This window comes from Tursiops truncatus, chromosome 15 (assembly GCF_011762595.2).
Source record: "Tursiops truncatus isolate mTurTru1 chromosome 15, mTurTru1.mat.Y, whole genome shotgun sequence".
In the NCBI taxonomy this organism is placed as follows: Eukaryota; Metazoa; Chordata; class Mammalia; order Artiodactyla; family Delphinidae; genus Tursiops; species Tursiops truncatus.
In genome coordinates, this window is record NC_047048.1 from 39,200,349 (window position 1) to 39,270,901 (window position 70,553).

General features: G+C 45.5%; 2 protein-coding genes across 9 annotated transcripts; both read left to right on the forward strand.

The window, feature by feature from the left end:
• The first annotated feature begins 4,727 nt into the window (after window positions 1–4,727).
• PET117 (PET117 cytochrome c oxidase chaperone) lies at window positions 4,728–7,998 on the forward strand. 5 transcript variants are annotated; one of them, XR_012326182.1, is made up of 3 exons: window positions 4,791–4,931; window positions 6,243–6,426; window positions 7,843–7,981. XR_012326182.1 is itself a non-coding variant. In XM_019927530.3 (2 exons), the coding sequence occupies exons 1-2, from the start codon at window positions 4,836–4,838 to the stop codon at window positions 7,990–7,992; spliced, it is 246 nt and encodes an 81-aa protein (XP_019783089.1). In that variant the 5' UTR covers window positions 4,728–4,835; the 3' UTR covers window positions 7,993–7,998. The 5 variants fall into 5 exon arrangements, 1 of the variants encoding a protein (XP_019783089.1); XR_012326184.1 differs by having other exon boundaries at window positions 4,792–4,931; window positions 6,363–6,426; XR_012326183.1 differs by lacking the exon at window positions 4,791–4,931 and adding an exon at window positions 4,938–5,647.
• A 290-nt stretch (window positions 7,999–8,288) lies between these two features.
• Window positions 8,289–48,855, forward strand: KAT14 (lysine acetyltransferase 14). 4 transcript variants are annotated; one of them, XM_073792600.1, is made up of 11 exons: window positions 8,531–8,547; window positions 10,967–11,085; window positions 13,604–13,683; window positions 15,544–15,665; window positions 30,756–30,937; window positions 32,510–32,929; window positions 33,044–33,609; window positions 42,725–42,861; window positions 43,758–43,933; window positions 45,718–45,908; window positions 47,881–48,855. In XM_073792600.1, exons 2-11 carry the CDS (start codon window positions 11,076–11,078, stop codon window positions 48,052–48,054), a joined length of 2,058 nt encoding a protein of 685 aa, XP_073648701.1. In that variant the 5' UTR covers window positions 8,531–8,547; window positions 10,967–11,075; the 3' UTR covers window positions 48,055–48,855. The 4 variants fall into 4 exon arrangements, with proteins under 4 accessions (XP_019783086.1, XP_073648699.1, XP_073648700.1 ...); XM_019927527.3 differs by lacking the exon at window positions 13,604–13,683 and having other exon boundaries at window positions 8,289–8,547; XM_073792598.1 differs by lacking the exon at window positions 13,604–13,683 and having other exon boundaries at window positions 8,289–8,547; window positions 32,513–32,929.
• Window positions 48,856–70,553: the final 21,698 nt, after the last annotated feature.

A 70,553-nucleotide genomic window follows, 5' to 3' on the forward strand; every position in this document is an offset into this window, starting at 1 on the left:
CCCGAGAGGCCAATGCTATGACCTCAGGACCTACAGATCACCTGTGTGTCCATTCTTAGCGGCCTCCCTTTCTTTCCACTCCTCCCTTTCTTTAAGTAGCTGAAGTATGGAATTGGAAGATTCTACATATACACATTTTCCCTATCCACCGAAGATATATGTTCTCTGTTTTAAACTTTTAAACCAGGTGAGTTTAATCTTTTATGTCTTTTGAAAACAAAACAAAAAACCAATTAGGTCGCTCTGTAACTTTCAGGCTGTGGGCCCTGGGCAAGTTACCTACTGCTCTGTGCCTCAGTTGCCTCATCTGTAAAATGGGGATAATAATAGCACCTACTGTGAAGATGAAATAAGTTGATACATATAAACGGCTTTATGTTTTTTCACCTTCTTTTAACAACTTTATTGAAATAGTAATTAACATACCTTGACGTTTACCCTTTTAAAGTGTACAATTCAGTGGTTTAGTAGATTTACAGAGCTGTGAACCCATCACCATGATCTAATTCTAGAACATTTCGTCTCCCCAAAAAGAACTCATTAGCAGTCACTCCCCACCTTCCAACACCCCCTGCCCTTGGCAACCAGTAATCTACTTTCTGTTTCTATGGATTTGCCTATGCTGGACATTTTATATAAATGGGATCATACAATACCTGGTCTTTTGTGACTAGCTTCTTTTACTTAGCATAATGGGTTTCAGATATCAATATTCATCTGTGTTGTATCGGGTGTCAATGCTACATTTCTCTCTTTTTTGAGTGTGTATATGTGTGTGTATGTACATAATTTATTTTTCTTCTTGGTCCTTAAAATTTTTTCTAAAATTTCTTTTTCCCCAACTTTATTGAGGTATACTTACAAATAAAAATTGTACATGCTTAAGGTGTACACTGTGATGATTTGATATACATTGTGAAATGATGACTACAATCAAGGTAATTAGCACATCCATCACTTCACATAGTTTACCTTTTCTGTGTGTGGTGAGAATACTTAAGATCTACTCTCCTAGCAAATTTCCAGTATACAAGTATTTTTAACTATTTTTAACTATAGTCACCACTGTGTACATTAGAGCCCCAGAATTTATTTATCTTATAATTGAAATGGTCAACAGGCCCATGAAAAGGTACTCAACATCAGTAACCATCAGGGAAACGCAAATCAAAACCACAATGAGATATCACAGACACCTGTTAGAATGGCTATTATCAAAAAGCTAAGAGAATTCCCTGGCAGTTCAGTGGTTAAGACTCCACATTTTCAATGCTGGGGCCCGGGGTGCAATCCCTGGTTGGGGAACTATGATCCCTGCAAGCTCAGTGGCTCGGCCAAGAAAAACAAAAACAAAAAACCAAAAAGATAAGAGATAACAAGCGTTAGTGAGGATGTGGAGAAAGGGAACCCTTGTGCACTGATTGGTAGGAAAGTAAGTTGGTACAGCCATTGTGGAAAATAGTATGGAGGTTCCTCAAAAAATTAAGTAGAACTACTGTATGATCCAGCAACCCCACGGTTGGGTATATATCCAAAGAAAATGAAATCAGGATCTCGAAGAGTATCTGCATCCCCACATTCATTGAAACATTATTCAAAATAGCCAAGATATGAAAACAACCTAAGTATCCACTGACAGATGAATGGATAAAGAAGGTGTGGGATATGTATACAACGAGATATTATTCAGCCATAAAAAAGAAGGAAATCCGAGAGGACGTTTTATTATGCTAAGTGAAATAAGCTGGACACAGAAAGACACTACGCTCTCACTTATATGTGGAATCTAAAAATGTCAAAGTCACAGAAGCAGAGAGTAGAATGGTGGTTGCTAGGGGCTGGGGGGTGGAGCAAGTGAGGAGATGCTGGTCCAAGGATAAACAGCTTTAAAATGTGCATGGTGCCTGAACGTGCTGAGGGTTTGCACATCATGAAGTGACTCTTCTCACCCTCCCTGTGGGTGCGTGGGCCTCAATTTTAAATCTTCCACCCTATAGTAGAAGCTCTGCCTGTACTTATTTCTGTGATTACTTCAGGACCACCTCTCACGCAGAGTCTGCAGTGGTTAAGCAGGACTTTTCCGTTGAGTAGGCATTAGTGATGATTTACCACAGAGAGGAAAGGAGTGAAGAACTCAAGACAAGCTGGCACCTGGCTCCCAGAGTGCTGGAAGGTCCTGACAGAGATCTGGGTCTTGAACCTTCTCCTGTGTCAGGTGATGCTGACTCTGGAGCAGTAGATCCACACCTGCACTTAACTTTGGGGAACAGATAATTGCTGTCTTAGTCAGCTTGGGCTGCTATAACAAAAATACCATAGACTGGGCAGCTTAAACAACAGACATTTATTTCTCACAGTTTCTGAGGCTGGGAAGTCTGAGATCAGGGTGCCTGCCTGGTCAGGTTCTAGTGAGGGTCTCTTCCTGGTTTGCAGGTGCCATCTGTTTGTGTGTCTAGTCTCTTTTCCTTCTTATAAGGACACTAACCCCCTCATGGGGGCCCCACCCTCATGACTTCATCTAAACCTAATTGCCTTCTAAAGGTGCCACCTCTTAATACCATCCCATTGGGGATTATGATTTCAACATAAGAATTTGAGGGAGACACAAACACACAGAACATAAGAACTGCTACTTGACTGATAACAATCACCTGTCTCCCTGTCTTTTTTATTGTGTTTATTTGATACCAGTCTGTCTTCCTTCCAGGTGTTCAGCTGCGTGAGGGATGGGGGCTGCCTTGAACCTACTGCTCCTGGTAATTTCAGAGTCTGTTGGGGAAAAAAATGAGCCAAACAGCAAGTCTGGACTTTCCTTTTTGAAAATGTATTCATTGGTAGAAACTCTTCAAGTTGTCTCAGAAAACTGTTTGTATTCAAACATCCTGGACACACTTAAAAATATACTGAGACTAGATGGAAATTGTTTAATGAAAAAAAATTTTGGTTTCAATGTTTGATGATGTGCAGTCACTCTCACAACTCTGTAATTTATGTGACAATAATCACAGAAAACATCCTGCTTAGGTTTACAAATAGTTAAACAGATAATCCATTTCTGAATTTGACACCGTTAACACATAAAGGATTTTTTTTTCTTTTTGGGTGGTGACTGGTAGCTTGTGGGATTTTAAGGTGGTTTTTTTTTTTTTTGCCGTACGCGGGCCTCTCACTGTTGTGGCCTCTCCCGTTGCAGAGCACAGGCTCCGGACGCGCAGGCTCGGCGGCCATGGCTCACAGGCCCAGCCGCTCCGCGGCACGTGGGATCCTCCCGGACCGGGGCACGAACCCACGTCCCCTGCACCGGCAGGCGGACTCCCAACCACCGCGCCACCAGGGAAGCCCGCTTGTGGGATTTTAGTTCCCCATCCAGGGAATGAATCCGGGCCCTGGCAGTGAAAACGCAAATCCTAACCACTGGGCCGCCAGAGTATTCCCCATAACGGATTTTATTTTATTTTTTAAATTTTATTTATTTGGCTGTATTGGGTCTTAGTTGCGGCATGCAGGATCTTTGTTGCGGCATGAGGGATCTTTCGTTGCGGAGCACGGACTTCTCTCTAGTTGTGGTGTGTGGGCTCCAGAGTGCACAGGTGGGCTTCTCTCTAGTTGTGGCACAAAGGCTCAGTAGTTGCAGCACACGGGCTTAGTTGCCCCCTGGCAAGTGGGATCTTAGTTCCCCGACCAGGGATATGAACCCATGTTCCCTGCGTTGGAAGGCGGATTCTTAACCACTGGACCACCAGGGAAGTCCCCCCATAAGGGATTTAAAAAAGTAGAATAACAATACATTTCAAGAAAACAAGCTGTTTTCTTATTACATTTCTTGAGAGCAACACTCATCTCAAGCCATTGACGCTCTCACAACAGACGATGGAACAGCAAGGCACTACAGAGATCAATGTCGAAGAAGCCCTGGGGTGAGGCTAACGGAGACTCAGCCCAAATCAACAGCGTCCACAGTTGCTTGCCTAGGAGGAAGTTTGTCCTTTGGGAATTCTAGTGGGAAAGAATGACTTGATGATAATACCTTTTCACTGGAAAGCCCAACCTCTGTGTGCACCTTGCACAGTACCTTCTGCGGCGGTTCTCGACGCTCTGCTTCGCTCGATCATTTCGGGCAACTGAGTGCGGGAACTAGGTGTAGAAGGGATGCCACAAGGATTACCTGGGCGACAAGGGGACAGCGCCTTTCGTGCCAGCAGGCGAAGACGTGCCGCTGCCCAGAGAGCTTGCTCTGTAGCCAGAAGACTTTTTGATGTCAAGAAAAACCAGACCTGACCCGCCACCCCACAGCGTCAAGGTGAAAGCAGGTGACCGTGTCTACAGCATCTAACGAGAAAAACTCCATCTCCTGACATCTCCCCACCGAAGGGGCAACGAGGGCTGCGTTTGGTGAGGCTGGCATTGAGCGAGGCAGCCCCGCGCTCCGAAGGGACGCGCGCGGTCAAGGGTCCGCAAGGTACCGGGTCCGGCATCCCGCCCCCCGGACTCTCCCGCCGCAGGAGGCGGGTGATGAACTGAGAGGGCTCAGGCCTGGAACCCCGCCTTGGGTGGTGCTGGGGCCAGCTCTGGGCCGGGGCTCTTGGAAGTGTTATTACCCGCCCGCCCGCAGGGCAGGGAGGGGATGCCTGCGATTCCTAGGCCCTACCGGAAGCCGCGCCTTCCGCGGAACCTGGGTGTTGCTCGGCGCTCGGCTCTCGACTGCTCGCGCCTGGCGGCAGCTGGGGCTCTGCGCTCGAGGGGTCGAGCCTGGCCCGCCCCGGCAACGGCGCGCGCTCGGCGGCGGCTCTGGGCCTGGGGCACGGGGAGCGGAGGCCGCGGCGGCCGGCGCTGGAATGTCGGGGAGCTCGAAGGTGGTGCTGGGCCTCTCGGTGGTGCTGACGGCGGCCACCGTGGCGGGCGTGCATATGAAGCAGCGGCAGGACCAGCAGGTAGATGTCACGTGCCCGCGCCTTCGGGCCCGCGCGGCGGCGGAGGCCTGGGGCCTGGGGTCCGGCTCCGCGTGGCGCCGCTTCCTCCTCGCCTTTCCTTTCTCTCCTCCCGCCTCCCCCGAGGCGGGGAGACCGCTCCCTGGGGCATCCGGGAAGTGGGGGCGGTGGTCCCCGGTGCTCTGGGCCGGCCCCGCCCCCGCCCCGCGGGTGTCGAAGCGCTGGTGAGGCTTCCCCCGCCTCTCGCTTTCGGGAATTGGGAGATATACTTGTATGGGGGGTGAGTTTTTCCTTCTTAAGGAACAGTTTGCTATGGAAACTAGATTCTGGGGACGATAGAGATAGCGGCCTCCAATTTTTCTCTTTCCGGTGGTTTTATGTGGGGAGACATCCTTGACTTGACCGCTCAGGGGCCTGTCAGTCTTGCTGTGTCTCTCAGTCTTATTTTCTTCCTTTTCCCATCGGCTGACGTTACTGCCGGGCCCCCGTGCGCCACGCTCCGCCCCGGGCGCGTCGGGAAGCAGAGATGAATACGCGCAGCTGCTCCGGGGGCGAAGGCCGAGCGCGAGCGGGGGCAGCCGGGGTGTGTGTGTGGGGGGGGGAGGGGTGCGGTGGAGCCCGGTTGGCCCGGGGTGGACGCAGGCCGCTGGGTAAGTCACTGTAAACAGGCTTGTCTGCGTGGGACCGCGCCGGGTGCTTGGGGTGCAGAGATGCAGCAGGTGAGGCCTTTGTCCTGTGTTCACACTCTGGAAGTCAGAGGAGAGGAAACCTGTGATGATACAAGATTTTAGGGGAGGGAATGAAATGATTAATGGTGACAGGGCGCGGAAGAGATTAGAGATTGGGATTAATGTAGTCGTTCTAAGGGGTTAGCTTTTGGAACAGAAGCGGGAGATTTTCTTCTCTAAGAAGGAAAAGCTGGTGGCTGGAGAAAATTTGAGATAGGGTAGAAGATGCTATGTCAGATGTAGCTCTGAGGTCAGCGAGCAGGGATTTTCCGAGTATGGAGTACGGCTGGGTGAAAGCTTGGTTCTGACCTCCAGCTACACGTGCGACTGTTCCTGGAAGTTTTTACCAGGTAGCAGCCTGGGCCCTGCTCCTGACCTATTGAATCAGAATCTCTTGGGGATGCGGATCCCACTTAGGTACGCTTTAAAAGTGACCCAGGGATTCTAACATGCAGCCAGGGTTGAGAACCACTGTCAGAATGGGACAAGTGTAAGGTTTATGTATTTGGAAGTTAGAGGTTGAGATTGACCGGAATAACCTGTGTGTGTTTTATGTCCAATTATTCATTGCGGGGTTACTTTCTAGCAGCGGGAAAGAGGAGGACAAATGTTTGACACAGTGGGTGTGTTGGAAGGTTCAAGGAAGCAAGAACTAAAACGATGACTGTTGTCCCCCATTGTTTCCTGACTGACTGCCACATACCAGGCGCTGTTCTAAGCACTTTACATACATCAGCCTTGATCATCACAGGAGCCCAACAAAACCAGCAGTGAGTACTACAGGGGGAGCCGCGTTCTAGGTGTTAGAATTGTGATGGTGAAGAGGTCTCGGTGCTTATTAGTAAGGTAGTCAAGTGGAAGTTGCAGGAGGGATGTGCGAGGCAGTCGGCACAGACTTTGAAACCTGGAGGAAACTAGCGAATGCTGGATGGAGAGCAAGATCCCAAGCCGAGTGCCAAAGTCCCTGAGAAAGGAGGGGAGGACCTCAGAGCAGGTGTGGATGGTGTGGGCTTTGGGGCTTGGGTGGCGTGTGTAGGTGTGTCCTGATGGAAGAAGCACAGGAGAGGATGAGCTGGGGAGGGAGGAGTGGAATGAGAGCCTCTGATTCTGCATGGAGATCTTGTCAGGGGTACAGGGTTCAGGACAGTTGGTTTTCAGTTGTGTTATCAGTCCCAGGACTCTTAAATTACCTAGCTTCCCCTGTAATGGGGACTGGAGCCCTAGGCCTGGAGGAGGGCCAGCAAGTAGGTACTTGGTGAGTTGTTAAAATAGACATAATAGTAATTAAAAAAACCCTACCCAGGCCCTGCCCCCATTATTCTGCCTCACAAGGCCACTGTTAAGTTATTAGAGTATTTTATGACCTGTAAAGTGTAAGTTATTAGTAATGACTGCATTGATGCTTCAGAAAGTCTCATCTTAGATGCCAGGTCCATATTCTGGAATTTTCTACATGTCTTTAGTGTTTATCAAAGTAACGACCATCAATGGGCCGTTATGTTTTCCTCTGCTGGTAGCGTTCTTTTTCCCCTTCTCTCCCCATTATGTAATTGTAATTTTTACCTTTTCTCTGTACATAATAGAAGAAGCCAAGTTCTTTACTTTCTTGCATCCTTACAGTTTGTTCAAATTTTAGTAATTTTCTTTCTTGGGTGTTTATTATTCAATTAGGACAATTGCTAACAGGAATGTAGTTCACAGTTACTCAAGTAACTCTCATCAACTTGTTTTTTCTTTTTTTTGGCTGAGCCGTTGCTTGCAGGATCTTAGTTCCTTGACCAGGGATAGTGTCCATGCCCCTTGAAGTGGAAGTGCGGAGTCCTAACCACTGGACCGCCAGGGAAGTCCCTTATCAAGTTTTTAAAGCACCATATATTAACTAAACTTTTAAAATTCAGCATAGTGGCAGTTTTTCTTTTTTAATTGTAATTTCCCATTTTTATATTAAATGATACAAAATTTCTTAAAGTATGATAAGAGGTCTGTAATAATACTATCACGCTACCAAGTTAATTTGATGGTTTATTACATTTACATCTACACAGAAAGTTAAAATAGAAATTGAGTACTTGGAATCTAAGAGTTTTAAGTGTATTTTGGTAACACTGATTTTAGGACTTGAATGACACAAGGAAGGGAACCACCTGTTCTGAGTTTCACTAAAATCTGTTTCTTAACATTTTTAGAGGCTTCGTGACGGAGTGATCAGAGACATTGAGAGGCAAAATCGGAAAAAAGAAAATATTCGTCTTTTGGGAGAACAGATTCTTCTGACTGAGCAACTTGAAGCAGAAAGAGAGAAGATGGTGTTGGCAAAAGGATCTCAAAAAACGTGACTTGAAATGCGTGTGAGATATTGATGGAACAGACAGCGTTAAGTGTGTGTGAGTGTTGATGGAGAACAGCTTAGTGCGATCTTCAGCCTTTTTGTGGTCACCGTCCTTTTAAACTTGATCAGAAAAAGGACGATGGATCGTATATTCTAAATAATTGCTTTAAGTGCCCCTTGTGTCTGAGTCAGGCAGATGCTCTTCTGAGAGTGTGTTTGTGTGGTCAGCAAGGAGCCCCTTCAAGCTTAGTGTCCAGAAACTGGGATTGTTCCCGAGAGCACTGAACCTGCAAGCCGGGGGGGATGGAGAGTAACATCCATCTGAGCAGTTTGATCAGTCGGCACGACGATGAAGCCACAAGAACATCCACCTCGGAGGGGCTGGAGGAGGGGGAGGTGGAGGGGGAGACTCTGCTGATCGTCGAGTCAGAGGACCAGGCGTCTGTGGACTTGTCTCACGACCAGAGCGGGGACTCCCTAAACAGTGATGAAGGGGACGTGTCGTGGATGGAGGAGCAGCTGTCCTACTTCTGCGACAAGTGCCAGAAGTGGATCCCAGCCAGTAAGCGCTTCTCCTTTCCTTTCCTTTGTCAATTCCTGCAGGAAGGTTTGTTTTTCTAACCTGTGAGAGAAACATGAATGTGAAAGAGACCCAAATAAAAAGATAACTCCTATATTTATTATTAGTGTAGTTGATTAACTGCAAATTTATATAAAACATAAACACATTTGTACTAATATATATTACTGCCAACCTCTATCACGTTGTTAAATTAACGTTCTCACTTGTAACCCAAATAAAAATTAGAAAATTGGAAATTCTGTGTTCCTTAAAGAATTAGCCACATTTTTCTATCAGGGTCACATTATTGTGGTTTTGGGGCCAAATTCTAGGCCCAGTGTAGAGCTAAACTTCAGACTCATAAACATAACTCTGGTAGTGTCTAACTTACATGGAAAACAACTGCTATAGTATGTTGATATAAGGTCGGAATTAGGCGATTAAATATGTATTATGCCTTTTTCTAGGGCCATTCGTGTTTTCTCCTTGCTGGCCTCCTTGATCTGCTGGCCGTAGATACACGCAATAAGGTGCTTTGCCAGTCATCAGGCCTCTTAACCAAAACAGGATGTTTCCATTACGTGGAGAGTAGTAAAGATGTATGTACTAGAGGAATACTCTGTGTAATAGAATTTGTAACTAGGTCAGAGAAATTTACGTATGTGTATATGTATATATATTGTTGTGAACTGGGTCATTTTCTGGTATGTGGAGGTGTTTTTAAGATGGATTCATAGTTATTATTAATAAATTAACACCATTTTCACAGAAAGCAAACCTAAAATTTATTATAAGTTAACTAGTTTTTGCTTTCCAGCTGTCTCTGCTTATAGATTCAGGGTTCTGCCTGAAAGCCTGGGTGGCTTTCCCCCATCCTCACAGCCTGTGCTGTAAATGCTCTGCCTCCTGGGGCCCCTGCTAACTGCTCCAGCCTTTCTCCTTCGTGCCCTCGTATCCCCACATGGAAACAGAGCTTTGCAGTTAGGGTGAGCTTTTCCTTCTCCACAAGCAGTTCGTTCTTTTTTTTATAAATTTATTTTATTTATTTATTTTTGGCTGCGTTGGGTCTTTGTTGCTGCACGCTGGTTTTCTCTAGTTGTGGTGAGTGGGGTCTACTCTTCATTGCAGTGCAAGAGCTTCTCATTGTGGTGGCTTCTCTTGTTGCGGAGCATGGGCTCTAGAACGCAGGATCAGTAGTTGTGGCGCACGGGCTTAGTTGCTCCACGGCATGTGGAATCTTCCCAGACCAGTGCTCGAACCCGTGTCCCCTGCGTTGACAGGCGGATTCTTAACCGCTGCATCACGAGGGAAGCCCAAGCTTCTTTCTTATCCCTAGGACTTTGTGCATGTAAATTTCCTCTGTGGAACACGTGTCTCTACAGCCTCTATACTCCCCGCCCCACACACAAACACCTCTTCACGTGCCAATTCTAGCCATCCTTCAGGCCCCCGTCCACCCCACTTTTTCTAGCGCTGCTGTCTTCCTCATGTGGGTGGGCACCTCTTTTATGTGCTCTCACGTTGCCCCACAGCACCCATCACATCCCTCTCCAGGGTTTCCATGTCTCCCAGAGCATCAGCATCAGCTGGGGAACTTCAGAAAATGCTCTGCTTCCAGAGGTTGATTTATTTTGCGGGGGATAGACCCGGGCATTTTTTTTTTTTTTTTTTTAATTTTTAAAAATGTTTTATTGCGGTACGCAGGCCTCTCACTGTTGTGGCCTCTCTCGTTGCGGAGCACAGGCTCCTGATGCGCAGGCTCAGCGGCCATGAATCACGGGCCCAGCCACTCCGCGGCATATGGGATCCTCCCGGACCGGGGCACGAACCCGTGTCCCCTGCATCGGCAGGCGGACTCTGAACCACTGCGCCACCAGGGAAGCCCCCGACCTGGGCATATTTAAAACACAAAACTTCCTGGGTGGTTCTGATACACAGTCCAGGTGGAGAGCCTCTGTGCTGCTGTGATTACCTACTCTCTCCTCTGTAGCCCTCACCACATCAGTAAGCCTCTGAGAGCCAGCACCGCGTCTGTCTCAGGTGTTGTGTTCCTAGTTCCTAGCCCAGTGGCACAGTGGGAGCTCAGATGTTTTCTTGGAAGAATGTGTGAGGAGACCTCCTGTAGGGGTCGGGAATGTTAACAGTTGGAACAGCCAGTGAGAACAATCCTACCTGCCTTAACAGTGTCTCTTCTGAAGGTCCGGGGACCACAGAGCGATCTTCGTGGGCATGCACTTGATGTTAGAATAAAAACCTTCTCTACTCCCTTCTCCATCCCCATCCTGCCCTCACAGGCTGACTGAAAGAAAAGGAAAAACACAGCCTGGGAAATTTGGGAAATGGCTGGTAGATTGATGAAAACTTTGGGTTACCTCTGTTCTAGATCCACCTGTGATGTGCCTTTTTGTTTTCCTCCTAGGTCAACTGAGGGAACAGCTCAGTTACCTTAAGGGCGATAATTTTTTTAGGTTTACTTGTTCTGATTGCTCTGAAGATGGCAAGGAGCGGTATGAGCGGCTGAAGCTGACATGGCAGCAAGTGAGTTAAAGCTCTTTCTCTAGAATTCATGGGGTTGGTCCCCGCCCCCACCCTGCGAAATTTATTGGAATAAGTAACTAGGGAATGAGGAACCTACATATGAGCTTCTGAGTTGTTTTGAGGGTCACTTTATTTCACAATGAAAATCATACTGAATGTGTGGAGAAAGGAGTTCTTAGTAAAAATACTGCCAACTTAGTGAATTGGGTTTGAGATTCTGAAAATCCCACCCACGGTTTCGTTTATACATAATACCAAACTCTGATTTTAATCGAAGAGCTTCACATTTTTTTTAGCAGCTATTTTTAGAAAAATAAAACCATTCTAAAAAATATAAAGATGCTGAATCAATATGCTGCACACCTGAAACTAGCAACTAATTGTATATTGTAGAGCAACTGTACTTAAATTAAAAAAAAAAGTAAAGATGGTCACTGTAATCCCAGCCAACTATAGCCCGAACAGTATCTTTTAACTGATCTCCAGGTTGTATTAATTTTTTGGGTTTTGTTTTTATATTAATATGTTTATAACAAGGCACCAATGTTATATGCAGTCTTTAAGTTCTAAAAATGTATTAGACATCACTCACTCAGTTTTTATGTTTATTCATTCGACAAATATTGAGTGCACATGATGAACCAGGCACTGTTCTAGGCCTGGAGAGTAGAATCTCGTCGAGACCAGCTGATCCTTCTAGCTGTTTCTTCGTGGTGAGTGAGACAGCCAAGACCCTAGCCCCAGGCAGTAGACATTTATTTTAGATGATAGGCAGACAAATAAACAAGTTAATTACCCCTAGCACTTTTTGCTGTGAAGGAAATAAACAGGGTAATGAGAAAGATTTTAGGTTGTACCCTCCAAGGCACTTAGGGTGTTCCTTGTAAATTGTAGCTGTGTTCGCAGCCAGAGGCTATCGTGTTAATTATCAGTGCTTTATTAGGACATCTGTTGAAATCTGTCAGTGGTGATCTTAGGGAGCCTTTTTGGACTTGCCTGAAAATATGTAAGTAGAAAATGAACGGAAGTTTGTATTGAGGATACAGTCTCATGAGTATTCTAACTGGGATTTTTTAAAAAGTGTGCATGGGATACTGTGTCTAGGCAAGGTCAGATTAATATTAGTAGATTATTCTGCATGTGTGCACACGTAGGCAGATTTGCATTTGGCCTGCAGGTAGCTTCTCATAAAATTGTAAAATGGAAGAAGAGCAGATGTATGTAATTTGTTACTTTCAAGACTATGTAGTTTTCTGTGGAGATTCTTTTTAAAAGAAAAAGTGGCTTTTGATTATATTGCTCGATATATTGGCAGTATTGGCTCAATTTGCTTTTTTTTTTTTTTTTTTTTTTGGCGGTACCCGAGCCTTTCCCTGCTGTGGCCTCTCCCGTTGCGGAGCACAGGCTCTGGACGCGCAGGATCAGCGGCCATGGCTCACGGGCCCAGCCGCTCCGCGGCATGTGGGATCTTCCCGGACCAGGGCACGAACCCGTGTCCCCTGCATTGGCAGGCAGACTCTCAACCACTGCGCCACAGGGAAGCCCTCAATTTGCTTATTTAATCAGACTAACATTTCTTGAAAATTATTTTTTCACTTCCAAAAGACATATGGATAATAAATACCCTGGGATAATGAAGTGAAAACTGGGACCAGACATGTCTGGTTCTTGGAAAACTACTGCCCATTGTTTCTAGTTGCATCTCTTTTTCTTTCTCTCTCTCTCCCCCTCCCTTTCTCCCTGTCTCTCCCTCTCTCCCTCTCCCTCTCTCCCCCTCTCTCCCTCTCACTCTTTCTCTCTCTCTCTCCCTCTCTCTCTCTCTCTCTCTCCCCCTCCCTCTCCCTCTCTCTCCCTCCCCCTCTCCCTCTGTCTCTCTCGCGCAAGAGCTAAAAGAGGATCCGTTGGTCTGGAATAGACTCTATTGATGTCATATTCCAATTGGAATGTGGGTTTTCTTTGTCTTAAATCTTAAACTTTGTTGATTTATCAAAATAAGAAGTAGAAATGCTTGTTTATATTATAAAATGCCAACAGTAATGGGGTGACTAAAAGGCCCCTTCCACACACTTTCTGTGTCCTCCTCCTCGGTGATGTGTGAACAACAGTCTGAAAAGTAGGGAAGCTATCAAGTAGGGTAATTGTTACGTTCTTGTCCTAGACAAGCTCATTATCTTTCTACATGCTCTTCAGCGATACTTGGGAGGTGCCCGCTGGGCTGTGCCAGCCTGAGCAAGGCCTTGGAGCTGTGCTGGTTCCCAGGGCCAGCCTGTTACTATGAGCTTGGGCTGGTGGTGTAAGAGCAGAAACGCAACTGGGATTCGTTCTTTAAGATTACAAATTCCAGAAGGGGGAAAACCATGTCCTTCATGATTGGATTTTTAGTTTGCTCAGTAAATATGGTGATAATAGGAAAAGTTATTTGCAAGTAAGTATGTGAATTTTAACTTTCTAAAGTCATGAAATGTTTCCAAAAAAAAAGTACTGGAAATGAAATAACACACTTGTGTCTGTACCACAGAGATTAACAGTGAATACACGTTTCCAAGTTACTCTAGGAGTCTGAGTGGGCAGAAGAGCTCATTCCATCCTTTTCTTAAGGTATTTCTTGAGCAAAAGCGTTCTTAAATTGTAGTAAAATATATGTAACAGGGCTTCCCTGGTGGCGCAGTGGTTAAGAATCCGCCTGCCAATGCAGGGGACATGGGTTTGAGCCCTGGTCTGGGAAGATCCCACATGCTGCGGAGCAGCTAAGCCTATCACAACTACTGAGCCTGCGCTATAGAGCCCGCGAGCCACTACTACTGAGCCCATGTGCTACAACTACTGAAGCCCGCACGCCTAGAGCCCGTGCTCTTCAGCAAGAGAAGCCACCACAATGAGAAGCCCACGCACCTCAGCGAAGAGTAGCTCCCACTTGTGGCAACTAGAGGAAGCCTGTGCACAGCAACAAAGACACAACGCAGCCAAAAAGAAATAAATTTATAAAAATGTATATATACATAACAAAGCTTACCCTTTCCACCGTCTTTAAGCATACAGTTCAGTGGCATTAAGCACATTCACATTGTTTTGCAACCATCACCACCATCATCTCCAGAAAGTGCTCATCTCCCCAAAGTGAAATCCTGTGTCTATTAAACAACGACTCCCTGTGAACAGTAACTTTAAAGGGAGAGGTTTGTTGGCTGATGCAGACCTGATGCAAAAATGAGTGGAACGATTTGAAAAGTCTGTTCATGGGGTTAATTGGCAGACTGGCTGCAAATTTTACAAGTTTAAGGATGGGGGAAGTTGAGACTTGGTAGGAGCATCAGAATCACCAGGCCCCTTTGAGGGTGTGGTTGTAGGTCTCCCTGTTGGGCCATCGGGATTTGGGGCTGTGAACATCGATGTCGGGGAACGTGAACTGCAGTCTGTTAGACCCTGTACAGCCTTGGGCTACTCCTCATGGAAAGAAGAGTTATGGAAGGATTCTCTTCGAAGGTTCTGCCCCCTTTTCAATTGCGCTGGCCCAAAATTAATCATTACTTTTATTAGGTTGAAAACATGGTTTTAAATAGCATGTGTAGTTTCTTGTCCATTTATGATTACAAAATTGCGTTTAGATGCGAAGAGAAATGTCTAATAGGATAATCACTGAAAATGTTAAAAAGGATTATTTCTTGATGGTGGATTTAAAATGATTTTTACTTCCTTCTTTGCTCTTTTCTCTTTTAGTGAAGTCTTTTACAGTGAGACTGTGTTATTCATATTTCTGCAAAGTACTTTCCCATTTGGGGCTGTGAATTCATTATCTGTTAAATACAAAGTTCGATTAGATGTGGAGCTGGGGGTGTCCTCCTCTCTGAGGATGGGCCAGGCAGCCAGGCCTTTCAGGTCCCTGCCCCTTGTCTATTCTGATTTCATCTCAGGAACAGTTTCCACAGCTGAGAAAGGCTAAACCCAGAGTGGATGGTACCTCACGTTAACTTCAGCTCTGAAATTCTGAGAGTCTATTGTTTCTGCCCTCTGAAGAGCTTAGAAGAGTATATGTGCAGGGGTGATGCTTGGAATGTTTAGCAAAGGTCAGCACTGTCCGTCAGAAATGCCGGCTGGAGCAGGCCCTGTGGCCTCCTGATGCCATTGGTTAACACGGTGTTTAGCGCTGCCTTTGAGTGGTGGAGGGGAACTGGGATGGGGGCTGCTTAGGGCAGTAGTTACTCTTCACCAGTTCAGCCACACAGCAGCCTTGCACATGTAACATGGGAGGAACAAGTGCACGTGATTAAGGGGAACAGTGATGCTCATCTGCGGAAAGCAAAAAAGGAGGTAGAATTCTATCCTGAGAATATTCCAAGATATTATCCTTCCTTTTCCCCCCTCTATTCATACTCAGAGTATAAAACAACACACATTCCCCCCTGAAGTTTACCATCCCTGTCTGTGCTTTTCTCCCAGCCTATTCTGCTTCTGTTTCAGGTGGTCATGCTGGCGATGTACAACTTGTCCCTGGAAGGTAGTGGGCGTCAGGGCTATTTCCGGTGGAAAGAAGACATCTGCGCTTTCATTGAGAAACATTGGACTTTTTTGCTTGGGAATAGGTAATGTGATTTTTTAAAAATCTTATACTTGAATGAAGATGTAAAGAATAAAGTATATGAGACTTGAGACAGCCTAATGCTGGCCTTTAGAGAATTAGAGTAATTACTTGTGGCAGTTACTGAGAATTTTTTAATCCAGAAAATGTTGTTACTTTAAGTTAAAAATCGAAGTAGAAGTTTACATAATGACAAGGGTAGTTTTCCATACTTCCTATCCTACTTTCGGAGGAAACTGTTGGTTTCTACTGAGCAGGAAGACAGTTGAACAGATTCTTAGAATGTTAAAAAATAGAGACTTTCATTAAATGAGGCAGTTTAATAGTTGGTTAGGTGACTAATTTGAGGATAGAGGAATATTATGTCCTTTAAAATCAGTGCCTTGTAGGAGGTCAGAAGACGAGAAATGATGGCAGTTATTGACTGCACTCATTTAAGTTGCTCTTGGTTAATTATTAGTATTTGTGTTTATTAACTCTGCGAGGTAGAAATCATTGTATACTGTTTGGTATTCACAGTGCTTGGCCAAGTCTGGGCACATTAACACGCATATGGTTTATTCCTTTGATACTCTTTTCATCATGATGCTTTGAATTTGCTGCTGAGTGCTTCTCTGTGACCCCTCCTTGGTTCATCAGACTTAGGGGTGCCGGGGCACAGACATACACACCAGATGTTTTAACTAAGGGTCCATGTGCATCTAGCAAGATTTTTATTGCTGTTAGAGGTTAGCAAGTTTGCAGTTGCATTGGCGGATTGTTTGAGATTCTTTCTTAAAAAAAAAAAAATGTATTTATTTATTTGGCTGTGCTGGATCTTAGTTGCGGCATGCGGGCTCTTAGTTGTGGTATGTGGGATCTAGTTCCCTGACCAGGGATTGAACCCGGGCCCCCTGCATTGGGAGCATGGAGTTTTAACCACTGGACCACTAGGGAAGTGGTGTTTGAAATTCTGATTGTTAGTTGCCTTCTGAAGTCCTGTGTGAGATTCATAAATCTTGCATAATTGGGTCGGTGTGGACATGATAAAGGTCAGAGCAGGGAGTTTGTGCTTGTCCTCACTAGGAACTCCTTGCAGCCCGTTTTCTCGGGTGCTGAAAAGTCACAGCTCTGCCAAAGTTGCTGAGGAATCATGGAGGGGTGACCTTCTGCAGGCTGCTGTGAGGGAAAAATAGAATTGAAAAATAGAACTAAGAAAAGAATTGACAGCATAACTGGTTCTTTTTCTTGAAAGGAAATCTGTTGTCTTAGTTTAATGACTTAGCTCTATTTATGGAACTTAATACACCCCATTTATAAGGGACAAGGAAGGGAAAAAAACTGATAAAATTAGATCTTGGAAAGTTTTCATGATCTTTCAGTGCTGTTCTGCCTGGTGGATTGTCTTCTGGAAGAAGTTGGATTTAAATTGCCTGTTTTAAGGAAGTTAGCATATTTTAGCAGCAGGTGTTCAGTTTCATTTGTTCATTTCTAGAGCGTGTTCTGAGAGGCATCAGCTGAGGCTCGTTTTCTTTTCAATACTTCTACTGAAAGACATTAATTACTCTCCAGCTTCTTGTAATTTAACCATTAAACTAGTGGGTTTTGGCCATATTAGTGTATCACTTGAATTATCGTTTACTTATTTAAATCAAGTCACTGAAAAAAAAGAAACTTCATACCACCATGGTAAGTGGAAAACCTATATCACTTACATAAATAGAATGAAACTGTAAAAATAAGTGCACTAAAAATAAAGCAATGCTATTGACTTGTAGCTAGATCACATGACCTGTAAAGGCAATCTGAAACACTCTTTCTTTTTTTTATCATATGATACCATCTATATATTGTTTTCATCCAGGTGTATTGATATGTAATTGACATACAGCACTTGTATGAGTTTAAGGTGTACAGCATAATGATTTGACTTACATACATCATGAAATGATGACCACAAAGTTTAATGAACATCCATCATCTCATATAGATATAAAATTAAATAAGTAGAAAAAAATTTTTTTCCTGTGATAAGACCTCTTAGGATTTACTCTCGACAGCTTTCCTGTATAACATTCAGCAGTGTTAATTATATTTATCACGTTGTACAGTGCATCCCTAGTACTTATTTATCTTACAATGGGACGTTTATCCCCCCATCTCTGGAAAATCTGATGTCTTTTTCTATGAGTTTGTTTTTGAAGTATAATTGATCTACAACCTACATTTGTTCCTGTTACACAACATAGTGATTCAGTATTTCCATGTTTCAAAATGATCACCATGGTACGTCTAGTTACCATACGTTACCATACAAAGATACTACATAATTATTGACTTGTTTTTCCTACATTATACATTTTGTACCTGTGACTTATTTATTTTGCAACTGGAAGTTTGTACTTCTTAATTTCCCTCACCTATTTCTACCCTCTCCCCACTCTCCTCCCCTCTTGCAAGCACCTGTTTGTTCTCTGTATCTGTGACTGTTGCTGTTTTGTTATGTTTCTTCATTTGTTTTTTTTTTTCGGCTTCCACATAACTGAAATCGTACAGTATTTGTCTTTCTCTGACTTATTTCACATAATACCCTTAGCATAATACCCTCTAGGTCCATACATGTTGTCACAGATGGCAAGATTTCATTCTTTTTTATAGCTGAATAATATCCAATTGTGTATGTGTGTGTATCACATCTTTTTTTTTCACATCTTTATTGGAGTATTATTGCTTTACAATGTTATGTAAGTTTCAGCTCTATAACAAAGTGAATCAGCTATATGTATACATATATCCCCATATCCCCTTCCTCTTGTGTCTCCCTCCCACCCCTCTAGGTGGTCACAAAGCACTGAGCTGATCTCCCTGTGCTATGCAGCTGCTTCCTGCTAGCTATCTATTTTACATTTGAGAGTGTATATATGTCAGTGCTACTCTCTCACTTCATCCCAGCTTCCCGTTCCCACTCCCCGTGTCCTCAAGTCCATTCTCTACGTCTGCGTCTTTATTCCTGTCCTGCCTCTAGGTTCATCAGAACCTTTTTTTTTTTTTTTGGATTCCATATATATGTGTTAGCATACAGTATTTGTTTTTCTCTATCTGACTTACTTCACTCTGTATGACAGACTCTAGGTCCGTCTACCTCACTACAAATAACTCAGTTTCATTTCTTCTTATGGCTGAGTAATATTCCATTGTATATCTGTGCCACATCTTCTTTATCCATTTATCTGTCAGTGGACATTTAGGTTGCTTCCATATCCTGGCTACTGTAAATAGTGCTGCAGTGAACATTGTGGTACATGACTCTTTTTGAATTATGGTTTTCTCAGGGTATATGCCCAGTAGTAGGATTGCTGGGTCAAATAGTAGTTCTACTTTTAGTTTTTTAAGGAACTTCCATACTGTTCTCCGTAGTGGTTGTATCAATTTACATTCCCACCAACAGTGCAAGAGGGTTCCATTTCCTCCGCACCCTCTCCAGCATTTATTGTTTGTAGATTTTTTGGTGATGGCCATTCTGACCGGTGTGAGGTGATACCTCATTGTAGTTTTGATTTGCATTTCTCTAATGATTAGTGATGTTGAGCATCCTTTCATGTGTTTGTTGGCAATCTATATCTTCTTTGGAGAAATGTCTGTTTAGATCTTCTGCCTATTTTTGGATTGGGTTGTTTGTTTTTTTGATATTGACTTGCATGAGCTGCTTGTATATTTTGGAGGTTAATCCTTTGTCAGTTGCTTCGTTTGCAAATATTTTCTCCCATTCTGAGGGTTGTCTTTTGGTTTTGTTTATGGTTTCCTTTGCTGTGCAAAAGCTTTTAAGTTTCATTAGGTCCCATTTGTTTGTTTTTATTTCTATTTCTCTAGGAGGTGGGTCAAAAAGGATCTTGCTGTGATTTATGTCAAAGAGTGTTCTTCCTATGTTTTCCTCTAAGAGTTTTTTTTTTAATTAATTAATTAATTTATTTTTGGCTGTGTTGGGTCTTTGTTACTGCATGTGGGCTTTCTCTGGTTGCAGTGAGAGGGGGCTACGCTTCATTGCAGTGCACGGGCTTCTCATTTCAGTGGCTTCTCTTGTTGAGCATGGGCTCTAGGGTGTGTGGGTTTCAGTAGTTGTGGCTCGCGGGCTGTAGAGCGCAGGCTCAGTAGTTGTGGCACACGGGCTTAGTTGCTCCATGGCATGTGGGATCTTGCCTGACCAGGGCTCGAACCCGTGTCTCCTGCATTGGCAGGCAGATTCTTAACAACTGTGCCACCAGGGAAGTCCCCTTCTAAGAGTTTTTTACTGTCTGGCCGTACATTTCGGTCTTTAATTCATTTTGAGTTTATTTTTGTGTATGGTGTTAGGAAGTGTTCTAATTTCATTCTTTTACATGTAGCTGTCCAGTTTTCCCAGCACCATTTACTGAAGAGGCTGTCTTTTCGCCATTGTATGTTTTTGCCTCCTTTTCAAAGATAAGATGACCATAGGTGCGTGGGTGTATCTTTGGGCTTTCTGTCTTGTTCCATTGATCTATATTTCTGTTTTTGTGCCAGTACCATACTGTCTTGATTACTGTAGCTTTGTAGTATAGTCTGAAGTCAGGGAGGCTGATTCCTCCAGCTCTGTTTTTCTTTCTCAAGATTGCTTTGGCCATTTGGGGTCTTTTGTATTTCCATACAAATTGTAAAATTTTTTTGTTCTAGTTCTGTGAAAAATACCATTGGTAGTTTGATAGGGATTGCATTGAATCTGTAGATTGCTTTGGGCCATATAGTCATTTTCACAGCGTTGATTTTTCCAATCCAAGAACATGGTATATCTCTCCATCTGTTTGTATTGTCTTTGATTTCTTTTATCAGTGTCTTATAGTTTTCTGCATATAGGCCTTTCTTCTTAGGTAGGTTTATTCCTAGGTATTTTATTCTTTTTGTTGCAATGGTAAGTGGGAGTGTTTCCTTAATTTCTCTCTCAAATTTTTCAATGTTATTGTATAGGAATGTGAGAGATTTCTGTGCATTAATTTTGTATCCTGCTACTTTACCAGATTCATTGATTAGCTCTAGTAGTTTTCTGGTAGCATCTTTAGGATTCTTTATGTATAGTATCATGTTATCTACAAACAGTGACAGTTTTACTTCTTTTCCAATTTGTATTCCTTTTATTTCTTTTTCTTCTCTGATTGCCGTGGCTAAAATTTCCAAAACTATGTTGAGTAATAGTGGTGAGAATGGACATCCTTGTCTTGTTCCTGATCTCAGAGGAAATGGTTTCAGTTTTTCACCATTGAGAACGATGTTGGCTGTGGGTCTGTCATATATGGCCTTTATTATGTTGAGATAGGTTCCCTCTGTGCCCACTGTCTGGAGAGTTTTTATCATAAATGGATGTTGAATTTTGTCGAAAGCTTTTTCTGCATCTATTGAGATGATCATATGGTTTTTCTCCTTCAGTATGTTAATGTGGTGTATCACATTGTTTGATTTGTGTATATTGAAGAATCCTTGCATTCCTGGGATAAACCCCACTTGATCATGCTATATGATCCTTTTAATGTGCTGTTGGATTCTGTTTGCTAGTATTTTGTTGAGGAGCTTTGCATCTATGTTCATCAATGATATTGGCCCGTAGTTTTCTTTTTTTGTGATATCTTTGTCTGGTTTTGGTATCAGGGTGATGGTGGCCTAGTAGAATGAGTTTGGGAGTGTTACTCCCTCTGCTATATTTTGGAAGAGTTTGAGAAGGGTAGGTGTTAGCTCTTCTCTAAATGTTTGATAGAATTAGCCTGTGAAGCCGTCTGGTCCTGGACTTTTGTTTGTTGGAAGATTTTTAATCCCAATTTAATCCCAATTTCGGTGCTTGTGATTGGTCTGTTCATATTTTCTATTTCTTCCTGGTTCAGTCTTGGAAGGTTGTACTTTTCTAAGAATTTGTCCATTTCTTCCTGGTTGTCCATGTTATTGGCATATAGTTGCTTGTGGTAGTCTCTCATGATCCTTTGTATTTCTGCAGTGTCAGTTGTTACTTCTCCTTTTTCATTCTAATTCTGTTGATTTGCGTCTTCTCCCTTTTTTTCTTGATGAGTCTGGCTAATGGTTTATCAATATTTTGTTTATTTTCTCAAATAACCAGCTTTTAGTTTTATTGATCTTTGCTATTGTTTCCTTCATTTCTTTTTCATTTATTTCTGATCTGATCTTTATGATTTCTTTCCTTCTGCTAACTTTGGGGTTTTTTTGTTCTTTCTCTTATTGCTTTAGGAGTAAGTTTAGGTTGTTTATTTGAGAGTTTTCTTGTTTCTTCAGGTAGGATTGTATTGCTATAAACTTCCCTCTTAGAACTGCTTTTGCTGCATCCCATAGGTTTTGGGTCATCGTATTTTCATTGTCATTTGTTTCTAGGTATTTTTAAACTTCCTCTTTGATTTCTTCAGTGATTCTTGGTTATTTAGTAGTGTATTGTTTAGCCTCCATGTGTTTGTATTTTTTACAGTTCTTTTTCCTGTAATTGATATCTAGTCTCATAATGTTGTGGTTGGAAAAGATACTTGATACAATTTCAGTTTTCTTAAATTTACTGAGGCTTGATTCGTGACCCAAGATATGATCTATCCTGGAGAATGTTTCATGTGCACTTGAGAAGAAAGTGTATTCTGTTTTTGGGTGGAATGTCCTATAAATAACAATTAAAACTATCTGGTCTGATGTGTCATTTAAAGCTTGTGTTTCCTTATTTATTTTCATTTTGGATGATCTGTCCATTCGTGAAAGTGGGGTGTTAAAGGCCCCTACTATTATTGTGTTACTGTCGATTTCCCTTTTTATGGCTGTTAGCATTTGCCTTATGTATTGAGGTGCTCCTATGCTGGGTGCATAAATATTTACAATTGTTATATCTTCTTCTTGGATTGATCCCTTGATCATTATGTAGTGTCCTTCTTTGTATCTTTATTTTAAAGTCTGTTTTTTCTGATGTGAGTAATGCTACTCCAGCTTTCTTTTTTTTTTTTTTTGCAGTAGGCGGGCCTCTCACTTCTGTGGCCTCTCCCATTGCAGAGCACAGGCTCTGGACACGCAGGCTCAGCGGCCATGGCTCATGGGCCCAACCGCTCTGCGGCATGTAGGATCTTCCCGGACCGGGGCACGAACCCATGTCCCCTGCATCGGCAGGCGGACTCTCAACTGCTGCGCCACTAGGGAAGCCCACTCCAGCTTCCTTTTGATTTCCATTTGCATGGAATATCTTTTTCTGTCCCCTCATTTTCAGTCTGTACGTGTCCCTAGGTCTGAAGTGGGTCTCTTGTAGGCAGCATCTATACGGGTCTTGTTTTTGTATCCATTCAGCCAATCTGTGTCTTTTGGTTGGAGCATTTAATCCATTTACATTTAAGGTAATTATCGATATGTATGTTCCCATTACCATTTTTTTAATTGTTTTGGGTTTGTTTTTGTAGGTCTTTTCCTTCTCTTGTGTTTCCTGCCTAGAGAAGTTCCTTTAGCTTTTGTTGTAAAACTGGTTTGGTGGTGCTGAATTCTCTTAACTTATGCTTGTCTTCAAAGTTTTAATTTGGGGCTTCCCTGGTGGCGCAGCGGTTGGGAATCCGCCTGCCGGTGCAGGGGACACGGGTTCGCGCCCCGGTCCGGGAAGACCCCACATGCCACGGAGCAGCTGGGCCCGTGAGCCATGGCCGCTGAGCCTGCGTGTCCGGAGCCTGTGCTCCGCAACGGGAGAGGCCACAACAGTGAGAGGCCCGCGTACCACAAAAAAAAAGAAAAGTTTTAATTTGTGTGTCGAATCTGAATGAGATCCTTGCTGGGTACAGTAATCTTGGTTGTAGGTTTTTCCTTTTCATCACTTTAAATACGTGTTGCCACTCCCTTCTGGCTTGCAGAGTTTCTGCCGAAAGATCAGCTGTTAACCTTATGGGGATTCCCTTGTATGTTATTTGTTGCTTTTCCCTTGCTGCTTTTAATATTTTTTCTTTTCATTTAATTTTTGATAGTTTGATTAATATGTCTTTTGGCGTGTTTCTCCTTGGACTTATCCTGTATGGGACTCTGCGCTTCTTGGATTTGAGTGACTATTTCCTTTGCCACGTAAGGGAAGTTTTCGACTATAATCTCTTCAGATGTTTTCTCAGACTCTTTCTTTTTCTCTTCTTCTTCTGGGACCTCTATAATTCGAATGTTGGTGCATTTAATGTTTTCCTAAAGGGCTCTGAGACTGTTCTCAATTCTTTTCATTCTTTTTTCTTTATTCTGCTCTGTGGCAGTTATTTCCATTATTCTCCATTCTTCTGCTTCAGTTTTTCTGCTATTGATTCCTTCTAGAGAATTTTTAATTTCATTTATTGCGTTGTTCATTATTGTTTGTTTGCTCTTTAGTTCTTCTAGATCCTTGTTAAAGGTTTCTTGAATTTTCTCCATTCGATTTCCGAGATTTTGGATCATCTTTACTATCATTACTCTGAATTCTTTTTCAGGTAGACTGCCTATTTCCTCTTCATTTGTTAGGTCTGGTGGGTTTTTACCTTGCTCCCTCATCTGCTGCATATTTCTCTGTTCTCTCATTTTGTTTAACTTACTGTGTTTGGGGTCTCCTTTTTGCAGGCTGCAGGTTCGTAGTTCGTCTTATTTCTGGCGTCTGCCCCCAGTGGGTGAGGTTGGTTCAATGGCTTGGGTATGCTTCCTGGTGGGGCGGGACTGGTGCCTGTGTTCTGGTGGGTGGGGCTGGATCTTGTTGCTCTTTGGGCAGGGCCTCATCCGGTGGTGTGTTTTGAGGTGTCTATGAACTTAGTATGACTTTAGGCAGCCTCTCTGCTAATGGGTGGGGTTGTGTTCCTGTCTTGCTAGTTGTTTAGTATGGGGCATCCAGCACTGGAGCTGAGTCTTAGTGTTGAGACAGAGATCTCTGGGAGAGCTCTCTCCAATTAATATTACATGGGGCCAGGAGGCCTCTGGTGGTCCAGTGTCCTGGACTTGGCTCTCCCACCTCGCAGGCTCAGGCCTGACACCCGGCCGGAGCACCAAGACCCTGCCAGCTTCACAGCACAGAAGAAAAGGAAGAAAGAAAAAAATTAAAAACAGAGCCCCCAAACAAATGGTAAAAGCAAAACTAAACAGACAAGGGACTTCCCTGGTGGTGCAGTGGTTAAGAATCTGCCTGCCAGTACAGGGGACGTGGGTTCGATCCCTGGTCTGGGAAGATCCCACGTGCCACAGAGCAACTAAGCCTGTGCGCCACAGGTACTGAGCCTGCGCTCTAGAACCCACAAGCCACAACTACTGAGCTCATGCCCAACAGCTACTGAAGCCCATGCCCTTAGAGCCCGTGCTCTGCAATAAGAGAAGCCACCATGTACTGCAATGAAGAGTAGCCCCTGCTCACCACAACTAGAGAAAGCCCGCACACAGCAACAAAGACCCAACACAGCCAAAAAATAAAAAATAACAGACAAAATCACACAAAGAAACATACACACACATATACACACACACACACACATACTCACAAAGAGAGAACAAAAAAAAAGGAAGATAGCAACCAAACCAATAAACCCACCAATGAAAACAAGCACTAAAATCTAAACTAAGAGAAACAGAACACCAAAAACTAATCAAATGCAGAAAGCAAACCCCAAGACTGCAGTAGCTCCCAAAGTCCACCGCCTCAGTTTTGGGAACATTTGTTGTCTCTTCATGCATGTATTCCACAGATGCAGGGTTTATCAAGCCGATTGAGGGGATTTACTCCACTGCTCCTGAGGTTGCATGGAGAAATTTCCCTTTCTCTTCTTTGTTCGCACAGCTCCTGGGGTTCAGCTTTGGTTTTGGTCCCACCTCTGCGTGTAGGCTGCCCTCAGGCCTCTGTTCCCTGCCCAGACAGGAGGGTGTTAAAGTAGCAGCTGATTAGGGCTCTCTTGCTCACTCAAGCCAGGGAGAGGGAGGGAGGGGTACAGTAGTCATAATTGGAACATGGGACGTGCCTGTGGCAGCAGAGACCAGCATGATGTTGCAACAGCCTGAGGCATGCCGTGTGCTCTCCCAGGGAAGTTGGCCCTGGATTACAGGACCCTGGCAGTGGCATGCTGCACAGACTCCTGGGGGTGTGTGGGTAGTGACCTGCACTCGCACACAGGATTCTTGGTGGCAGTGGCAGCAGCGGTAGTGGTCCATGCCTGTCTCTGGGGTGCGAGATGATAGCTGTGGCTTGCACCCATCTCTGGAGTTCGCTTGGGTGGTGCTCTGCTGTCTGTGGGCACACTGAGCAAGAAGCCCTTCTCCTTGTGTACTCTGAAATTATGATCTCTTGCCTCTCCGGCAGGTCCAGACTTTTTCCTGGTCTCCCTCCTGGCTAGCTGTGGCGCACTGGCCCCCTTCAGGTTGTCTTCACGCAGCCAACCCTAGTCCTCTCCCTGAGGTCTGACCTCCAAAGCCCAAGCCTCAACTCCCAGCTCCCACCCGCCCTGATGGGTGAGCAGACAGGCGTCTCAGGCTGGTGAATGCTGGTTGGCACCGATCCTCTGTGTGGGAATCTCTGCTTTTCCCTCTGCACCCCTGTTGCTGTGCTCTCCTCTGTGGCTCCGAAGCTTCCCCCCTCCACCACCTGCAGTCTCCGCCTGCGAAGGGGCTTCCTAGTATGTGGAAACTTTTCCTCCTTCACATCTCCCTCCCAGAGGCGAAGGTCCTGTCCCTATTCTTTTGTCTCTTGTTTTTTTCTTTTGCCCTACCCAGGTATGTGGGGATTTTCTTGGCTTTTGGGAAGTCTGAGGTCTTATGCCAGCATTCAGTTGGTGTTCTGTAGGAGTTGTTCCACATGTAATTGTTTTTTTTGACGTATTTGTGGGGAGGAAGGTGATCTCCACGTCTTACTCCTCCACCACCTTGAAGGTCTCCCCCTCACATCTTCTTTATCCTTTTATCTATTGATGGGCACTTGGGTTGCTTCCATGTCTTGGCTATTGTAAATAATGCTGCAGTGAACATAGGGGTGCATATATCTGTTCAAATTAGTGTTTTGTTTTCTTCGGGTAAGTACCCAGGAGTGGAATTGCTAGATCATATGGTAGTTCTGTTTTTAATTTTCTGAGGACCCTCCATACTGTTTTGCATTGGCTGCACCAATTTACATTCCCACCAGTAGTGCACAAGGGTTCCCTTTTCTCTACCTCCTCACCAATATTTGTTATTTGTTGTCTTTTTAATCATAGCCATTCTCACAGGTGTGAGGTGATAGCTCATTGTGATTTTGATTTGCATGTCCCTGATGATTAGTGATGCTGAGCATCTTTTCATGTACCTGTTAGCCATCTGTATGTCTTATTTGGAAAAATGTCTTTTCAGATCTTCTGCCCATGTTTTAATCGGATTGTTCATTTTTTTGATGTTAAACTGTATGAGTTTTTTGTGAGGCCTCTTTCTTGATCAAAAAGGGAGACTATGTGTGTTAGAATTTAAAGCAACTAATTTTCTCCTTGATCTAACCAGAGGAGTGAAAGAGAATTAAAAATTACGCTGTGACTCCTTGGCACTCAGTTTCCTGCCTCAGTGCTGTCCTTCCCTTTGGGAACTCTGCTTTAAGCATCAGTGATTGGAAAAGCCCCGAAACCACTCACCTGAGGTGGTCTCCAGTGCTCAGATGTGTCCATGTATGAAAACACAGACTCACTGCCTCCGCAATTAAACATTTCTCATAGCTGCTAAAGATTTACAGTCTGCTCTCCATGGAGCATACTTTAAAATTCTTAATGTTAACCATTTCTCATTTGCCATGGGATCTGAGAGAATAGTGTACTGTATAATGAAGTTTTAAATTTGAATACGTTTTCTTTCAGATCTTATATGTCCTTAATATTTTATTAAGGTTTAAATGTATAAAGGTTTATTAAGGGCTAACCTAAATAACTTTATGTACCCATTGTAGAAGCAAATTAAAAAGTACACAAAAGCTTAATTACTACAGTTTAATTGCTATTTTATATGTGGTCATTTAATCTGGTTTTACAGTCCTGGCCTTGAATTTTTCCCAAAGTTATAATTTTGATTAGTGAAGAATAGTTTGGATATTTTTTCTGTTACCATATTTCATTGATTTTAAGATAAACAGTTTTTCACACTTTGACATCTCTGACAGCTGGCTACATCTTAGAAGTGATGGTGTGTCATAGCTTACTTGATAGCTAGTTTTCCTTCTTGTACACAAAACGGTGTGTCTTAAAGTCAGTGGACCTTATGTTTGATGGAATATGATAAAACACATTCATAGTACTTAAAATTAAAAATATTATACAGGCATGTCTCAGAGATGTTGCAGGTTCAGTTCCAGACTGCTGTTGTAAAGTAAATATCACAATAAAGTGAGTCACGTGAATTTTTGATTTCCCACTGCATATAAAAGTTATGTTCACATTATGCTGTAGTCTGTTAAGTATGCATAGCATTATTTTTAAAAAAGCAGTGTACACACCTTAATTATAAAATACTTAGGCTTCCCTGGTGGCTCAGTGGTTAAGAATTCGCCTGCCAATGCAGGGGACACGGGTTTGAGCCCTGGTCTGGGAAGATCCCACATGCCGCGGAGCAACTAAGGCTGTGCACCACAACTACTGAGCCTGTGCTCTAGAACTCGCAAGCCGCAACTACTGAAGCCTGCATGCCTAGAGCCTGTGCTCTGCAACAAGAGAAGCCACCGCAATGAGAAGCCCATGCACTGCAACAAAGAATAGACCCCGCTCGCCGCAACTAGAGAAAGCCCACACACAGCAACAAAGACCCAACTCAGCCAAAAATAAAAAATAAATGAAAAAAAATACTTTATTGCTAAAAGATGCTAACCATAGTCTGAACTTCAGCAAGTTGTAGGAGTAACATCAGAAGTCACCGATCACAGATCACCATAACAAATACAATAATAATGAAAAACTTTGAAATACTACAAGATCTAAAATATGACACACAGACATGAAGTGAGCAGATGTTTTTGGAAAAATGGCACCGATAGACTTGCTTGATTCAGGGTTACCACAAACCTTCAGTTTTTAAAAACACAGTATCTGTGAAGTGCAGTAACATGAGCTATGCCTGTATGATGAGGGTTCTGGGAAGATGGCAGAGTGGGAAGCACCAGAAATCTGTCTGCCCACCTAGGTAGCAGTTGCATTGGCAGAATCCAGTGTAACTTTATTGGAACTCTGGAGTCAGCTGAAGGCTTGCAACTTCCAGAGGAAGCCTTGGACCATAAATTACAATCAGCGTTGGCCAGTTTTAACTGTGGCAGACGGCCATGCACATATTCCTGGAGCAGCTTGCATACAGTATGGGATCCGGGGTGGACACAAAGGATGCTGTCCTCCAAATATCATATCTGTGCTGATCACTGACTGCTGCTTCTGATCACAGAGGTGCTGATAAAGGCGTGGGCGGCCTTTGTTGTTGCACCTCCTCCATTGTTGCAAGCCCCTCCCCATCTGGCTGAGGTGACTTTAAAGGGACTTATAGGGCTGGCACCTACCTCCCCACTTTCACTTTCCTCTTTGTCCCCTTTTTGGAGCCAGACGTTGAAGACTAAGACATTCAAAAGCACCCACATATACAGGGGAATTAGCCACCCTGCATGTCCGGGGGAGGCACAGGCTTAGACATGGACTGAGAGGACCTTGAGTTTCTGCTCCAGCTGATCTTTGGCACAGAGACAGCCTGCAGCTGTCAAAAACCAGTAAACCCCGGGGAAGGAGGAGAGTCTGGTGTCCAGAGTTAACACATTATTAGATTCAAATGTCCACTGTCCAACAAAACACAAGGAATACAAAGAACAAGGAAAGTATGGCCCATTCAAAGGAAAAAAATAAACTAACAGAAATTGCCCCTGAAAAAGACCTAATGGTGGACTTACTGGACAAAGACTTTAAAGAGCTGTCTTAGAGATGCCCAGAGAACTAAAGGAAGAGGTGGAGAACATCAGGGAAGCGATGTATGGACAAAACAGAAATATCAATAAAGAGATAAGAAGTCCTGGAGCTGAAAAGTACAATAACTGAAATGGAAAGTTCACCAGAGGGATTCAAAGCCAAATAGGACAATGGGAAGAAAAGTGAACAGATCCCAAGGGGCCTGTGGGACAGTGTTGGGCAGTGTAAGAAAGCAAGTGGGATGGGTTCGTTCTGGTCAGACCGCTGGGCAACAGGAGGGGGGCCTGGAAAGGTCAGAACGAGGTGAGACCTTGTTCTGCTCTGACCCACAATGCTGGGGGTCATTCTCCTGTCTCAGATATGTGGTCATGCCTTTATAAAGTTTTTTTGTTTTTTGTGGGGTTCTTTTGGTTTGTATTTTTCTAGTACATCTCTGTTCCTAAGGATACTTTTTTCTCTTGCCTCCCTAGCAGTATTTTTCATCTGTTAGACTGACTTTCTTATGAAGAACTGTTCTTTAGGATTTCCTGTCATTGATTTATGTTTTCAAGGTGGAAATAGAACAGTTTCCTTAAAAATCACTTTTAACAGGAACCTGAATAGTTGACATTTTACATATCATTTAAAATTTTTGTTGTATACACTGTTGTGTAGTTATTTTGAAATGCTTGCTGTATTTTGGGGGGGTTTGGTCAGAGTTGGTAATTCCCCCAAAGTTCAACTCTGTGTTTGTGGGACATACCATATAGTTTTATTCCTACTCTACTATGCGAAGGCAAGTAGCAGACTGAGGGATGCATCCTCCTCCATGGGTAAAATGAACTGTTTACCAGGGCTAATGACTCTCCTGCTTTCTTTCCTGAGAGTTGTGTTTAACTCATACATAAAAGCAGCTCAAGTTAAGTAAAATTAGCCTGTAGAACTCCATAATCATGGATAAGAAGTGTTTTATGAGCTTTGTTTGAATTAACTTCATTTAATCGCCACAGCAGTCTTGCACATTCTATTATCCTAATTTTAAAGATGAAGAAACTGAGGCAGCTAGAAGGTGGTGGAGCTGGGATTTGAAGCCACGCAGAACCCCGAGCCTCTCCCTTATCCATTGTGCTCTGTTCCTTCAAAGAGGGGAAGTTCCATAGCCTATCAGACTTGGAGGCAGAGACTGCACTGTCTATGTAAGGATAGAGTTGAAAAGCCAATAATTTTTAAATTCTTGGACTCTCCAGGAAAAAGACCTCCACCTGGTGGAGCACGGTGGCGGGCTGCCTTAGCGTGGGGAGCCCCATGTACTTCCGCTCAGGAGCTCAGGAATTTGGAGAACCGGGATGGTGGAAGCTCGTCCACAACAGGCCCCCTACCCTGAAACCCGAGGGAGAGAAGCTGTCCATCTCCACTCTGAAAGTGAAAGGTACTGTCGTGAGCTGAGAGATGCCCTTGTAGACAATCCGCTTTGACCAGGCACAGAGCCCTTGCCTCCCCGGAGCTGCTCTGCCCCACAGTTTTATTCTAACACAGTTTTTTATGCCGTAAATAAATATTATACAAAAAATGTTTTATAACTGCCTAATCAAGTTACCAGTTTAATAAATTTCCTTTAGTATCTGAAAGGTTCTCTATTTTCAATCTGTTTATTTATGGTTTTAATCTTTTTAGTATGGAAAATTTTAAATAAACAAATGTGAAGTAATATAGCGAATCCCCTGGTACCTTTGTCTTTACTTCAGCAGTTAACACTGGCAATCTTTGTTTTTTTGTTTGTTTGTTTTAAATATTTATTTATTTATTAGGCTGTGTTGGGTCTTAGTTGCGGGTCTTAGTTCCCCCTCAGCATGTGGGATCTTAGTTCCCCAACCAGGGATCAAACCCTCGTCCCCTGCATTGGGAGGCGGATTCTTAACCACTGGACCACCTGGGACGTCCCAATCTCATTTTATCTTGGCCCCTGGGTCCTTTCTCTCAACCCTCCACACATCCCCACCCTCAGATTATTTAGAAGCAACTTCCAGGCATCAGCACTTCCTTCTTAAATATTTCATGATTTATCTCTTATCCATAAGGACTCTCTTTTGTAGCCTAACCATAATGCCATTTTCACACTTGTAAAAAATTAACAGTAGCTCCTTATATCACACATTGATCTGATTTTTTTATCTGAAAAATTTTTAATGACCTTTTAAAGTTTTCAAAATATAATTGGAAACAAATCTCATAGTATTGAAGGTGTAAAGTCTGAAAGTTCCCCACATGCCCACCCTGCCTGCAGATTCACTCCAGCGGAGCCACTGCTGTCTCTTGTGAAGCTTTCAGAAGTCCTCTCTGCATATTGAAGCATTTTTTTTTACTAAAAAAACCCCCATAAACTGTTTCATACTATATTACTTGTTCTCCATTTTTTTCCCCACTTACCAGTATACATTGGACATCTTCCCATAACAGTACATGTAGATCTACCCTATTTTCTTTTATTTCATTGCATTCCATTGAATGGCTATGTGATAATTTATTAAACCTTTATCCTGTTGATGGACATTTTGGTTATTTCTGTCCTTTTTTGGTATTTAAACAATACTGTAATTACACACATTTGCCAGTTTTTTGTGATAAATTCCTGGAAATAGGTTGCTGTATCAAAGGGCATATTTATTCAGAATTTTAATCATATTGCCAAATTACCCTCCAAAAAGTTGTAATCAAATTTATGCCCTATCAAAAAGGCATGAACTATCCATTTTCCCCCTACACTCTCTGAGCATTATCAAACTTTTAACGTTTACCAATTCCAGTAGGAGAAAGATGGTGCAGAAGTGTTTATGTTTGCATTATAATTCCTTTTTCCTGGTTAAGAGAAATCTAAATCTTAGTTTAGGGCATTCATTGAACATTTATCTCTTTCAAACATGGAAGTGGAGTCACAGTAAGGTAGAAGAAGCAGCTAACATTGAATAGCTATTAAAAAATTTAGATATTTACTCTTTTCCAGCAGCCTCGAAACCAACTTTAGATCCCATCATTACTGTCGAGGGACTTAGAAAGCGGGTGAGTCGGAATCCTGTGGAATCAGCCATGGAATTGAAAGAGAAAAGGTCTCGCACTCAGGAAGCGAAGGACATCCGGAGAGCCCAGAAAGAGGCGGCTGGCTTTCTTGACCGCAGCACCTCCTCGACGCCTGTGAAGTTCATCAGCCGAGGACGTAGGCCGGATGTGATTCTGGAAAAAGGAGAAGTGATCGACTTCTCGTCCCTGAGCTCCTCCGACCGCACCCCGCTGACAAGCCCATCTCCTTCCCCGTCTCTGGATTTCTCTGCCCCTGGGACCCCTGCCTCTCACTCAGCCACGCCCAGCCTGCTCTCAGAAGCCGATCTGATTCCAGACGTGATGCCGCCACAAGCCTTGTTTCACGGTAAGACGGCCCGTCCTCGGGTCTCTTGGGTTGTGTGTGGCTCTGATGGCAGTGTGTGCGCTGTCCCTGTGGGCGGTGGGTCTGCATTCCCCTCCTGCTTTCTGCTCTGCGCAGATGATGATGAGATGGAAGGCGATGGTGTCATCGACCCTGGGATGGAGTACCTCCCACCCCCTCCCGGCTCGGCTGCCTCGGGGCCAGGGGTTGGAGGCAGGAAGAAGGTCAGAGCCCCTGAGCAGATCAAGCAGGAGGTGGAGAGTGAGGAGGAGAAGCCCGACAGGATGGACATCGACAGCGAGGACACAGACTCCAACACGTCCTTGCAAACAAGGGCTCGAGAGAAAAGGAAGCCCGTGCTGGAGAAGGACCGGAAGCCCAAAGGGCCCAGGTTCACCCCTGTGAGCATCTACGAGGAGAAGCTGCTCCTCAAGCGGCTGGAAGCCTGTCCTGGGGCCGTGGCCATGACCCCGGAGGCCCGGCGGCTGAAGCGGAAGCTGATTGTCCGGCAGGCGAAGAGGGACCGGGGGCTGCCGCTCTTTGACCTGGATCAGGTTGTGAATGCCGCGCTTCTGTTAGTGGACGGGATTTATGGGGCCAAAGAAGGAGTTTCCAGGCTTCCAACTGGACAAGCCATGTATAGGACGACCTGTCAGGACTTCAGAATCCTTGACCGGTACCAGGTAAGTGTTGGCCTCGCTCTCCAGCTCCTGGGGCCACAGCTCCAAGGAGCACGTCGGCATGTGGAAGAAAACAGCAAGGGAGAGAGGTACAAAAATGGCTGGGCTGTATTTTTTTTTATTTGTCCAATATGAACATCCTTTCATACATCTGAGTTTGGATTTTTGTTTTCCTTTTGGGGATTCCAGAAGGAACCTAGATGTTTTCTTTGTATCTCTTAGTCCCTGAGGGTGGCTGTACATGGTTTGGGTCGTGGCTTTGATGGACAGGTTTGTTGAGGACATACAGCATACTGGACACTGAGCTGAGCAGGAGTGAAGTCATGTGGACATCTGTGTAGTTAGGTGACACCCTGCAGAAAGAGCAGCTGGGGTTAGTGTGGGTCAGCGTGGCCGGAGGATGCCTGTGTGTGAGCGCTCCCGGGAACAGTTGATTCCACCCAGAAGTGCTGGAATCCGTCTTTCCACGGCAGGAGCAAGGCGGCTTCTCTCCTGTATCTTTGGTGGAGTTTGCTACTAACCATCCTTTAACTGGTTTTGCTAATCTGATGGCTGTAAAATGAAGCCTTGTTTTTTATTTACATTTCTTTGATGACAGGTGAAGTTAAACATTTTTCGTGTTTCCTAGTTGTTTGTGAATTGCCTGTTTGGACTCTTTGCACATTTTCCTATCTGCTTCTTTGGACACTAGTGGGGTCCGGTCTTTGTTGCCAGTGTTCTGATATTACCTAGTGATGATTCCACATGTGGGGCTTTTCTTCCCTGGGGCTGGGCCTTTGATCTGTGGGCCTTGCCATTTGAAATGCTCCTTCTTTTTTTTTTTTTTTTTAAATAATATTTATTTATTTATTTGGCTGCATTGGGTCTTAGTTGTGGCACGTGGGATCTTCTTTGTGACATGCAGGATCTTTAGTTATGATATGCTTGATCTAGTTCCCTGACCAGGGATTGAACCCAGGCCCCCTGCATAGAGAGTGCAGAGTCTTAGCCACTGGACCACCAGGGAAGTCCCTGAAACGCTCCTTCTTGAGTTCTGGAATTTCCTAGCTTCTGTTTTCTCTGGTTTGTCTCTTTAGAGCACCCCTCTTGTTTGGATATTGGACACTCTAGACCAGAGATTTGCAAGCCTTTTCCGTAAAGGGTCAGATAGTAAGTAGCTGTGGCTTTGCAGGCCAGCCCTGCTGTGCAGTGTGAGAGCAGCGTACATGATACGTGATGAATGGGCGTCGCTGTATGCCAATAACATGTATTTACAAAAGCAGGCTGGATTTGGCCTGTGGGGTCTGTAGTTTGCCAAAGACCCTTGCTGTAGCTGGATCCCCTTAATTTTCTTTATTTCCCTATTTCCCAGCTTTCCTTTCCTGGGAAGTAGTAACCTGCCTGCCTACATCCTAGAAGCCTCATAGGGAGGACCAGGAGCTGACCACGCCATTGTTAAACTTCACCTGAATTTCCCTGTTTTCAGGACAGAGCTTCCACCCTTGGCTGCCTCAGAATCTCTTTGGAGCCGCCAGAGTCTAGCCTGCCTTAGGTTTTGGCTCTCCTGGTCTTAGTCACTTGCCAGTTACTCATATGCTTTCATTGCTGTCATCTGCTCACCTCTTCTTTGTGCTCATAGGTTTGTCTTTTTAATCCCTATACTTAATTTTTAAAAGTATGAAATGCATTGTAATTTTTCAAAGTGTGAAATGCGTCGTACCCATAGAAGAATACATAGAACATATGGATATAATTTAGAGGTTAATAAGATAAATAACTATGAATCTAGCTCCTGGGTTAAGACACAGGGCATTAAAAACACTTTAAAGATCCTTCTGGGCACTGCTTGCTCCCCCCAGAGGGAGCTACTTTCTGACTTTCAGTGTTAATCATTCCTCTGCCTTTTTAACGTCTTTATCCCTAAACAATGTACTTTTAGTTGTTTTTTTGTTTGTTTATTTGTTTTGCAAACTAAGTAGAAAGCACAGATGGAGCTGTGCAAGGAAATTGCTGCTATTAGATGAAGGCTTCCAGGAGAAGATAAGCTTTACGGGCTTTTTGGGTCACTGATGTAGATTGAATTGTGTCCCCAAAAGTGTATATTGAAGTCCTGACCCCTGATGCCAGTGAATGTGACCTCATGTGGAGATAGGGCCTTTGTAGGTATAAGTAGTTAAGCTGAGGTCACACTGGAGTAGGTTGGGCCCTTAACCCAGTGTGACTTCTGTCCTTACAAGAGGAGAGACACACAGGAGACATGCCATGTGATGACTGAGGCAGCTTTTACAGCTTTTAGAGTGATGTGTCTGCAGAGCTAAGGGGCAGCAAGCCTTGCCAGCCACGCCAGAAGCCAAGAGAAGGACATGGAATAGATTGCCACCCAGAGCTTCTGAGAGACCACGGCCCTGCTGGCACCTTGATGGCTGGCTTCTGGCCTCCAGAACAATGAGAGAAGGAATACATACATTTCTGTTGTTTAAGGCCCCCTGTTTGTGCAGTGTTGATACGGGAGCCTCAGGAAACTCGTCCAGTCGTGTTCTGGCTTCAGCTGCCGTGACGTGACCCCTTCCTGGGGAAGTCGGTGGCTAAGGTCGTTAAGGAGTCCTGGGAGTCTGAGCATCAGCGGGCTGCAGTGTGTACCAGGGAATGTGCGGAAATCTGGCTTCCCTCCAGCTTGTCAGAGGTCAGGGCGGTTATCTGTGGGGTAAGTGTCCTCCACTGACCCAGGGAGCCCGTGGAGGGAGCAGGGGAACCTCACATGCATTGTGAACCAAGCTAAGCACGGACAAGCCTCCTCAGGTTTACAAGATGGTCCCGTGGGGCAGAGGCTTAGTGACGGTAGCCTCAGGATATCTGCCCCTTGAGTCACACTTGTTGCTCTGTACTGGCCGCCATCGTGGTCCTGGCATCTCCCCTCGCCGGAGCCCCATCTTCCCCTCTGCCGGATTGAACCCCCTGTTTCCTGTTCCCCATCTTTACCTTTTCATAGGTTTACTCCCTTCTTTAGTGAAGCACATCCTAGTGGCTTCCAGAGGAAAGCTGCCCAGGAAGTAAACGTTGAGACCTTGTGTGTCTGAAAGGCCTTGAATTTAGAACCAGAATCCCCAGCTAGCGCTGGGTAAAGCTGAGCGCCAGCTTAACAGCAATACTGGAAGGAAGCCGGCAGTGGAGCAGTGCTTTCAGAGTCTTCGGGAAAGCTAGGTTGAACCGGGAATTCTAGGCCAGTCAGTCCTCTGCCAAGGACCCCCAGTATCACTTCCTTTAGGCCCTTAGGCCAGTCAGAGTCCCTGTAGAAGACTCCTCAGTCTCGGGACCCTTGTGGCCACCGGGAGAGGGGGGTCTCAGCCTTCAGCTGGTGCAGGCCTCACCCTTCAGTGCCACGTGAGCTGCCCGTCCGGAGCCTGGTTAGGCCTTCTGTAGATCTGGGCCCCCGACTCCTGTGGGAGGGCAGCCACCCTGCGGGTGGGAGAGGGGTTGGAGGTTTGGGGCCTTCCTGCTCCAACCACAGCTTTTACCTGCTCCTTAGTTTTTCCCAGTTCCAGAGGAACCTGGTGCTGCCACCTACGTAATTTAGGAGGATTCTGCAGTACAGGTTGGGCCGGTTCTCACTTCACTGAAAGCCAGCTTGGGATTTTGGCTTTAAATCTGCTACTTTGTGTCCATCTGCTTCCCAGTTACTTTGGTTTCTTCCTCCCGATCTTTTTGTTCTTGCCTGCTCGTCTTTTTTTTTTTCTTTTTAAGTCTGTTTCTTGTAGTTGGGTTTTGGGAGGAAATAAAATTGGATGTTTGTGTTTAATCCCCCATCTTAACCTGGAATTTTAGTATCACTTTAATGCAGTTACATAGGGGAGCAGCCGTAAATGCATTTGTTCAATCCATTCTCTTTCTTGTCTTCTGATCAATATATTCATAGCTATAACTGTCTCTATGATATTTTAGCCATGACTCATGACCTTTGAAATGATGTGATTTTTTTATCCAGTCAGTACTTTGTGTTTCGTAATTTTTCTCAGCATTTCCTCTTTAACCCAAGAGTTATTTAGTGGTAAATAGCTCATAGTTTTCTTAGATACATGAGAATTTTTACAGTATCTTTTAGTAATTGATTTAATTTCTAGTCAAATTATATTTAATTTCTAGTCAAATTATCTAGTCAAATTAAATTTCTAGTCAAATTATATTATGTCTAGTCAAAGAAAATAGTCTATTTGATGTTGAATCTTTTCTATAAAGAAAATTGTATGTTCTGTTTTTATTCTTTTTATAGGTCCTAACTTAAGACATGTATTGATTTTTCTCTATTAATTTTTTAATATTATCATGTGCTCTTCACCCTGCAAACAAAAAAATGCCTTTGCGTGCTCTCCTTTGCCTTTTTTCTTTTGTGTTGCTTGTTTAGGTACCAGTAAATCTCACTAAAGTATTCACTCAGTCTCACTTCCCATTGCTTCTTCTGGGTTAACTTCTTGCTAGAGTACTTCCTCTGATAGTTCTTTAAAATACGGTCTTTTTGAGGTTAATTTTTTTTTTTTTTTTTTTTTGCTGTACGTGGGCCTCTCACTGTTGTGGCCTCTTCCGTTGTGGAGCACAGGCTCCGGACACGCAGGCTCAGCAGCCATGGCTCACGGGCCCAGCCGCTCTGCGGCATGTGGGATCTTCCTGGACCGGGGCACGAACCCGTGTCCCCTGCATCGACAGGCGGACTCTCAACCACTGCGCCACCAGGGAAGCCCTGAGGTTAATTTTTAAACCAGTATGCCTCAGAAGATCTTCACTTCATTCTTGCATTTAAATGCTAACATAGTTGGATATAAAATTGTCATTTTTTCTTTTAACGTTTTAGCATTATTACTCCATCATCGTCTTGCTGTAGTGTCGTTCCTGGAGCCACAATGTCAGGCTTACTCTTGTTTCTTTGTAGGTGGCCTCCTTTTTTATTGTCCCATGTCCTGGTAGCTTTCCGATTTTTCCCTTTGTTTTTGATCTTGACTTGTGTTCATGCGTTTCCAGTGTTTTTTGCTCTAATTTATCTTGCTTGGCACCTCTTCTTTTTCAGTTACACGTGTCTGACATGCTTCTTGGTGTTTATCCTCCTTATTCTATGAGCTCCTTGGGACTGTGGTTTTGGTTTGGTGTCTCATTAACTTGGGGAAATTCTCAGTTGTTATTGCTTCGGGTGTTTCTTCTGTTCCTTTTTCCTCCTTCTGCTATTCCCATTATGCATATATTACACCTTTTGTAGTTGTACCACAGTTTTTGGATATTCTGTTCCGTTCTGTCTTTCTTCCCTTTGCTTTTCAGTTTTGGCAGCTTTTCTGTTGACATGTCCTCAAGCTCAGGAAGTCTTTCCTCAGCCACGTCCGGTCTCCCAGTGAGCCCATCAAAGCCGTTCTTCATTTCTGCTACAGTGGTTTTAATCTTAACATTTCTTTTTTATTCTTTCTTAGAAATTCCATCTCTGCTTAGATTACCCATCTGTTCTTTCATGACCTCCACTTTGTTCATTAGAGCCCTTAACGTGCTAATCATAGTTATTCCCAGTTCAGTAATTCCAACATCTCTGCCATATCTGAGTCTGGTTCTGATGCTTCTGTCTCTTCAAACTGTGTTTTTGCCTTTTAGCTTGCCTTGTAATTGACAGCCAAGGATGGTGTCCTGGGTACAAGGCACTGTGGGAATAGGCCATTAGTGATGTGGTGGGGAGGTGTTCTACAGTCCTCGGATTGGTCCTCAGTCTCTAAGTGAGCGTGTGCCCCTGGGCTGAGACTCCACAAGGGCTTCTCAGTTTTCCTCCCCCGTTAGGTGGGACAGGGTGACTAGAGGGGGCAGGGGCTGGCTATTCCCTTCCCTCAGGTAGGTTAGGCTCTGGCAGAATAGTTTCGCCCGAGGGCAGCCTTGTTAAGGAGCACAGATACCCTGACAGTTCAAAATGAGCTACTGCCAATGGCAGCAGGAGGGGATTTTTCTTTGATCTTCACAGTGAGCACCTGGTAGAGCCTCCTAGAGGTAAAACTCACGCAAGTGCGGGGCCTCCCTGGTCTCTGTTCTCTCAGACTTGTCCCCGCTGAGCCTCCAGCAGTTCATCGATTGCAGGTAAGGTTTTCCCCTCCCGGCACTGCTTCCCGAGGCTTCTTACTCCAGTAGGTTGTGAACCTCTGTATCCACTTGTGTGTCTCCAGTCTGTGAGGCAACGGTTTGCCCTGTGACCTTACTTCTCTGATGGGTCGGAGAAGAGTTGATTTTCAGCTTGTGCAGCCTTTTCCTTGTTGTGGTGGAGTGAGGACTTCCGAGCTCCTTACATGCAGGACTGGAACCCGAAGGGGAACTCATGCTTCTTTATTTTGGGAAATTCCTCATCATGCTCTTTAAATACATTCCTCCTTTATTTTTTTCCTCCCCTTCTGGACTCCTAATATGAATGTTGACGCCATTACTTCTTTATCTCTTCATTTGGTTTTTTGAAGAGACCTATCCTTAACATTGTTTGTTGAGTGCTTACAGGCAGACCTCAGAGATGTTTCGGGTTCAGTTCCAGACCACTTCATTAAAGCAAATATTGCAACAGAGAGAGTCACGTGAATATTTTGGTTTCCCAATGCATGTAAAAGTTACGTTTACAGTATAGTGTAGTCTAACAAGTGTGTAATAGTATTATCTCTAAAAATCCAATATATATACCTTAATTAAAAGATCCTGTATTCTTGGGGCTCCCCTGGAGGTGCAGTGGTCAAGAATCCGCCTGCCAATGCAGGGGACACGGGTTCGAGCCATGGTGCAGGGCTAAGCCTGTGCGCCACAACAACTGAAGCCCGTGTGCCTAGAGCCCGTGCTCCGCAAGAAGAGAAGCCACCACAGTGAGAAGCCTGCGCACCGCAACAAAGAGTAACCCCTGCTTGCCACAAATAGAGAAAAGCCTTCATGCAGCAACGAAGAACCAATGTAGCCAAAAATAAAAATAAATGAAAGAAATAAATTTATTCTTTTTTAAAAAAGATACTTTATTCCTAAAAAATACTAACCATCATGTGAGCCTTCAGTGAATTGTAATCTTTTTGCTGGTGGAGAGTCTTGTCTTGATGTTGATGGCTGTGGACTGATCATAGTGACTGTGGCAGTTTCTTAAAATCAGTCAACAGTGAAGTCTGCCTTATTGATTGACCCTTCCTTTCATGAACAATCTCTCTGTAGCATGAAGTGCTGTTGGATAGCATTTTATCCACAGTTAGAACTTCTTTCAAAATTGGAGTCAGTCGTCTTAAACCCTGCAGCTGCTGCTTTGTCAACTAAGTTGCAATATTCTAAGCCCTTTGTTGTCATTTCAACAGTTTTCACAGCACCTTCACCAGGAGTAGATTCTAGAGTAGTGTTCCAGGCAGAAGCTGAGGATGTTTAAACTGGTGTGGAAGCAAGGGAGAGGAAAGGGGTGGGGACTGTGTGCATCCAGGTCTTTCACAGACCTCACCTTCCCATTTAACCTGATGCTGTTTCATGGGCTCAGGGGCTGCTGTAATCTCTGCTGCATTACAAACCAGCCCAAAACTTAGTGGCTTAAAACAGTAACTATTGGGCTTCCCTGGTGGCGCAGTGGTTGGGAGTCCGCCTGCCGATGCAGGGGACACGGGTTCGTGCCCCGGTCCGGGAAGATCCCACATGCCGCGGAGCGGCTAGGCCCGTGAGCCATGGCTGCTGAGCCTGCGCGTCCAGAGCCTGTGCTCCGCAACGGGAGAGGCCACAACAGTGAGAGGCCCGTGTACCACACACACACAAAAAACAGTAACTATTTAATTCTTCTTCTGAGTCTGTGGGTTGACTGGCTCAGCTGGGTGGTGTTCTCCTTCATGTGCTGAAGGAAGGGGCACCCTGTGGCTCCACTCAGCTGGGAGCTGGGTCCTCCAGAGCCTGTCTCCGTGTGGCCGCCAGCCCTTCAGTGGTTGCGCCTGGGCACCGTGGCAGCTGGGCTCGAGGAGGGAGGAAGTGGAAGCCGCCGGCTCCCTTATGGCCTGGGCTCAGAAGTCCCAGAATGTTACTTTATGCCATATTCTGACTGGTCCAGCCTGTCCCAGGCTCGCCGGATTCCAGGGGAGGGGACATTGGCTCCGCCTTTCCATATGGGGAGACACTTGTACCTTCAGGCACAGGAGGAAGCATTGGGCCATATTTGGAAACTCTATACCACAACTTTGAATTTCACTTTGAAATGCAAAGTCCTGGAAGAATTTCAGAGTTGGCCTTTGAAAGTTTTGGTGTCCGGTTTGGGAAAGTAATCAGAGCAAATTATTAAGGAAAGAATTCTTGCTCTTCTTCCAACAAAGTTATTTTCTATGCTAAGAGCAAGCTGTTTCTACAAAAACAACTCAGGTTTCTAAACTTCATCCAACCCTTGGCAAACCACTTTATAAATGTGCCTTTTAATCTTTCCATCTGAGCTCTTTGCTATAAAACCCTAATTTTCATGTTCTGTTACGACATGACCGCGGGCCCTGGAGCAGCAGTGTCTGGAGAGCAGACATCTGCAGCCCTTCTGTGGGGACATCCTCTGGAGGAGCAGGACTGCGTCCCCCTTGACCCTCTGGTCGGGCCTCTCCGCTCATGCTGTGTTTTAGGGATGATAATCTGCATCAGTCCTACTTTTGTCAGATTTACTTGGTAGAGACGTATTGTAATAGATCCACATACAGATGCAGCAGTGATTGACCCCCACGCCCTGTGATAACAGACTCCACTCATGAGACAGGAAGCCTATGTGTGTTACCCCTCCCCCCTGATGCTTGGACTGGTGAACATTTGATGAGTGGATTGACTGTGCCTTTATAGACAACATGAAACCTGGAGAGGCTGTAAATCCAGGGATCAATTCTGCATTTCACCTGTCTAAATCTCTTTTAAAATCTTTACAAAACTTTAAAAATTCTTAAATTATTTTGCTTTTAAACTATTAAACCGGGATTAGTTTTTCATATCCATTTTTAGGTAAAGGTACCTATGAAGTTTGTATTAAACCTTGAGCTTTCCAGTTAAATCCTGTGGAAAGACTTACTTTCTGACACATAAAAATGTTGTAAGTACTACTTATCTGTGGAAATTAAACCAATCCTTTGAGTAATTTTATTTTTATATAACTAACATGTCTTTCTCATAGACTGCCTTGCCATCCAGGAAAGGATTTCGGCACCAGACCACGAAGTTTTTGTACCGTTTGGTGGGGTCGGAAGATATGGCTGTGGACCAGAGCATTGTCAGCCCTTACACTTCTCGGATCCTAAAGCCTTACATCAGGTATACAGAGAAGAGCTGTGATGTCGAGTGTGTCGCGGGGAGTAATGTTTGTGGTTTTCAAGCCCTGTTCCGCCATTGGAGCGAATAAAGACCAAGACCTGTGAGCTGGCATCAGCAAGGACCGAGTCTGTGCTCTGTGTCCAGTCTCATCCTTGGCTTGTTTCAACTGTACATTTTTGCAGAAAGGATGGTCCTTTGAAAGAAACATAAAAGGCAAGGATAAGTTAACTCTGTTAGATTTCATTATGATTATCATACTCATTGTTCTGTTTTAAATTTCAAAGTTGTATATATATTTAGTCTGTGAAATGAAAAAATGGGATGATGTCTCAGTCGGGCCTCTATGTGGACTGCTGATGAGTCTCCTTGTGTAGGCAGCGCCCTGGACGCCGAGCTGGCCGGAGAGGCCCCAGCACTGGGCTGTGCATGATTGATAGTTGTCTCTGCTGACCACGCTTGCTCTGCAGCCCCCAGTCATGCGGTCCTCCTGGCACAGCCCCGCCCTCCCGGGCAGACGCGGGGAAGCAGCATGCGAGCCTCCTCCAGCTCCTGGTCCCCAGCTGTCCTGGCAGGGTTGGGCCTTCCTCTCCTGGGCTCTGTCCTGTGTCCCAGCACTCAGAGCATTGAATTAGGTTGCTGTTTCTGTTTCCCCATTCTATTCATCAAGGCTTACCAGCACTAGTAGAGTTCCTGGCAGGTACTGAGGGGTTGGGTCTGACGAATATTGTTAGAATGAATTTTAAATTTCATACCAGAAATGTAAGCCAGCCGCCATATATAAAGTAGTGCAAATTAACTTAAAATTTCAAGCAGATCAAAGAGTTTTGTGAATCAAATGGCTGGGAATAATGGGTATTTTTCTTGACTTCAGTTTGTTTATTTTCTGGGTTCTGGAGGCGTGATTATGAAACAAAGCCACCCAAACTGCAGCTGCTGTCCCAGATTCGTTCCCACCTGCACAGGAGTGACCCTCACTGGACGCCAGAGCCGGACGCACCTCTTGATTACTGCTATGTCCGGCCAAATCACATCCCGACGATAAACTCCATGTGTCAGGAGTTTTTCTGGCCTGGTACGTTCTCCCCTCCCGAACTAGGCAGATCCATTTTCTGTGTCATTCATTTTAGCAGTTTTTAAAATTGGTGTATGTCGTGTGACCCCCAAAACCTTATATGATTTCATTCAGTTTGTCTCTACTAACATAGAAATATTAAAATATAAACATCTCTTTCTTTCCTAAGGTCAAGAAGAAGCGAACAGTTAAAGTAATAAACAGTGTTTTTGTTTGTTCCTCTTCCCTGTTTGTCTCTGGTTCCAGAATAAATGATTCACCCTCTTTTGCTTCCACATGTGTCTAGATCCCAGGTAATGTGTACCACATCAGTACCACACAGGCTGGTAGCTTGGGCGTATTTGGACACTTGTGATTTTTGCGTAATAATTCTGTGTGCTTTGTTTATTTAGCTGGTCCTTTTGAGAGTGTTAGCACAGCCCAAAATTGTTTTTATTTATTTATTTTTGTTAATTTATTTCTGGCTGTGTTGGGTCTTCGTTGCCGCGTACGGGCTGCTCTTCATTGTGGTGCGCGGGCTTCTCATTGCAGTGGCTTCTCTTGTTGCAGAGCACAGGCTCTAGGTGCATGGGCTTCAGTAGTTGTGGCTCGCGGGCTGTAGGGTGCAGGCTCAGTAGTTGTGGCACATGGTCTCAGTGGCATGTGGGATCTTCCCGGACCAGGGCTCGAACTCGTGTCCCCTGCATTGACAGGCAGATTCTTAACCACTCCGCCACCAGAGAAGTCCCAAAAGTTGTTTTTTAAAAAGCCAAATACCCCTTGGGCTTCCCTGGTGGCATAGTGGTTGAGAGTCCGCCTGCCGATGCAGGGGACACGGGTTCGTGCCCCGGTCCGGGAAGATCCCACATGCTGCGGAGCGGCTAGGCCCATGAGCCATGGCCGTTGAGCCTGTGCATCCGGAGCCTATACTCTGCAACAGGAGAGGCCACAACAGTGAGAGGCCCGCGTACTGCAAAAAAAAAAAAAAAAAAAAAGCCAAATACCCCAACCACAGACTTTGAAAATAAGAATAAATCCAATGTGATACGTGATTTTATCAGCCTTAACATATTGTCTCTGAAGCCATCGATCAAAGGAACACAGTTTCATTGCTAAGTATAAACACGTTCTTTGTGGATCTATTTTACTGCACTGCTTTGGAATGTAAAGGAAATAATACGTGTCTTCTAGGAGCTGGATGAGATTTTGTCAGGATGTCACAGTGCACGTGGTGGGGGCTGGGATGGGGCTGAAAGGAGCATTCTGGGAGTGTCTGCTACTTCCTGCCCCTACACTGGGTGCCTTCCAAACGTTAAACATGGAGTTATGTTATATTTTACTCCTTTATTGTAAAATGTGGCATTTGTACTAAAGAGCTTGTCAATTGTCTGTGTACGGGCGGTCTCAGGATCTTTCCTCAGCCCCCTGGGATCTGGGTATCTCTCATCTTACCCAAGGCAGATACCGAGGCGGGGCGCTTAGGGATGCGCCAGCTGGCACTCGCAGCCCCGGAGGCTGAGTGCAACACTAGGTGTGTACAGTTCTGAGCTTGTGTGCTCTCTTCTACCCACCCTGTCCTGCTTCTCTTCTTTTAACATATGTACGTAGACCAGGCGATGCTAATTTTGATATTTTCTAAAATTCACTTTTTTATTTTTATGATCTGAATGTGTGGTGTCTATGGTAATGTCTCTGTCTCCAGTATGGGTGTTTTAGCATGCAGATGCAGCTGAAAGCACAGACTGAGTGGCCTGTTACTCCCTAGCCCCCGAGCCCGGGCTGACCCTGCTGGCCTCTCTCCGTAGGTGTTGACCTGTCCGAGTGCCTGCAGTACCCGGACTTCAGCGTCGTCGTCCTCTATAAGAAAGTCATCATTGCCTTTGGCTTCATGGTCCCCGATGTGAAGTACAACGAAGCGTACATTTCATTTCTGTTTGTCCATCCTGAGTGGAGAAGAGCAGGGATTGCGACTTTCATGATTTATCATCTGATTCAGGTATGTTGTCTCTGCTCACTGTCTGCCCACCTGCCTCTGGGTTTCCTTGAAAGGCTTGGAGGAGGAGGAGGCCAGCGCCAGGCGACGCCAGTGAAGAGGAGCCGGTCTGTGTTGCCCACGAGGTTATTAACACCCAGAGAGAAGCCTTCACCCCCTAAAAGAGGGTCACTCCTCAGACCCAGGTTTCAAAGAAATCAGTTTGTGACCATGTGTAGTAAATGAAATGAGGAAAGTACCACAAGTGGGAGCCTAAAGCACTTGTACCATCCGTATCGTAACTGCTGCTGCTCTTGGAATCACCACCGCGGTGACTCTGAGAAGTGGAAGTGAGAAGTGACTTTTAGTTCTTAAGTATTTTTAAACATTTTAGCCAGCCTATCAGTCAGTGGTATGTGCATTCTGTTAATGCTGCTTGTTTTTAATTTACTGTTGCTGTGAACCTTCTAGGTAATTCATCCTTTGATATATCTGTATCACCTTTGAGGAAAATGGACCATATATTTATATACTAACACCAGAAAAACATGCAAGGATTTTTTTCCCCAGAATTTATCTGGTAGCTTATTTAGAAACCATTGGGTATGGAGCATTGTGTGTCACGTGGGAAAGCTTCTTTTTAAATAGAAGGTGGAGATGATTCAGTGTTGTTTTTTTTTCCAGTTTTTAATGAAACTTGCTCAGTAATTCCCAGATGTTGGTGAGAACCTTGAGAACCCTCTATCGAGGAATTGCATTCTCCTCTCCTCTCTTGGCAGTTAGTGTGAGGCTGTCTCCATTATCCCTGACACACCCTGCCTTCACCCACCCCGTGCGCAGGGCCGACCTCCCCCTGTGCACCCTCTCCTGGTAGGATGACCATGGGCTCCTGCCTCCTCCTTCACCAGCAAGGGCCAGTGGATAGGGCAGGGGTGATGTTCTGGTGGCACATCCGGTCCTTACTGAGCCTCCCTGGCTGGGAGGAGGAGTGTCCGTCTTTGTATGTGGGTGCCTGGCCCCCAGCCAGCCCATAAACCCCGGCCCAGACACAGTACCACCCAGACGGTCAGCTGTGCTCGGCGACGGGGCTGCTGGGATTGTGCCAACTTGCAGCGTAAAGAGGACTGTCGTCCTTGGTGTGCTTGTCGTTCTTTCTTGTCCTAAAAATGCCTTTGGATGCAGAATGTGAGGGAAGCAGGGAAGAGAAGGTATCTGTCTGCCTTTGACCTGGGATTGTAAAATCTCAGGAACTCATCAAGTCCAGGATCTCAGTGCCTCCTCATTAAAGAGCAAGTTCTGAATTTATGTGACTTTCGGGGTACTTTCTTCTGTGTAGCTAATTAAAGCATCTAAGAACTTGCCTAGACTTGACAGAGCAAGCATCATTCTTTTCCCCTAGGATTAGGCCCATGCTAAATGCAGAAACCTCAGTTCTGAGAAGTTTGGGAGTGATGAGAGAGTGTCTTTGGGATTCAGAATGTCTGTATAAGGTATTCAAGTTGTGTAATTAAACAGAAGTCTTAATATTTCATATCTGGCTACATAATTTAACATTTTCTAGAAGGTCTAGGCAGGGAATTTTTACGATTCCCTTGTAGGATGACACCTGGTTTTTAAAAGCAGAATGTCTCCTCTTGTCCTCTCTTTCTTCAAGATTGTTGTGATGTTGGTATTGATATGCTTGATGTATTTAAATGCAATTGAATATAAAACAATTGACAGTGAAATATCCCTGTTGGCTCTTTGCTCCAAAGAGAAAAAGAACACACCCAGCTTACCGTCTGTTTCCTTGGCCTTGAACGTTTCGGCGCAGTGTTTTGGTGGCGGCAGAGACGGGTCAGGTTTCCTGCTGTTGCTGGTGCTGCAGTGTCTCAGCTTCAGGCCCCAGTGTCTCTGGTTTCTGTAACTGACTGCCTACACTTAAAAGTTACTTCACCCACTCATTTTCCCTCCGGCTTTTTCATTTTCACCTTGTGTTTTTCCACTCTTTCGGCAGACCTGCATGGGCAAGGACGTAACCCTTCACGTCTCAGCGAGCAACCCTGCTATGCTGCTCTACCAGAAGTTTGGATTCAAGACTGAAGAATATGTTTTAGATTTTTACGATAAATATTACCCCTTGGAGAGCGCGGAGTGTAAACACGCGTTCTTCCTGCGGCTGCGACGCTGATGTGAGTGCACCTCTTCACAGAGGGCACACATGCTCGCAGAGAAGGGCCGTCAGTAGACCCCCAGCAGCAGGTGCTCGCTTCACCGCGGGTTCTGATCTCAGCTGAGCTGAGAGCGGCGTGGGCAGTGGCGTCAGTAGTGGGCGCCCCTTCGGCTGAGTCGCTGTCCAGCCCTTTGTGGACAGGCCTTTGCCCACACCTTGGACTCCACGGTCAACTAAGACTGGCAGGTGCGCTGTCCTTTGCCCGACAGCCTATTGAGCCAGGAAGGTCCAAACTGATGTTCTTGGGGAGAGAGATTCTGTCCCGTTTAAAGGGTGAGAAATGTGATCGCGGTTAAGGGTTCCTGCGGTGCTTCCTTCAGAGGCACTGTGCTGTCGTGGGGTGGTGAGATGATCACACAGGGGATGCCAGCCCGTCCCAGCCTGGCTGTGCTGTCACTGAAGCCAGGGGGACCCCTCGGGCACTCGCTGACTTTGGTCATGGTGTTTGTGTGTGACGTCGCCTCAGCTGTGCCCCCGTGAGCATCCCCCACCGGGGCCCTGGCTTGGGAGGCAGGATCCCGTTCTCCCCTCCTGTGGCCGGAGTAGCTGAGTGGCCTGGCATTTCAGTTGTGCCCCTGGATGGAGGCGAGCGGCGGTGGGAGGGGAGCTGGCCATGGACGGTCCCGTCTTGTCTGCGGAACGAGGCTGTTGGTGGGTTTGTGAGTGTTGGAGCTGGACTGTCAGGTGTTTTTGGATTTAGCAGGAACATTTCCAGAAGTATCTGATGTTCTCAAATAAAAATCTTTCCTTGTGACAGCCCATGGCCAGAGCTTCAATCTCATCAGTTTGCTTTCAAACTCTTTTTAATTAAGAGCAGTAGTTCTTATCTTTTGGGGACATGAATCCCTTTGAGAATCCAAAAAAGGCTGAACACTCTCTAGAAAACTGCACATTTCAGAGTTTGCATTGGTATTCCATGGACCACAGCATCTCTGTTCTGGAGGCTGTGCTTAGAGGGAGCTTGAATGCCCTCGTTTCAGGGGAATGTGTGTCGCCCCTGCAGGAAGAGTCTGCAGCTGTCCTGTCGCTTATCTCCTTTAACCTGGCTGGGATCGGGGCTCCCTTTCCCCTCTCCCGCATGAGGCCCCGGGCTGGACACACCGAGTCACTCAGGTGCCAGGATCAAAGCAGCGATGGTCAGCCTCCAAAAAGAAGTCTTCTGGGCTCCTCCTCACCCTCTCCCCTTCCACAGGGTCAAAATCAGCATTTCCCAACCTGACCCTGCGGGGACCCCCAACAGGCTGGGAGGGATCGGCTGTCACCTGCCGCCTGCTTGGCCTTTAAGGTTTAGGTTCTTAAGATTACAGGTATGTTATATTCTACTATCTTAGTGTGTCTGTTTTATGGCTAAAGTGATGGATTTTTTCACCCCAGAGCTCGAGGAAGAGCTGACACTCGTGGGAGATGGGCAGTTTGAGCCCCGGCCCGTATGTGCCCCCGGGTGTGTGTGTGTCCATGGACCTGCCCTCTCATACTTTCCTCTGCAGTGAAACTCCAGGGCTTCAAGATAGACCGACCTGCACTCTGAGTGACACCCTATAGTTCGTGTCATTTTGAGAGAGAACTTCCAGGTGAGGGTGAGTGGCGGCTGAAAAGCAGATATACTGCTCGTATGTTCACGTTTGGCCAAAATGTCTAGTATTCTAGTTAAAGTGAATGTGGCTAAAGGCTACATTAAATCAAAGGTATGTCTAGCAAAAGGCAGTGGGCTCCAAGTGGGATGGAAAGCAAAGGCCTGATCTCAGAGGGTATCAGGAAAAACAAGAATTGATGGCAACTGGGGCCTCTGGGGCATAAGCCTGAGGCGGGGCCTCCTGGCTGTGCCACTGGCTGCCCTGAGCAGCACCCAGCACCCAGCCCGGTGGGCTTGGGGGTGGGCATCGTTGAGTAGACAAGGTACAAGTTGCTAGGAGTAGGAAAAATGTCAGCCCCGTTCCTGAGCTCTGAATTCTCCCAGCAACTCCATGAGGTGGTCGTGCCGTTGCTTCAATTTTAGGGAAGAGAAAGTGGGCTTGAGAGGATGAGTAAGTCCGTGCCAGGGCGCACAGACAGAAAGCAGAGGACAGGACCCCAGTCCTGGCGCCGGCCCCTCCCTGCCTGCGGGGTGTGTGATGTTGGGGAGGAACTCTCCCCAGGGCCTAAAGCCCCTGGACCCTGACAGGTGGCCTGGATTCAGAGCTGATTCGCTTCCCACTCTGACCTTCCATGTTTTCCTTGCTGGGCTCCCGGGTCAGGGTCCGTGGTCGTGTGCAAAGGCAGGTGTGTGTGAGTTTGAATGTTTTTTGGGGGGAGGGGCCTGAAACTTCATCAGATGTTCAGAGGCGTGTGTGAGCCAAAAAGCAGTAACTAGCCCTGTTCAGACTGGAGGGAAGACCTTTCTGGAGCCAGCTGGGTGGTTGGAACAAAGGTTCAAAAGGAATGACTCACCAAACAGTATCTTAGAAATGTTTTATTTTAATTTTGACATAATTTCAGTCTTGACAGAGAAGTTACAAAAGAGTACAGAGTTCCCAGGTACCCTTCATCCCAGTTCCCTAAATGTTAACATTTCACACGTTTGTGCCCCCTGTACACATACGTGTGTGTGCACATGCACACTTTTTTCTGAACCATTTAAAAGTAAGTTGCAGATACTGTGCCCCCTTTACCCTTAATAAAAGCTAGGAATGTTCTTACCTAACTGCTGTACAGTGACAAAATCAGGGAAGTTAACCTTGATCTCTTGCTGTTAATGTACAGACCTAATTCACATTTCACTGATTGTCCTAATACTGCCCTTTATAGCAAAAGAAGATCAAGATTGCAGGTCACATTCAGCTGTCAGGCTCCTTTTGTCTCCTGTGATCAGGAACCGTCCCCAAGTCTTTGTGAATGTGGACATTTCTGAAGCGTCCTGGCTAGTTGGTTTGCACAGTGTCCCAGGATTTGGGGGCGTCTGCTCTTTGCTCCTGTTCAGGTTCTGTAGGCATTCGGGCAGGAATACCATGGACATAAGTCCCGTTTCTGGCAAGGTTAACTTTTAGTTAAGGCAGGCAGGTTTCACTTCGCAAGTACGTGTCTTATGGAGAGGTTCACTGAGGATATGTCAGTACCCTGCTACTCAGACTTTGCACCCCTGGTCTTAGTATCCAGACAATGCGTCGTAGCCTTCTAGGTTCATATCTCCTTGAGGAAGCAGCTTTTAGAGTGGGTTCCGCAGTGGCCTGAGCTTAAGTGAGGGCCTGTCTGTCACCCTTCAGTAAGATGCTGGCAAGAGCTCCTGCCTCCCCAGGGGCACAGCAGGGTGTCCTGGGCAGGTGGGCCGGGCACTCAGTGTTACAGGTGGTGCTTCTCAACACTCACCAGGACTTCTCTGGTGACCAAGAGGCCAAAGGATGTCTGTGTTACCTAGTGCTATGTAAGGAACCACCACAAACTCTAGCCACTTAACACCATAGCAGTTTCTTTTCTCTTGGGATTCTGAGGGTTTTCTGGCTGGTTCTCTCCATGTGGTGCCGGCTGGGGCACTGGGGCAGCCCCTGTCATCTGGGAGCTCAGCTGGGGTGCTGGCCGGGGGGCTTCAAGTTCTCTTCCTGCCTCCCCGTGGGACTGCTTACACCACCTCATGGCGAGGTAGCTGGGTTCCAAGAAGGAACATTCTTCCAACTTTCCAGGAAGACAGACCCCACTGCAAGTGCTTCTCAAGCCTCTGCTTGCATCGTGCTCACTGCTGACCCATCAGCCGGAGCCAGTGACGTGGCCGAACTCCTAGACCACGCCGGAGGGAGCGCTTCACAAGGACAAATACTGGGATATGTGGTTCCCAAGGGGAGGGGGGTGGCAAGCACCAAAGTATAGTCAACCACAAGGGTCATTATGGAAAAGCCTGTGAAGTTGTGACACCCAGAGGGCAGCTGCCCAGCTTGGAATTGTTCCCCTTTGGGGCAACTGGGTGGGCTGTAGCTGGTGGACACCTCATCCATGCTAGGAAGGCAGTGAGGGCGTTCCTCGTAGCCAGAGTGCATGCAGGAGCTCTAGGTGGCTATGGTTTTTTGTTTTTTATTTTGTTTGTCGGCCAGTCTAGAGAACAGGAAGGGTTGAGACAGTTTCAGATAGATTTCTCGTGAGGCCTCTCCCTGAGGCTGACTGAGGCTCCCCCTCAGGATTGGGGAAGGCTTCCCCTTACATCCATCCCATTTTATAGTAAATCATCCCACCTTTTTAAAGTTTTATGGAGGTGTAATTTGCATACTATAAAATTCACCAATTTTAAGTGTACAATTCAGTGGTTTGTAGTAGATTTATGGAGTTATCACTCAATCCAGTTGTAGAACATGGGGCCAGAGAGGCCCCTGGTGCTCACTTGCAGTCAGTCCCCACTCCTGCTCCAGCCCGGACGACCACCAATCTGTTTTCTGTCCCTATAGATTTGCCTTTTCTAGACGTTACATGTCAAATGACCCTTTTTGCTTTACTTCACGTTGGCTTGTTACCAGCTACCAGAGAGGCTTCTCTAACCCAGCATAGCCCATTGCTTTAGATATTTTGGTATAAATCCTACAAGGCCTTTTGTCTTATGCACATACATATGCCCTTGCATGTGTCATTTTTTTTCATATACTAGTTTTTAAAATGAACTGTGATCATATTGTATATCTTGTTGTATAAGATACACGACTTTTGGGGTTTTTTTTTTTTAGGTGATCACAGATAACATTCCACATTGTCATATGTTCTAAAAAATCATATATGATAGAATTATATTTTGTTATAGGCATGTACCATAGTTTAACAAATACCCCTGTTTCCAAATAATGCAATCATACCAACAGGCTGAAGAATAAAAATCACATGATCATATCACATGATACATGACAGAATCCAATACCCATTCATGATAAAAATTCTCAGCAAAGTAGGAATACAGGGGAACTTCCTCAACTTGATAAAGGACTTATGCAAAAAACCTACACCTAAACATCATACTTAACGGTGAGAAACTGAATACTTAGAAACTAGAAGCCCTCCAGCTAAGCTGGAACAAGACAAGGGTGTCCTCTCTCACCACTCCTTTTAACATCATACTAGCTAATGGAAGTTCTGGCTAATGCAAGAAAATGAAATAAAAGGTATACAGATAGGGAAGGATGATATAAAACTGCTTGTATGCAGATGACATGGTTGTCTATGTAGAGAATCTGAAAGAATTGAAAAAAGTTGACCCCAGTACTTCCCTGGTGGCACAGTGGTTGAGAGTCTGCCTGCCGATGCAGGGGACACAGGTTCGTGCCCTGGTCTGGGAAGATCCCACATGCCGCGGAGCGGCTGGGCCCGTGAGCCATGGCCGCTGAGCCTGCGCGTCCGGAGCCTGTGCTGCGCAATGGGAGAGGCCACAACAGTGAGAGGCCCGCGTACCGAAAAAAAAAAAAAAAAAAAAGACCCCAAAGTGGACACAACAGGTGAATAGCAAGATTACAGGATATGGGGTTATTTATACAAAAGTCAGTCACTTTCCTATATGCCAGCAATGAATTAGTGGAATTTGAAATTAAAAACAATACCATTTACATTAGCAGGTATAAATCTAACAAAATATGTACCAGATCTATATGAGGGAAACTACAAAACTCTGATGAAAGAAATCAAAGAACTAAGTAAATGAGGCAATGTTCCATATTTATGCACAGGAAGACTCGACATTGTCAAGATGTCATTTCTTGCCAGCTTGATCTATAGATTCAAAGCAATTTCAGTCAAAATCCCAGTAAGTTATTGTGTGGATATTGACAAACTGATTTTAAAGTTTATAACCAAAAGACCCAGAAAAGCCAACACAATATTGAGGGAAAAGAATGAAATTGGAGGACTGACACTACTCAACTTTGAGACATACTCTAAAGCTACAGTAATCAAGACACTGGAGTTGGTGGAAGAACAGATAGCTAGACACATGGAACAGAACAGGGGGCCCGGAAATAGACTTCCATAAATACGGCCAGCTGATCTTTGACAACGAAACAAAGGCTGTGCAGTGGAGAAAACATAATCTTTTCAACGAACAGTAATGGAACAGCTAGGTATCCATGTGCAGAAAAAAAAAAAATCTAGACGCAGATCTTACATCCTTCACAAGAATTAACTCAAAATGGATCATATAAAACTGCTAACAGAGGAAAAAATCTAAATGACCTAGGGTATGGTGATGAGTTTTTAGATACAACATGAAATGTTACCAAGCCAAAACTTGGGTCCACTCCCCGGCGTGCAGTAAAGCCAAACAACTGACACCAGGTTGTGGCGAAAGAAAGAGCAGCATTTATTGCAGAGCATGCTGTACAAGGAATCAGGATAGCTAATGCTCAAAGCACACGAACTCCTCGATGGTTTTCAGCAAAGCATTTTGAGAGGTAAGGTGAGGGAAGGGAGTCCCAGGGTAAGTGATCATCTCTGATTGGCTGATGGTGAGGTCACAGGGTGGTGTCACAGGGTGGTGTCACAGGGGTTCACATGATCAGTCTTTAGGCTGTAGTAGGTCTGGGGGGCTGTGTACTCATGGTCATCAAGTAGTTAACCTCTTCTATCTAGTGGGGGTTTTGGCATCTGTAGAACAACTCAGGAAATGTGCATCAGGTACTATTATTTGGGTACTTCAGAGAGGAGCTGAAGCAGAGGATGTGGGGGGAAGGGTCTGTCCCAGGGAAGACCCCTTAGGGTCCTGGTTGGTTCTGCAAAGGCACAATTCATGAAAGAAAGATTTTCTAAGCTGGACTTCATTAAAATTAAAACTTCTGCTGTGTGAAAGGGTACTGTCAAGAAATTAAGAAGACAAGCCACGAACTGAGAGAAAATCTTTGCAAAGCACACATCTGATAAAGGACTGTTATCCAAAATATACAGAGAAGACTTAAAACTCAATAATAAGAAAATGAACAACCTGATTTTTAAACAGGAAAACCCCTCAACAGACACTTCACCAGAGAAGATACACGGAGAGCAAACAAGCATGTGAAAAAATGCTCCACATCATGTTATCAGGGAAATAAAAATGAAAACGATGAGATGCTCCTACACATCTATTAGAATGGCTCAAATCCACCACTCTGACAACACCAAATGCTGGCGAGGATGTGAAGCAACAGGAACTCTCATTCATTGCTGGTGAGAAGGCAAAATGGTACAGCTGCTTTGGAAGGCAGTTTGGCAGTATCTTACAAAAATAGGCGTACATACTCTTATCACATGATCCAACAATCTTCTCATATTTACTCAAATGATGTTAAAATGTATGTTTATACACAGACCTGCACATGAACCTTTTTTTATAATTGCCAAAACTTGGAAGCAACCAAGATGTCTTTCAGCAGGTGAATGAATAAACTGGTATGTCCAGAAAACAGAATATTTTTCAGCACTAAAAAGAAACAAGTTATCAAGCGTGCAAAAACATGGAGGAACCTTAAATACATATTACTAAGTGAAATAAGCCAGTCTGGAAAGGCCGCTTGCTGTCTGATTCCAATTATATGACATTCTGGAAAAGATAAAACTGCAGACAGGGAAAGATCAGATTCTGGGGGTTAGGGAGGGAGGGTGGGATTATTAACAGGCAGAACACAGGATTTTTAGGGTGTGAAAATACTCTGTGTGATAGCATAATGGTATAACAATGGATATATGTCATTATTTATTTGTCCAAACCCATAGTATGCACAACACCAAGGATGAAATGTAATGTAAACTATGGAGTTTGCATGACAGTGACGTGTCAGTGTAGGTTCTCCTGTAACAAAGGTACCACCTTGGTGGGGGATGTGGATAATGGGGGAGGCTGTGTATGGGGGGCAGGGATATTTGCGAAATCTCTGTACTTTCTGCTCAATTTTTCTGTGAACCTAAAACTGTTCTAAAAAATAAAGTGTTAAAAAGCACTGCAATTAAAATGGGCAAATGATTTGACTAGACAGTTCTCTGAAGAAGGTATACAAATAGCAAGTAAGCATATGAAAAGATGCTCAGCATCATTAGTCATTAGAGAAATTCAAATGATATTCACAGAGCTGGCTAGAATCAAGAAGACATAAATAATCATGTGGCTAAGGCTATGCAGAAATCGGGGCCCCCATACATTGCTGGTGAGAATGTAAAGTGGTACAGTCGTGTTGGAAAACAGCCTGGCAGCTTTTCAAAATGTTAAATGTAGAATTACCATATGACTCAGCAGTTCCTCTCAGGAGAAATGAAAACATATATCCACACAAAGACTTGTACATGAATATTAACTGCAGCATTATTCACAATAGCCTCCAGGTGGAAACAGCCCAAGTGACCATCAGCTGATGAATGGATAAACAAGTGTGATAGATGCGTACAGTGGAGTACTACCCAGCAGTAAAAAGGAGCAAGCACTGATAAATGCTACAACAGGGGTGAAACATCACGAATTGAAGCATTTCAAAGAAGCCAGACAAAAGAACACATGTTGTATGATTCCTTTTATATGAAATGTCCAGGAAAGGCAGGTTAATAGACACAGAAAATAGATTAGGGATTACTTACTTGTGTCGTTTCATGTTATATCACAGTCATTTTTTTCAAGTGGCTAAATGGTTTTCATGACCATTCTTTAATGGTTCTATTTTCTTATTCTTTTAGTGTTCCTCATTAAGATTCCTGCTTTTATATATAACATTGCAGTGAACACATTTGTGCTTAAGGTTTTTTGCCAGGGATTGGATTTTTTTCTTCTGGTTAGATCCCAGAAATGGTATTCTTAAGTCAAAAGATGTGAACATTTTCATTGTCACTTTGTCATTGCCAACACTGTCATTAATGTGTTAAGGTACCAGTCTCACCTCAAAACTACCAGGATTAATTATTATCACTTGAACTACTTGTTGCTAATTTTTACATAGGCAGTAATTTGCCATTTAAAAAATTATTAGTGTGGTTGAACATTTTCCATTGTTTGTTTCCTAGTAGCATTCCTTCTTTTATAAATTGTTTGCATCCTTTGTCTATTAATCTCCAGGGAGTAGGGAGATCTTGGTGTTTCTCATCATTTATTCATTTGAGTTCTTCCCGCAGTTGAAGTGGTGATTCTCAACCCAGTCTAACTGGCTGGTCCCATCTGGGGAATTTGTGGAGAGGGTCCCTCAAAATTCCCCTTCGTGTGGTATTAAGGAGGGAGGTGGAGGAGGGGGTAAGAGAAGGGAAGGACCAAGACAGAAACAAAACAACTCAGAGGCAGGTAGGTCCTGGTCCTCAGCCAACCCCGTGTCCTTGTTTCCCCCAGTCCTGGGAGAGCAGGCTGCAGGGAAGAATTGGACATCTGTTCTCTGCCTCTGGGGCCCTTGGCCTGGTTCCCTCGTTTATCTGCTCTCATTAGTCGACGAAGGCCTGGTCTCCCCAGACTGGCCATCCCAGGATCCCCGCTTCCCTCTTGGGCCCCCCTCCCCAGTCCGACGGCAGACCCCTCTTTCTGCCCACCCAGCCCGGATCTCCTTTTGGGCCTCTTGGAAATTTCTGCCCTCTCCTAGTTCTCAGGTCATTTGAATCACTGAGGTGTGTGGCATGGCTGTAAGAAGCTTGGCTTCTGGTCCATTCGGGCCTAAGTCCCGCACCTGCTGCTTGCTGGCTGTGCCTCAGTTCCCTGTTTGCTAAAAACCTGTGATTTGTTGTGAGGAGGATCTGTGAGAACATGAGGAGTACTCGGCAGGCTGCCTGGTAGCTGGGGGCCACGGAACAATGGTGGTTACCCTCGGGGAGGGGGAGACCCTAGTTAAAATGAGGCTGTTGCTTAGTGTTTCTCAGCCTTGGCCACAAAATCGCCCACACCTGGGTCCCGTCCTCCGAGAATTTGATGTTGTTGGGCTGGGGTGTGGCTTCCCAGCCCAGGCGATTCTGATGGCCAAGGCTGAGACGCACAGGCTGGGAGGACTAGTCCGGGGGGGATCTGCCCGTCATCTCCCGCCGCCACCCCGGGCCTCCCAAGGGGAGGCTCCTCGTCTCACTTTTCGAAATGCATCCCTTCTCCAAGCCCGAAGGCCTACCTGAGCTTCTGGTAACTGACCTTCCCTGGATGAAGCCAGAGCAGGGCCCACTTCCTCTCCTGACTTGGGGTTTAATTCCATTTTATTGTCGCACCACTTTTTCTTTTGCACATGGTGGTGTTCGTTCTTTTCCTGCCTGCACGTCTGTGGACAGAAAACCAGACTCGTTGTCTTTTGTGACCCTTGGGGCATCTTGGAGGCTCCCGACTGTAAACTAGTGTTTGGGAAAAGTGCATCTTTCTCCCCAAGCTCGTCAGACATCCCCGGGCCTGGAGAGGACGAGGCCGGGGGAGTGAGGCAGGCTGTGCACGTGGGCTTGGCAGGATACTTTCGGCTGCAAGTAGGAGAAGCCCTGGCTCAGACTGACTCAGGGGACCACCAACTGTGGTCTCCCCCAGCGGACATCCAGAGGAAGCGCATCCCATGGTCACGCAACCATTAGCGTGTTAACCATGTGAGTTTGGGCTGGCAGCTTAAACTCAGTGTCCTCGTTTGTGAAAAAGGACCATTGCCCGTGCAGTGCGTTGACATTAGTAAAGGCCTTGCAACGATCCCTCATGTGAAGGAAGTGTTTTGTATGTGTCGGCTACTCTACGATCAGTCATCGCTGCGTAACAGATGGGAAATTCTCGGTGGTCCACAGCAATCAGCATTTCTTTCCCGTGCGTCTGCAGGTTGGCAGGGCTTGGCTCGGCCCCTCCCATTCAATCTGTGCATACAGCTCAGGTCTGCCCCACAGGTGTACCCCCTGGGTCCCAGGGAAGCAGTGCAGCAGGTGCTGGAGTGATGCTGTTCACATAATGGTGGCAGTGACACAGGATAGAGGAAGAACACCAGCGTCGGTCGGGAACTGGCACGTTCTCACTCTGCCCCCTTTCATTTGGCCCAAGCAAGTCCCATGTCCCAGCCCAGTTTCAGCAGGGAGGGGAGGTAAATTCTACTCACGCCAGTTAGTGGTAGTATCCAGTCACATGTCAAAGGATATGAAGAATTAATAAACAGTGTGTCATCGGTGGATTAGATCAAAGATTGTATTAACATTGTTAAATTCAAGATGTTTTCTCATTTCTCTTGTGATTTCTTCTTTGACCCGTGGGTTATTTAGAAGTGAGTCATTTAGTTTCCATATCTTGGGGGAATGTTTTCATATATCTTCCTGCTACTGATTTCTAGTTTAATTCTCTTATGATCAGAGGACATACTTTGTATCAGTGTTAAATTTCTTAAGCCAAAGGCTATGCTGTGGTGATGTAATAGAACATCTCTTTTCTTAGAAAATACATGCTGCAGTATTTAGGGGTAAATGTCCATGATGCATGTAACTTACCCTCAGATGGATCAGGGAAGAATTTGTGTGTGTGTGTGTGTGTGTGTGTGTGTAGATTGCAATTAACTGAAGGTGGGACAAGGAACATGCACAAATCATAAAGCTAAAGGGGTAAAATGTTAACAGTAGGTGATTCTGGGCAATGGATATATAGGTATTCTTTGTACTATTTTAATTTTTGCAACTTTTCTGTAAGTTTAAAATGATCTCCGAATAAAAAATAAAAAGAAAGGAAAAGCTAATAGTCTCACCCCTATTCCACTCCTCCAGGTGTGTATCCTTCCATACGCTTTCCTTACCCACACAAACATGTACTAATATTTATACACTTAGATGGGATTTTTATCATTTTATTAAAATAGGATTATTCTCAGTGCATTAATTATCGTGCAACTTGATTTTCTCTCTTAACAATATATCATAACAGTCCTTCTAGGTCAAAAATTTAGGTTTAATCTAGGTTTAATTTACTTTGAAACAGAGGTTTATAAGTACCACAGTTTCTTCAACCATCCCCCTACTGTTGGATATTCCAGCAGTTTCCAGTTTTTTTGTCACCACAAACGAGGCAGCAAAAACCATCCTTGTACATATCACCCACGGTATTGGTGCCCAGTCCGTGACTCACTTCTGGAATTAGAATTTCAGTCAGAGTCAGGTAGCACCATAAACCCTTTGCGATTCATCGTGTTCAAAGCTGTCGCACCGTGGGAGTGAGGCTGGTCTCCAGAGGCCAGCCATCTGCTCACCCTCGTGTCCAGTCGCACGCAAGCCCAGCATTTCCAAGGCGGGCCAGAATGTCCTCTGGAAAGCTTTAAAAAAAAAAGAAAAACAGTGCCCCCCCCACCCACGTTTCTCTTTGGACCTGAAGAGACTGCTGGAACAGTCTGCTGTCTTGTGGCAGGGGCCCCATATCGAGGTGGCCGGGGAGTCCAGCATTTCCACGTGTCAGCCAGACCTGGCACGTCCCGCCTCAGCTAGTTCATGCACCTGCTAATTATATAACTTTAAGAAGGTTTTGCTAGAAATTTCAGGCAGAGCCCAGGCTTCTGTAGGTGGGGCCGAGTGGCTGGTTGGATTCTCGAGTGGAGACAACTTGTAGTCCAGTTGATGTGGCTGAGATTGTAGTTGTGATCTTCACACAGGACGGTGTCCCACAGCAGGGATGACAGTTAACATCCATGGGATGTTGCCTCGTGCCAGGCAGGGAGCTAAGCACTTTCCATAGAGCATCTCGTTTAACTCCCACTGTGACCCTGAGGTACAAGAGTCGTATAATCCTATCGTATCACTCACCTGTGGCCACAGCACTTCTGCATGAAACCACCCCAAACCTTAGCGGCCTGAAACAACCACCAGTTATTTGCCTGCAATTCTGTGAGTGAATGATTTAGGCTGGGCTCACATGGGCAGTCCTGGCTTCGGCTGGGCTCCCTACTAGGCTTCTGGGAGTTGGCTGGCTGTTGGCTGGAGCGACGGGGATTTTCATCCACGTGGTGTCTCATCCCCCAGCAGGCTAGCCTGGGCGTGTTTACGTGCTGGGGGAAGGGGTGAGAGCGGGAGAGAGACAGAGAGTACCAAGGCTTGCTCAGGTCTAGCCCAGAATCGGCACATCATCACTTTTGCCACATTCTCTTGGCCAAAGCAAATCACACGGTCAGCCCAGATTCAAGAGGTAGCAAAATCACTCCACCTCTGGGTGGTCGGAGTTGCAGTCACATTGCACAGGGCATGATACAAGGAGGGGTGAAGGTCTGTGGCCATTTTGGTGGTTTACCTCACCGGCTTTTGCAGGTGAGATGAGTCAGGAACAGAGAGGTTACTTAAATTGCCCGAGCTCACAGAGCCAGCAGATGGCAGGTCCGGACCTGGGCGGGCAGACAGCAGCGCCCCAGCATCCAGCCCCTCTCCCATCTGCCCGCGTCCATGAAGGCTTCCTGACTGCGGAATCATCTCGCCATCTCTGAAAATCCCCAACACCCAGTCAACCTCAAGGAGAGAATCATCTTCAGAGACCCTTGGCTCCTTGAAGGACAGGCATGTGACAGAAGTTGGAGGAGGTTTTGGACAGATGGCCCGGCAGGTGGTTGGGGGGTTGAGTGGATCGGTGGGTGGACGGCTTGTTGGCAAGTAGATGATGTGAGAGGGCTGAGGACAACTGTCACCTCATCTCCGCTTGGGTTTTTTCTGAAGTGGAGGGGCAGGAAATAAATCTGAGCCTCCAGGTGGACTTTCTTGGGGCCATCAGGCTGAGGGCCTGAGGTGTGGGGTCCACACTGGGATGAGTCGGCCTTTCCAATCAGAGGTCCTCTGAGCTGGAGACGATGAGTGCAGAGTCTTCCTTCCTTGAGAAGAGGGAGAGCCCCGAGCGAATTTTACAAGAGAGTCTTCAGTGCCAGGGTTTGGACCGATCATTTCCCAAGTCTCTAGCCCCGTGCAAGGCACCAGGATTCCCAAGAGGACTCTTATCTTCAAGGAGTTTACAGTCTGAGTCCCCTCATAGGGCCCTGGGCAAGGCCAGGGACACAGTCTGCAGGCACACGTCCTGGCTGATGGCCAAAGAGAAGAGAGCGGCCTTCTCCGTCCCTCTTTGTGGGGTCACCTGGGTGGCTGTGCTGTGGATCCCTCATGTGTGCCCAGGCTGTGTGTCAAGTATCCCAGCCCATCCCAAAGGGGTTTGTGGGAAAGGCCTTGACTCTGCTCTGGAAACCACCCCCAGCCATCAGCCTGCCAGGTGGGCCAAATGCGCTGGTTCATAGTTGGTCATGTCACTGTCCATGACCCTGTTTCCTCCCCATAGAACTCTGAGGAGATGGGATGGGGGCCAAGGGACCCTCCAGCGCCCAGAAGAGGCCTTGGAGAGCAGCAGCCTGAACAGCTGTCTCACCACCTGCCAGCTTCCACCCAGCACCACCAGGCTCTTTTTTTTTTTTTTTTTTTCAAATTTGTGTATTTTATTGGGTCAGCTTGATGACTTCTTTACATAGTTATATGACATACCTAGTTGAAGACACCGACCCTTTCCAGCACTGCAGAAGGTCACTTGTGGTCATCTTTACTTTGCATGGCCACCATTTTTCTGACCTTTAGGTGAGTTTTGCAAGTTCTCAACTCATCCTGCATCCCATGCTTTCCCGAGATTACACTCATCGTTAATCTGCACTGGTCTCTCCCCCGAGGGCTCCTTGAGGGCTCCAGCTGCTCTAGCTGGAAAGCCAATACTCGAGAAGCAAGTGTTAATGGAAAGGAGGGTTTGCTTTATTCCAGTTGCCAGCAACGGGGGGAGAAGGCGGACTCCTGTCCAAAGGCCAACTCCCTACTGCCCATCAGTGGGCAAGAGCTTTAATAGGCAGAGGGAGGGGCCGCATGCAGCACAGCACAGTCAGCTCTGACAGTCATCTCAAAATGTCACCAGTGGTCTGATCAGCATCATCTTGATTGTTTTAAGCACAGTCCGTCTTCAGTTCCAGGGTCGGTTTGTTGCCATTTCTTTGAGGCCAGTTCTCGGAATTGCAGCAGTTTATGTCGTGGCTACAGCCTGGTCATCAGGTAGTTAACTTCTTCAACCTGGTATGGGTTTCAGTATCTATAAGACAGCTCATAGGACATGGCTCAGAATATGATCTATATAGCCCTTGAGGAGGAACTAAAGGTTCTTGACTTTGTTTAATGGCTTAACTATTATTATTTTGTCCTGTTTGACTGCTTTCCTTTGTTTCTATATTTTCTCATTTCTCTGATTAAATTTATTCTTTGGCTAAGGCTTTCTACGGACAAGAGGCAGGTGAAGGACATGGTGGGGGACGGGTGTAGGGAGGTTGTGTCCTGGAAAAGCCCTATAGGGTCCTGTTCCATTTCAGGAGTGGGTCTTAATCACCTCTGTCCCTGTTTCCCTTCCCTCCAGACTAACACAGAGCAGGGTGCCCAGTGGATGTGCCTTCCATGAAGGCCAGCCTGCCTCTGTACAGCACGGGGTGATGGGTAAGAGCACAAGCTGCCTGCCTTCCAAGCCCTGACGCTCTCACTTACCACTGTGTGACCTTGGGCCAGTTACCTAACCTCTCTGTACCAAACCAGGGAGGATAATATTACTTGCCTTACAGGATCACTGTGATAATTAAGTGCATCAGTATTTATAAAGCTCTTCCAAATGTCTGGGGCATAGTGAGGCTGTTTAGCTGTTTGTTAAATGAAGACATGAAAAAAAAAGATATTTTCCACCTGAGCAGCTGAAGGCAAGGTCTAGCCCTGTCTTTTGACCACCATCTCCTGAGTCAGGAGTCAGCAAATTATAGCCTCCCTGCCACCAGGTCTTGTAAGTAAAGTTTGATTGGCGCACAGCCATGCTTTCTGGTTTGTGTGTTGTCTAAGGCTCGTTCACGCTGCGATGGCAGAGTTGAGTAGTTGCAACAGAGACCATTTATCCTCCGGCCTTTTCCAGAGTGAGCTTACTGACCCCTGCCCTGAGTCTTCTAAACCCACCATCAACCATGATCTGCTGCAGCTTCAATGCGAACTGCTCTGACCTGGGAAAAAGTGGCTTCTGTGGATGTTGCACGTTTAAATGCCTCAGCTGTCCTCTCTGCGCAAACCCCCTTGACCCCCAAGGGTTTCCTTGGCCTTAATCCTGGTCCTCAAGAGACCCTCAGGAGGCCCAGAGGTGGCCCTTTGTTTGGCTGGTGGGTGGGTTTGAACTATCATCTCTGAGTGGGGACAGGTGAGGAGAGAGGTGCAGACGTGCCCTCGGGGATTAAAGTTCCACCCAGAGCGATAGCGGCTCCCTGCTGCCACAAGGGCCACAGTCCTGTTTAAGTTAGGCTGTTAAGTGTTGGCCTTAGGGCCAACTCTGGCGAGCTTGCATTCCTCTGGCACTTTCCACCAAGCTTGCCGTTGCAGATTACTCAGGAAGGCGCCAGAGAGTAGATTGTGAGATGCAATTTATTATGTAAATCTGGAGCTAGTCTTCCCAGGCCATGGGTTTACTGGGGCATCGCTCTGGGCCTTGCAGATACTCCCGTTACTCCTGGCAACAGACCCACCTGCCATTCACAAGCTCCATTTCCTGGGTCCTATTGCCAACAGGAAAACAAAACCGAACCAAAAAAACCAGCATGAAGGCAGAACTTACTTGAGGGGAGGCGTGCAGGGGGAAAAGGACAGCAAACCTTAGCATTTCAGTAGGAAAAATCTGCTCAGATATCCCTGGAGGGGTGGGAGTGTACATTGGAGCCATCTTTCGGGAAGGCAAATTGCAGTATATACCAAGAACTTGAAAATAGTTCCAGCCTTTGACCAAATCTACCCTCTGGGAGTCCGCTATCGCCACAACCATGGCGTGTAGCAAACCACCCCCTAACGCAGATTTACAGTCATAAACAATTTTCTTGCACACGAGTGTCAAGAGCTGTGAAGGGTCTCAGATGTTATTCTATTTCCAAGTTACCAAGTGAGCTGGGCTGTTTCACGGGGGCTGGTAGGAGACGTGAGTCTTCTGGGTCAAAGGTGAGGGGTGGTTGGTTCACCTCAGCCATGGCAGTCGCCAGGTCTTCAGCATTTGCCCCAGTTCTTCACGTTCTGATTCTCATACGGCAGCACAGTTAGGACAGGGGACACCTGCACACAGTGGGTGACACAAAAACAAACAAACATCGATTCAAGGTGGGTTGTAGACATAAAAGGCAAAACAATAAAGCTTCCAGAAGAGCATCTTGAGATAGACAAAGAACATTAGCCATTTGGCCTTGATTCCCAGTCCAGGCGTCTCTTGGCGAGGCCAGGCCAGGCCAGACCACCTCCGGGCCACTGGGTCTGCTCATTCCTCCACCCGTTCATCACAAGTTTCTGAGAGGCAACCATGGACAAGGCCAACACACAGCAGTAAAACAAAAACATTAACCGTGAAGGAAAAATTGATCAATTGGACTTTATTAAGAGTTTATTTCGTGTAGCTTGATGGTGTTTCCAACTTTGCTGGTGGGGCACAGGGATTCTGTTATTTCAGAAGATGAAGAAAGAGAGAGAGGCCGCTTGAGAAAATTAACAAGGTGATCCTGGCAACACCCTCGGCAGGCCCAGCTCACTGGCTGCTGTCTAGGGCTCTCCCCTCCACCGCCGGGTGCACAGCGTGAGGGCCTGAGACCTGGCTCTGTTACTTACTGGTCGTTTACTAGCATGTCACCCTGGAGAGTTACTTCACTTGGCATACGGCAGTGATGGGAGATGGAGGGCCGGCACTGGTGCTGGCAGCCACCCCAGCAGAGCCCTGCGCACTGGCTGTTCACATCTGCCAGCAGAAGCCATTGGTGGACTCCATGACTGCAGTGCCACCACCCAGAGGCTGACACAACCATCTGAAAATGGAGTGAGTCAAAATGACTCAGTCTGCAAATGCTTTATTCAAAGCTGAGTTTTTAAACCAAAGCACAAACCATGGCAAGTAGGAATATTCATTCAAAGGAACAAAAAGAAAAGCTCAACCTCTATGTACTTATTTAGAACCACCTACCAATGTAAAAGCAAGACCTAACTCTGCCGTCTACTAGAGGTAAATTGAAGTGTAATCAACCCGCATGGCTGGATGTCCTCACCTGGTGAAGAGTGTCCTCGGGTGGCTGGGTCCTGTCAACTGAAGAACAAGTTATCAAAATAGAGCAGATCTCTCTAAAAGCAGCAGGATTCAAGGGGGAGGGACAAAGACCTTAACAAAGAGTCAAAGATTTATGCCATTTAAAAAACTGCCACAAAGGATGAAACTACTTATCTTATAGGCTGGTGATGAGGATTAGTGTTGAACATAATGCAGGTATTAGGCACGTGTCACTAGTACGATTATTATGGCTGTCAAGTAGTGAATGATTTGAATGTACCATCTGGTCAGTTCTTTTAACTGTGACCATCAGAACTTCAGTATCATGTAGCTTTTTCTGCATGAGGCGTTCTGAAGCTGACTGTCTTGGGTCACAAGCAGACTCTGGGCTGAGGACTTGAGTGTTAATGGTTTATTAAGGATGTGCTTCCTGGGAAGACTGGTGTGGGAGTAAGGGAAGCAGAACCGGGAGGGGTAAGCAGCTCTGTGCTTTCAAGTTAAGTCCTGTGGCTTCATCCTGGGGGCTCAGGAGTGTAAGTTATGCCTCGGAGTTTCCCTGACCTGAGACAAAGGAATTCTGGCATCCTCCAGACGTTGTCTGGAGGGCTGCGCTCAGGGGAGAGTATTAACTCCCAGATGCTTCTACCAACACTTTACCAGCTTTTTACCAAGAACACTGCTCTATTGAAGAGTATCACTGTGAATCATGGAAGCACATTCAAGGGGTGATAGCCAAACACTTAAAGGGATGCAGAGGGGTCTGGGCAGATCCCTGACAGGCTCTATTATGCTTACTAACCCCTATTAGGCTGAAGAGACATCAGCAAAGGGTCTCCTTTCATGCTGGTTAGGGAAGGAACCAACATCTGTTCAAAGGCCACCATGTGTGAGGCCCCACAAGAGAGCATTTAAAAAACATCGAAATCAGGGGCTTCCCTGGTGGCACAGTGGTTAAGAATCCGCCTGCCAATGCAGGGGACACAGGTTCGAGCCTTGGTCCGGGAAGGTCGCACATGCTGCGGAGCAACTGAGCCTGTGTGCCACAACTACTGAGCCTGTGCTCTAGAGCCCATGAGCCACAACTACTGAGCCTGTGTGCCACAACTACTGAAGCCCGCGCACCTAGAACCCATGCTCCACAACAAGAGAAGCCATTGCAGTGAGAAGCATGCACGCCACAACGAAGAGTAGCACCCGCTCGTTAAACTAGAGAAAGCCTGTGTGCAGCAACAAAGACCCAACGCAGCCAAAAATAAATAAATAAATTTATTTAAAAAAATTATAGAGAGGTAAAGAAACACAAGAATTCTACTCCTTAAAAAAAGAAAAAAATGGGCTTCCCTGGTGGGGTCCACCTGCCGATGCAGGGGACATGGGTTCGTGCCCTGGTCTGGGAGGATCCCACATGCCGCGGAGCGGCGGGGCCCATGAGCCATGGCCGCTGAGCCTGCGCGTCCAGAGCCCGTGCTCCGCAATGGGAGAGGCCACGACAGTGAGAGGCCCACGTACCGCAAAAAAAAAAAAGAAAAAAATAAATACTTCCTTTGCAACAACTTCTCTCAATGTTGGGAAAATAGTATCTATACCAAAAGCCTCAGGTTTAAGTCAATTCTAAACCTGGCCTAGGAATTCCTGTCATTGCTATGGGACTTCCTATCAGTCAACAGGGACAAAAAAAAACAGTTTCAGGAACCTAGAAAGCAGAAAGCAGGTGGTGTCTCTGCATCAGCCTGGTTTTATGCCCTCTCTGAGCCCAAGGCTGACTCATGAAGAGGGTTCTCGAACCTCAGTCTTCTGTTTTATAATCTGCTTTGCTTTTCCGTGAACACCCCTGGCTTCTCTGCTGGTCCCCATGGAAAGCATGCCCAGGGGTGCCCTGTCTCATGCTGGGACAAGTTGACAGCACGCGGAGGCTGAGTCGCAGGCTGAGGAGCCTCGGGACTGGGATTAAACCAGCCTCTCACTTCTTCACCCCTGCCTGCAAAATAAGAAAACCTCTGAGCTGAAGGGTGGCAGGTCCCCACTGAGGGTGATGATTCTTGGGTCATCTATGTTTTTCTTGGCTGGAGGCCAGAGCCAACATAACCCAGGGAACATTTGCAGAGAAAAATCCTTATGTTTGCTTACTTTGCTTTCTTGCTCTTTCTCGTCAAAATTTAAACAGTGCTGAGGCTGAGAATGAGCAGATTCAGGAAAAAATGGCAACAACAACAATAACAACCTGGAAAGTGAGCTGGCGAGGCCTGTTGGCTGGGCCGGCAGACTCGGAGGCCCTCCGGAGGTGGTGACTTTTTGACTTTGATTTGAATCCCTGCTATGTTCTGCCATCTTTTCCCTTACCTTTCCCATCCTGGGTTCTGCGATTAACGTCCAGAATTGAGTGCTGTTCAGAGCACGAGACCTGGGCTGAACAGAGATGCAATGCAACCATCTTCTCCAGTGTCCTAAGGAAGAGAAACCCAAATTCAGCCAAGTGGATAAGTCTTCTGAGGCTAAGAAAGAAAAATGCGTGTGTGGAGCTTGCATTCTCAGAGATATTGTTATGACCTACTATGTGCCATGTACTGTTCTAGAAATTACTTAAATGAACAAAATCACAGTATCTAAACTAATTACAGAGTTTCTAAATGGCGGTGATATAGAGGTCTGGGCTATTATATTAGTCCTATCATGCAGATATCAATTATATTTTGTTTTATTCATGATTAGATAGCAATATCATTTATGCTTCTATTCTAGGACTAGGACAGGGAAAATGCAAGATGAGCCTGAAGTATCTTTTTTTTTTAGCTGAAGTATTGTTGATTTACAGTATTATCTGTTTCAGGTGTACAGCATAGTGATTCATAGTTTTTAAAGGTTATACTCCATTTATAGTTTTATAAAATATTGGCTATATTCCCTGTTCTGTGCAATATATCCTTGTAGCTTATTTATTTTATACATAATAGTTTGGACCTCATAATCCCCTATCCCTATCTTGCCCCTCCCCCTTCTCTTTCCCCACTGGTAACCACTAGTTTGTTCTCTACATCTGTGAGTCTGTTTCTTTTTTGTTATATTCACTAGTTTGTTTTATTTTTTAGATTCCAAGTATAAGTGATATCATACAGTATTTGTCTTTCTCTGTCTGACTTATTTCACTTAGCATAATATCTTCCAAGCCCCTCCATGTTGCTGCAAATGGCAATATTTCATTCTTTTTTTGTGGCTGAGTAGTATTCTATTGTATGTATACACCACATCTTCTTTATCCATCATCTGTCAATGGACACTTAGGTTGCTTCCATATATTGGCAACTGTAAATAGTTCTGCTATGAAGAGCCTGAAGCATCTTGCGGTGTGAGTAAGTAAGGAAGTATTTGAAAAGGGTGGGGATGTGTCAGTGGCTGACAGAGATCCTAATGGCCAAAGCTGGAACAATTGAAGCAATGAAATAAATAACAATAATGTTGGATTATAACCCATAGGATAAAAAAATCCGTAAGCACATATTGATATAAGTAAATAAAATTTAAAGAATTAATCAATAAATAAGGGAGAAAGGACAGCTCTTCCTTATAGGAGAATTCTAATTAATAAATGTAGAAAGGGCTTCCCTGGTGGCGCAGTGGTTGAGAGTCCACCTGCTGATGCAGGGGACACGAGTTCGTGCCCCGGTCCGGGAAGATCCCACATGCCGTGGAGCGGCTGGGCCCGTGAGCCATGGCCGCTGAGCCTGCGCGTCCAGAGCCTGTGCTCTGCAACGGGAGAGGCCACAACAGTGAGAGGCCCGCGTACCGCAAAAAAAAAAAAAGTACTGAATAAATGTAGAAAGAAAAAGGGAAACAAAATCTCCTTGAGAAAACAAATCTAATGTCAGATTCACTGATGAATCCTAAAGTAGTCAGCAAAAGTTTGAGGAAAAACAGGATATTTGCAATCTCAAGTATCTCCCCCAAGATATTTATTAATTACAAAGAGAAAAACAGTAACTTTATGGTATACACATCCAGGACACAGCACCATAACTAAGTGACCAAAGGCAACATCACTATAAAAAGATATGTCAACACATTGCTCCCCTGACAGGATACACTGAGGAGGGCACAGTGCCTCAGGGTTCTTGCCCAAACATTTCACCTGCATCTGATGCTGAGGGATATTCTACTATATAACTGACCAGTACTTTTCAATAATGCCCAAGTCATGAAAGACAAGGGAAGGGACTTCCCTGATGGCGCAGTGGTTAAGAATCCACCCACCAATGCAAGGGACACGGGTTTGATCCCTGGTCTGGGAAGATCCCACATGCTGCGGAGCAACTAAGCCCATGCGCCACAATTACTGAGCCTGCGCACTAGAGCCTGCAAGCCACAACTACTGAGCCCGTGCACCACAACTACTGAAGACTGCGCGCCTAGAGCCGGTGCTCCACAACAAGAGAAGCCATCGCAGTGAGAAGCCCGTGCACCACAACGAAGAGTAGCCCCTGCTTGCTGCAACTAGAGAAAGCCCACATGCAGCAATGAAGAC

Excerpts from the sequence above, each read along its gene's own strand:
- PET117 (XM_019927530.3), top strand. The coding sequence starts at position 4,836 with ATGTCGGGGAGCTCGAAGGTGGTGCTGGGCCTCTCGGTGGTGCTGACG. Across the intron at positions 4,932-7,842 it reads AGCAGCGGCAGGACCAGCAG|AGGCTTCGTGACGGAGTGAT; the intron begins GTAGATGTCACG and ends TAACATTTTTAG.
- KAT14 (XM_019927527.3), top strand. The coding sequence starts at position 8,289 with ATGGAGAGTAACATCCATCTGAGCAGTTTGATCAGTCGGCACGACGAT. Across the intron at positions 11,086-15,543 it reads TGAAGCTGACATGGCAGCAA|GTGGTCATGCTGGCGATGTA; the intron begins GTGAGTTAAAGC and ends CTTCTGTTTCAG. Across the intron at positions 43,934-45,717 it reads TCAGGAGTTTTTCTGGCCTG|GTGTTGACCTGTCCGAGTGC; the intron begins GTACGTTCTCCC and ends CTCTCTCCGTAG.